The sequence below is a fragment of the Ochotona princeps genome, chromosome 17 (genome assembly GCF_030435755.1).
Source record: "Ochotona princeps isolate mOchPri1 chromosome 17, mOchPri1.hap1, whole genome shotgun sequence".
Lineage (NCBI taxonomy): Eukaryota > Metazoa > Chordata > Mammalia > Lagomorpha > Ochotonidae > Ochotona > Ochotona princeps.
The window spans coordinates 464,291-530,997 of record NC_080848.1 but is presented as its reverse complement, the minus strand read 5'-3'; the positions used below and the strand labels follow the sequence as shown (position 1 = coordinate 530,997).

The 66,707-nt window shown below is 64.1% G+C and overlaps 6 protein-coding genes and 1 long non-coding RNA gene across 12 annotated transcripts in view; 3 read left to right on the top strand and 4 right to left on the bottom strand.

Moving 5' to 3' along the window:
* Positions 1–9,032, bottom strand: part of CCDC57 (coiled-coil domain containing 57) — a 61,277-nt gene extending 52,245 nt beyond the window's left edge. For all 3 annotated transcript variants that reach the window (XM_058675614.1, XM_058675616.1, XM_058675617.1), the window contains exon 1: positions 8,960–9,032. In XM_058675614.1, coding sequence (XP_058531597.1) covers positions 8,960–9,005 — 46 coding nt within the window. In that variant the 5' untranslated portion in view covers positions 9,006–9,032. The remainder of the gene's footprint in view (positions 1–8,959) is intronic.
* Positions 9,033–14,396: 5,364 nt separating this feature from the next.
* Positions 14,397–18,888, top strand: SLC16A3 (solute carrier family 16 member 3). Of its 2 annotated transcripts, none has more exons than XM_058675493.1 (5): positions 14,397–14,451; positions 17,018–17,266; positions 17,365–17,508; positions 17,589–18,347; positions 18,598–18,888. In XM_058675493.1, exons 2-5 carry the CDS (start codon positions 17,044–17,046, stop codon positions 18,861–18,863), a joined length of 1,392 nt encoding a protein of 463 aa, XP_058531476.1. In that variant the 5' UTR covers positions 14,397–14,451; positions 17,018–17,043; the 3' UTR covers positions 18,864–18,888. The 2 variants fall into 2 exon arrangements, with proteins under 2 accessions (XP_058531476.1, XP_058531475.1); XM_058675492.1 differs by lacking the exon at positions 14,397–14,451 and adding an exon at positions 16,454–16,582.
* A 380-nt stretch (positions 18,889–19,268) lies between these two features.
* CSNK1D (casein kinase 1 delta) lies at positions 19,269–34,512 on the bottom strand. 3 transcript variants are annotated; one of them, XM_058675496.1, is made up of 10 exons: positions 34,137–34,512; positions 31,334–31,444; positions 26,061–26,209; positions 25,598–25,826; positions 25,206–25,376; positions 24,807–24,955; positions 23,750–23,921; positions 23,526–23,665; positions 22,207–22,270; positions 21,060–21,446 (listed from the first exon to the last, which is right to left on the bottom strand). In XM_058675496.1, the coding sequence occupies exons 1-9, from the start codon at positions 34,210–34,212 to the stop codon at positions 22,238–22,240; spliced, it is 1,230 nt and encodes a 409-aa protein (XP_058531479.1). In that variant the 5' UTR covers positions 34,213–34,512; the 3' UTR covers positions 21,060–21,446; positions 22,207–22,237. The 3 variants fall into 3 exon arrangements, with proteins under 3 accessions (XP_058531477.1, XP_058531479.1, XP_058531478.1); XM_058675494.1 differs by lacking the exons at positions 21,060–21,446; positions 22,207–22,270 and adding an exon at positions 19,269–19,525; XM_058675495.1 differs by lacking the exon at positions 22,207–22,270.
* Positions 34,513–40,924: 6,412 nt separating this feature from the next.
* Positions 40,925–42,439, bottom strand: LOC101528494 (testis-expressed protein 19-like). Its single transcript, XM_058675670.1, has 2 exons — positions 42,316–42,439; positions 40,925–41,457 (listed from the first exon to the last, which is right to left on the bottom strand). Exon 2 carries the CDS (start codon positions 41,441–41,443, stop codon positions 40,925–40,927), a length of 519 nt encoding a protein of 172 aa, XP_058531653.1. The 5' UTR covers positions 41,444–41,457; positions 42,316–42,439.
* A 5,920-nt stretch (positions 42,440–48,359) lies between these two features.
* On the top strand, positions 48,360–48,878 carry TEX19 (testis expressed 19). Its single transcript, XM_004592986.2, has one exon. It carries the CDS (start codon positions 48,360–48,362, stop codon positions 48,876–48,878), a length of 519 nt encoding a protein of 172 aa, XP_004593043.2.
* A 4,654-nt stretch (positions 48,879–53,532) lies between these two features.
* Positions 53,533–56,204, top strand: UTS2R (urotensin 2 receptor). The gene is made up of 2 exons (XM_004592985.2): positions 53,533–53,627; positions 54,986–56,204. The coding sequence occupies exon 2, from the start codon at positions 55,029–55,031 to the stop codon at positions 56,202–56,204; it is 1,176 nt and encodes a 391-aa protein (XP_004593042.2). The 5' UTR covers positions 53,533–53,627; positions 54,986–55,028.
* Positions 56,205–63,023: 6,819 nt separating this feature from the next.
* Positions 63,024–64,502, bottom strand: LOC131482409 (uncharacterized). The gene is made up of 3 exons (XR_009246970.1): positions 64,361–64,502; positions 63,718–63,782; positions 63,024–63,081 (listed from the first exon to the last, which is right to left on the bottom strand). It is a non-coding gene; the product is annotated as an uncharacterized LOC131482409 (long non-coding RNA).
* Positions 64,503–66,707: the final 2,205 nt, after the last annotated feature.

Genomic DNA, 66,707 nt, shown 5'->3' with positions numbered 1-66,707 from the left:
AGGCTTCTTTCTGGGAGACACAGTGGCACAGTGGGCAAAGCCACCACTTACAGCACCAGCATCCCATACGGCGCCACTTATTGTCCCCACTGCCCCACTTCTGACCCAGCCTCCTGCTCGCAGACTGGTAAAGCAGGGAGCAGATAGCAAGCGCTTGGGCCGTGAAGCCCTGTGGGAAACCTGGAGGAAGCTCCTGGCTCCTGGCTCTGGGGCAGCCCAGCTCCGGCTGTTGACGTTATTTGGTGAGTAAACCAGTGGACGGAAGATCTAAAAAGTGACAAGAGACAGATCTTCCATCACTGGTCACTCCCCAGCTGAGTGAAGCGGCCAGCGCCGTGCCAGGCCAAAGCCAGGGCCAGGAACTCCAGACAGCCCACGTGGGCACTGGGGCCATCCGCCAGTGCTTCCCTATTACGTCAGCAAGGAGCTAGACTAGTAGCAGAACGGCGGGGTGTGACACAACAGCCTGGTGACTAAATCCTCACCTTGTATCCACCAAGATCCCACATGGGCGCCAGTTCATGTCCAGCGGCCCCACTTCCCATCCAGCTCCCTGCCTGTGGCCTGGGAAAGCAGCTGAGGATGGCCCGGAGCCCTGGGACCCTGCACCCGCGTGGGAGACTGGAAGAGGCCCAGAGCCTTGGGACCTGCACCCGCGTGGGAGACCAGAAGAGGCCCGGGGCCTTGGGACCTGCACCCGCGTGGGAGACCAGAAGAGGCCCAGAGCCTTGGGACCTGCACCCGCGTGGGAGACCAGAAGAGGCCCGGGGCCTTGGGACCTGCACCCGCGTCGGAGACCGGAACAGGCCCAGAGCCTTGGGACACTGCACCCGCGTGGGAGACTGGAAGACGCCCGGGGCCTTGAGACCTACACCCACGTGGGAGACCAGAAGAGGCCCGGAGCTTTGGGACCTGCACCCGTGTGGGAGACTGGAAGAGGCCCAGGGCCTTGGGACCCTGCACCCACGTGGGAGACCAGAAGAGACCCGGGGCCTTGGGACCTGCACCCGCGTGGGAGACCAGAAGAGGCCCGGAGCTTTGGGACCTGCACCCGCGTGGGAGACTGGAAGAGGCCCGGGGCCTTGAGACCTGCACCCGCGTGGGAGACTGGAAGAGGCCCAGGGCCTTGGGACCCTGCACCTGCATGGGAGACCGGAAGAGGCCCAGAGCCTCGGGACACTGCACCCGCGTGGGAGGCTGGAAGAGGCCAGGGGCCTTGGGACCCTGCACCCACGTGGGAGACCAGAAGAGGCCCAGGGCCTTGGGACCTGCACCCGCGTGGCTTGCCATGCCGCATGCCGTCCTGTGCCAGCCCCATGATGCCGCTCTGCCCCCAGCCCTCTCAACCCCCTGCCCAGCCCTGCTACCCCTTGCAGCCTGCCCTGCCCTGTCCCATGCCCTTTCCCGGGTGTGTCTTTTGTGCCAGGTGACACCCTGGAAGCCAGTGGGTAGCCAGGCCAGGCGAGCGGTGCCCATGGCTTCTCCCTCCGGTTCCATGCTCTCTAACAGGGCAGCTCTGTAAATGGACAAACGGCCCAGCCAGAGCCCATGGCCCAGGACCGGCCCCTCTCCACCCCGTGGCTGTGCCTGCCTAGTTCAGGTGCTTGGCCAGCACAGGCCCCACGTGAGAGCCAGCCTCCACAGAGGGCAGGGAACATGGGCATCAGGGCAGAGCCCTACCCAGGCTCTAGGGCAGGTCCAGCGGCTAAGCCGCCCTCACCTGGCCCCAGGGCACCTGGGCCGGGCACTGCTGGGCACCATGTGGCATAGGCTGAGTTGTGGCTCCCAGCTTCTACCAACCCAGCCCTGGCTGATGCAGGCATGCGGGGCTAACTCGCAGGTGGGCATTCCCTACCTCTCACCTAGATCTGTTAATACATGTGTAAATGAGCTTCCTTGTTTTCAGAGAGGTGCCACACACACTTGGCGCTCTGGGCACAGGCCAGCCCCACAGCCCCCGACGGGATAGGCCGCAGGCTTCCTGCCGCCACCCCAGTCCCCTCAGAGGCCCAGAGCCAGGCATTTCCAGCCAGGAGAAGGCTTGAGACATCTCTGCCTAGATGGTCACGGGACCAAAAACCTCTCGCAGCTCACACCATGCTTAGCGAAAGGTGAGCCGCTGCCCAGTGACTGGCAGCACCCGGGGCAGATGGGCCAGACCTGTGGCAGGGGCACCGTGCTGGGACGGGCACCCAGGGCTAGCAGGCACTGTGCTGGGGTGCCCCCAGAGGCACCCGGGGCAGATGGACCAGGCCTGCAGCAGGGGCACCGTGCTGGGACGGGCACCCAGAGGCACCCAGGGCTAGCATGCACCATGCTGGGACGGGCACCCAGAGGCACCCAGGACTAGCAGGCACCGTGCTAGGACGGGCACCCAGAGGCACCCAGGGCTAGCAGGCACCATGCTGGGACAGACACTCAAAGGCACCCAGAGGCACCAGGACTAGCAGGCACCGTGCTGGGACGGGCACCCAGAGGCACCCAGAGGCACCAGGACTAGCAGGCACCGTGCTGGGACGGGCACCCAGAGGCACCAGGACTAGCTGGCCCTCAGCAGCAGCAGGAAATTGATCCCATTACATTCAGCGCACCAATAAAGAAGCAACATGTTCAGAATAAAGACTCGATTAGTGCTTAATGGTGGAAATACACAAAGCCTCGAGAAAAGCAGTTGCAGATTTTCAAAATTCTGACAAAAGATGAACTATGGGTCCAGTGTGGAAGCTCAACAGGCTAATCCTCCGCCCCCAAGCGCCGGGATCCCACATAGGCACCAGTTCGTGCCCCAGCAGCCCCGCTTTCCATCCAGCTCCCTGCCTGTGGTCTGGGAAAGCAGTGGAGGACGCCCAGAGCCTTGGGACCCTGCACCAGCGTGGGAGACCTGGAAGAGCTCCTGGCTCCTGGATTCGGGTTGGCTCAGCTCTGGCCGTTGTGGTCAACTTCACGAGTGAAGCAGCTGACAGATCTTCCTGTCTCTCCTCCTCTCTGTAAATCTGACTTCCTGATCAAAGTAAATAAATGTTTTTAAAACTCCAATGTATAAAGGTGCCAGCCAGGGCATAGGCACTTAGGAACACGTTATCTGGGCGCAACAACTGACACCAGAATCAAGCCTTTCTCTTTCATTTAAAAACTTACTTTTACTTACTGGAAAGGCACAGTGACAGAGAGAAAAAGAGGGAGATCTGTCCACAGCGTCACTCCCCAGATGGCTGCACCAGCCACGCCTGGACCAGGCAGACGCAGGAGCCTGCTCCAGGCTTCCACAGGCAGGCTCGGTCCATGGCACACACACTGGCACAAGTGAGCCAGGTCGGTGAGCAGGCCAGACCGGGCTAGACCACAACACCCAGTTCATGAGACCCTGACAGAGCCGAGACTGGATGGGGGTCAGGCTGAGTCGGGCTGTAGCACCTGCTTGCGAATGCTGACACGGGGCTACAGCCAACACCCACGGCTGCGGCGAGCTCTGGGGATTCGCTTGCTGAGCCACGACTTCCAGTGACGAGCGTGAGTGTTGAACTGAGGGTGGGCCAGCCCAAGCAGGGCTTCAGCGCCCACCAGCCAGCATTTGGGCTACATCTGTGGGCGCAGGCTAGGCTGATCTAGGCTGCCACACCAGCTGGCACATGCAAGAGCCAGCATGGGTGTAGGGAAGCTAGGCTGAGCCACACCACCCGCTGCCAAGGGCCAGGACTGGGTATATACCACGTCAGGCTGGGCCACGGTACCCCCTGATGAGCACAGGCTCCGGGGCCGGAAACAAGCCTAGCAGGAAAACTGCTGGCTACAGTTCCCACTGGTGAGCACACGAGCCAGGGCTGAGGGTGGGCCAGGCTGGACAAGGCGGTGGCACCGGTCAGCAATGTGTGGACCGGATCTGGGAGCAAGGCAGAATGAGCTAAGCTGCAGCACCCACAGGTGAGTACAAGAGCTGTGCGAAAGTGAAACAGGATGGGCCAGGCTGCAGCACAGGCTGGGGTGGGCCTGGCGGGGTCCCCGGTGATGGCCGTGACTAGGCCCCAGCACACAGCCATGCATGAGGACCAATGAGGACCAGCTCTGCGGCAGGCTAGTCTACAGCACCCACCGGTGCATCCGCCAATGTGTCGCTGATTGAGCCTGACCTGCATAGCGGCACGAGTCAAGTCTGGGGTCACCCCTGGAGAGGTTCCTTGGGGGATTCCCCGGCTAGACAATGAGGCCGTGTGCAGGCAGGTGTCATAAACGAAGGGCGGGGCAGGACGCGCGGTCACTAAGGAACAGTGCCCGGGGACTGCAGAAGGCTTTCGCTCCTGGTCAGGGTGCGTTGCCTGTCCCTTGGTGGTTTGACTTACTAGGTCCCCAAAGCCCGAACACCGCCAAATGACGAGCCTATGGCTCTTCTTTGCCTGGCAACTGATACGGTTGCCACTGCAGGCAACCCCTGAGGAGTGGGCCCAGGGCTTGGTCCAGCTGACCCCTGAGTCCTGGTCTTCCCACTCCCATGATGCCCCACACGAGCCGTCCAGTGCGCTCACACCAACAGACCCCGGCGGCGTGGACGACCTGGGCTCCTCTGCTCCCTGGCAGGTGTTGGCCCCTGCCCGAGCGTGTGCGGTGAGACTGGGCGATCCTGCTCCCGAGTGCCCCCCAGAGCCGCACGAGCTGCACGGGGATGAGAAGTTCGCCCGAGGCCCGACTCGGTGGGAAAGTGAGCATCACCAGCCATTTCCAGGACTTGCGCCAGCCCTCGGGAGTCCGAGTTCAAGGTCAGCCAAACTTGTTTCACCTCCCAACCCAGAGCAGGATCTTGCCCAACATGGAACACTTGCCCAGCTGGCCGTGGGACCCCAGAACAAGGCACACGTTTTCTGAGAGAGAACATCTATCCAGACAGCTTACCTCGGGGATTCAAGGAGCACCCAGGGGAGCTCCTGGGACCCTTGGGGGTAGCACAACGATCTGAACTGCAGCCAGAGGCCCCAGCTCAGCCTCTCAGAGGCTCTTGAGGAGGGCCAGCCCTCGTTACTCCAGAAAGAAGGCCTGGCCCAGGCTCCACGGCCCCTCAAGGAGTTTCCAGCTTCTCCAGTGCTGCCGGGGGCTCGGGTTCAGCTCTCCGCTGCCGCAGAGGCTGGCCGTCAGCTACAGCAGGATGAGATCAGCGCCCCACGTCCTCTGCTGCCTTCAGCCTCGTTCAGCATCGCCAGGAGCCCTACGGCTGTGCCGCCTGCGGCCCCGCTGGAGCCGACTCTGGGCCAGCTGCAGCTCAGCCTCCGGGGTTCCTGGAGGGGGCACCTCCTCCCTCAATCCCACAAGAGGCTCCAGCTCAGAGTCCAGGCCCTTCTGTGGGTGCAGAGCCTTCTGCCAGAGGCCAGCAGGTGGCCCCAACTCACAGTCCAGGCCCTTCTGTGGGTGCAGAGCCTTGCCACAGGGCAGCAGGTGGCCCCAGCTCACAGTCCAGGCCCTTCTGTGGGTGCAGAGCCTTCTGCCAGAGGGCAGCAGCAGTTAGCTCAGCCAGCTGAGGCCTTTGACTCCCGGAATCTTCTGCCAGCCCGCCGGAAGCCCCAGCTCAGCCTCCAGGGCAACAGGAGGAACACCTTTCCCTTCAGCTTCCCACAATGCTCAACAGCATTTGCTCAACACGACTCCTAAGGCTGCTGCTGTGCAGCTGGCTGTGACAGAGCACACAAACACACGAGAGGGCTTGCCCGTCAAGCACGAGGCCAGAGCCCAGCCTGAAGGCCCAGAGGATGGCCAGGCTTCCCAAGCGCAGCCCGAGGCCCCAGCTCCACCTCCCACAGCTCTCGGAGAGGCTGTGTCCGTGCATTCTCCAAGTACCTCAGGAGGAGGAAGCCTCGTGTGAGGAGCCCCGACCATCTCCAGGCCAGCAGGAAGCCCCCGCACCGGAGACCCCTGACCAGAAGCCCCCACCACCGGGGTACCATGAGGCGACAGCTCCTCACAGAGGTGCTCACGAAGCTCAGCCTCCAACACTGTCCAGTGGATCCATTAAAACAGAAGAGGACATGACTGAGGGTGTAACTTCACCCCAACAGGCCTCCAGGGACCCCGAGCTGCGGGAGCTCCCGGAGGACTATGGGACAGTCACAGCTCAGCCACCAGCTCAGGCCTCCGGGACCCCGAGCTGCGGGAGCCCCCGGAGGATCACGGGACAGTCACAGCTCAGCCACCAGCTCAGGCCTCTGGGAACCCCAAGTTGCGGGAGCCCCCGGAGGACCACAGGACAGTCACAGCTCAGCCACCAGCTCAGGCCTCTGGGGACCCCCCAGAGGACCACGGGACAGTCACAGCTCAGCCACCAGCTCAGCTCTCTGGGAACCCCGAGCTGCAGGAGCCCCTGGAGGACCACGGGACAGTCACGGCTCAGCCACCAGCCACCTCTACAAAGGATGATTCTCCTGCAGTTGATCAGGTTTGGTTTGAAGAAATTGGAGAAAAGTCAGCTTTCCTTCCCAAACCCACTGTGGGTGCTCCGGCACAAGGCGCTCCCGAGCCCCCGCCAGAGACGGCGACGGCCCTCTCAGCGCTCGGCCTGGCCATACTCTCCAGAGGTCACCATGTAACAGTGCCCACGACCACAGAGGAGCCGGGGGTCTGGCGGCCTCCTTAGCTTCACCTCCAGCGGCTGAGCCTTACCCAGACAGGCCGAAGGACCCTGCTCAGCCATCGAGCTTTTTTCCAATGCGACTCGGTCCTCCTCTCCAGATGCGCCAGAGGCCGGGGATGAGAGCCCGGCTTCCGCCAAGGAGACAGAGCCTACTGCAACAGGACAGGAATCCCCAGCTGAAGCCCTGGAGACCCCTCACGTCACGCGTCCATCTCCACCCTGGAGACCCCTCACGTCACGCGTCCATCTCCACCCTGGAGACCCCTCACGTCACGCGTCCATCTCCACCCTGGAGACCCCTCACGTCACGCGTCCATGTCCACCCTGGAGACCCCTCACGTCACGCGTCCATCTCCACCCTGGAGACCCCTCACGTCACGCGTCCATCTCCACCCTGGAGACCCCTCACGTCACGCGTCCATCTCCACCACGGCCAGCTTCCCCCAAGGAGAGAGAGCCTACTGCAACAGGACAGCAATCCCCAGCTGAACCCCTGGAGACCCCTCACGTCATGCGTCCATCTCCACCCCGGAGACCCCTCATGTCACGTGTCCATCTCCACCAAGGCTGGCAAAACCACAGGCTGTGTGGTCCGACCTCGGAGCACATGTGTCAGGACTGGGCCTCCTCGGTTGCTGATGCCTGTGCAGTGGACAGCAAGTCCAGATGCACACGGGGGACATGGCGGCCAGCTCCTCTGGGCCAGCAGGGCACGGCTGCTGCCTCGTCAAGGGTGGAGAGTTGGACAGGTTGGACTACTCTCCTGGCCAGCTCTGCAGCACGTTCCTGGGCCTGTGACCACACTCAGGTGGACTGGGACCTTGCAAACATTCCCGGAGCAACAACGTCTCAGAACCCTCAAAACCACTCAGGTGGCACCCTAGAACTCCCCACATCGGCTCTCCAAGCATCATCACACGACGTCCCCCACCCCCCAAACCACTCAGGTGGCACCCTGGAACTCCCCACATCGGCTCTCCAAGCATCATCACAGGACGTCCCCCACTCCCTGGTGCTGAGGTGGTCTGACAGCAAGGAGTGGCCCCCTCCTCTCCCCTCCCAGCAGACACGGGAGGGAAAAAGAAAAGCCCCTGAAGCGTGTCCCACCACCTTCCTCCATTCCTGGACCCCCCCAACCGGAGCCCCACACGGGCGTCCATCCCTCTCAGTTATATAAATAATATTGAAAAGAAAATTAAAAACCAAAACAGCACCTGCGCTAACAGCACAGGACAAACGGAGCTGTGACACGGGCAGCTACTTTTCCTTAGAGCCTTCATCCATTTGAAACGCAACAAAGAACACCTTCCACCCAAACGCCACCAGGAGCCCAGAGCTCCACCTGGGGCTCCCAGGTCGGGGCAGGGCCCAGCGCCCAACAGGGAAGGGCTCTGGCAGGGCCGTGGCACACAGGCTAAGTCTGCCCTATGGCACTGGTATCCCACATGGGCGCAGGTTCAAGTCCCGGCTGCCCCACTTCCCATCCAGCTCCCTGCCTGTGGCCTGGGAAAGTAGAGAAGGACCGCCCAAGGCCTGGGGACCCTGCACCCACAGGAGTGACCCGGAAGAGCTTTAAGGTTTGTTGTGGCCTTTTAGGAAGCGAACCATCAAATACAAGATCTCTCTGTATATTGTTTCTCTCTGTAAATCTGATCTGCCTTTCCAAAAAATAAATCTTTAAAAGAAAAAAAAATCAGAAACAAAGTACTCAGCCTACAGGCACCTGCCGACAAGGTACCATTGATGATGGTTACCACACGGCCAGGTGAGGGCCACTGGGCTGGGGTACCCCAGTTCCCCACTGGGGAGGACGGGGCCACCGGACTGGAGCAGCCCAGCCCAGCCGGGGGGGATGGGCCACCGGACTGGGGTACCCCAGTCCCCCACTGGGGAGGACGGGGCCACCGGACTGGAGCAGCCCAGCCCAGCCGGGGAGGACGGGCCACCCAGGTGGAGCTCATGGCTCCCACACAGGTGTGGCTGCTATGGCCATGTGGGCAGTGAACCAATGGACAGAAGGTATCCTTCAAATAACTAAGCCAGGTCAGACAAAAAATAAAGGCATGAGTTCCCCCTCACAGTCCGACAAAAACACCCAACTTGAACTGGACCCTGCGGCAACTTCAGACACATGCAGACTGGACTCCCGGGCTCCACGAGCCACGAGTGCAGGAGCCCAAACCCAGACCCCAGAGGGGGACCCCCACCCGAGGGGTCCAGGCCTGCCGGGGACCCCAGCCCCAGGGGCCCAGTGGGAGACCAGAGTCCCAGGGGTCCAGGCCCCGGAGGTCCAGCGGGGACCCTCCTGCCTAAGGCCCGCGCCCCCCACACCAGCCGCCCGCGTCTCACCGGGAACTCCGGCCCCGGGCCACGGCCAGTCCCGCCGCGTTGCCATAGCGACCCGAGTCCGTCTGCCGCGGTCCGGGCGCGCTCGGTGCGTCTCTCGGCTCCTGCCGGCCGGAAACCAGAGCCCGGACGCTAAGTTCCAGCCTCTTCCCCCCTCCGCCCGTGCGCAGGCGCCCAGGGCGGTCGGGGAGGGGGTCCCGGGCGGGGTGGAGTGGGGGTCCCGGGGCTCAGTCAGGGTGGGGGTCCCGGATGGCCTGGGCGGGGTGGGGGATCTCCGGGGCTCGGGCGGGGTGGAGGTCCCGGAGGCTCGGTCAGGGTGGGGGGCTCGGGGGCTCGGGCAGAATAGGCCCCGGGTGGCCTGGGCAGGGTGGGGGTCCCAGGTGGCCTGGGCGGGGTGAGGGTCCCTGGGCTCCAGCGCACCCCAGTCCTCCAGGCCTGCTCACACCCCAGAGTGGCAGCCTCAGGACAGCGCTCCCTGAGCCGACCATCTGGGTGGGCACCCGCCCTGGCGCTGGGCACTGTCGGCCACACCTGCAGTGGGTGTTGCACAGAGCTGGGTCCATGGGCAGGGCTGGCACCCAGGCCCAGAGTTGGCTGAGGCCAGAGTGGGGCCTCCAGGACCAGCACTGCTCCCTAGCCCGTGCTGTTGGGGCTGGGCCCGGAGGGATGCTGCGATGTGGGGAGGTGGAGGGGTTGTGTTGGTCCCCCCCCGCCCCCGTGAACAATCCTGTGGTCAGCCCTGGACACAACCACAAGGGGTCACACCCCACTACCCTGCTTGTCCACCCAGCCTGGCTGTGCTGAGCAGCCACCATGGGGCTGACTGCCCAAAGCAGAGCTGCAGAGGGGGGCTGCTGGGCTTCCCAGAGACCCCACATCGGGGCTGACCCGATGTAATCACTGGCGAAGACCAGGTCCAGCCAGGTCTGTGAGGAGGGGGGGGTGCCAGAGCACACACAGGGCAAGGCCCACAAGGAGGCAGCGCGCTGCCCTCAGGCTGGAAGGGGGCAGGCCTGGCCCTCGGATGCCCCTGAAAGAGCCTCTGGCCATGGTGGCCCTGGGGCAGCGGGCCCTTCGTCATACCAGGAACCCGTGACTGCCCCAGGCCTGGCAAGCCTGGTCATCGCCACCATGGTCCTTGTGGCAGCCCAGAGCCAGGGTGGGGGGACCCTGTGTGCTGACTGCTGAGCCCAGGGCACCCCAGCACCCCTAGCCCAGGCACCTGTACCCCAATGTCCTGTGCTGCCCAGCCGGACTCCAACTGGCTGTACCTCAGCAGCACTGCCTGGAAGTAGACCCTCCAGGGACACGTAGGATACCGGGAAGTGGAGAGCCACTGCCCCCTCCCTCCTGCTCTGGGCCCACCCCACCCTGACCCATGTCCAGTGAGATCCAGATATCAGGACTTGACCCTGCTCCTGGGGACCACCGTCCACCCCGCTCTTGGTGCAACCCTGGACGGACTCACTGCACAGCCAGGCCACAGCAGGGGCCTCTGGCCCCAGGCCCCAGGTCAGAGGACACCTCAGGCTGGCATCTCAGGACGCAGGCTGACCTGGTGACGCTGACCCGCCTCGGATGGCGAGGGAGGTCAGCTGTCAGCGCCGTGTCTGCAGGAGCGCCAGGGGCTGCCAAGGAGGCCTGGGCCTGGCAGGGCGTTGTTTCACCTGAGGCTCCAAAGGGGTCTGGCACGGAGAAGGCCCCACCCTGGGCATGCCAAGTCACTTCCTGTTGGAGTCTGAGCCGCCCAGGTCAGGCCCACCAAGCCACTTCCCCATCTGCCTAGGAAGTCCACGGGGAGGGATATTCCCCCACAGGAACCAGCCACTCCCCAGAGGGGTCAGGGCCAGGACTGTCCACCCTAACATGGCAGGGCAACAGGGGGCTGAACACTGGCTGGTCCCCCAAGGTCTTGGTCCAGAAAAGGGCTCAGGGTGGGGGCGACCGCCTCCCTCTGCTGCTCTGTCCACTGCCAAGGGGGAGTCCTGGGGGCGTGGCACTGCTCACAGGTGTGCGGGCTGGACTGCGGCAGGGTGGAGACCAGGGGTCAGCACCTCCCCCACCTTTGTGCCCGTGGCACCGTCCCCAGCCCCCTCCTCACCATGCTGAGTAATGGGGCGGGGAGAGCCACCGGAAGGTGGGGCAAGGCCTCCAGCAGCCCAAGGCTGCTGTAGTGCAGGGGACAGGTGGCCGAGGCTCAAATGGGCCCCAAGGACGTGCTAGAGCACACACCAGGGCGGCCACACTGCCTCTTGGAATGCCCTCGCCAAGGGACCAGGCGGTGGGGCCTCCCTTGTGTGTCCATCCAGCAGCCAGGGCAGAGGCTGGGTGCTGCCCCAACCTCAGCCCACAGGTCACGGAGAAAGGCAGGGGAAGGGACGCAGGCAGCTGGGACCCTGGACACTGACCGAGGCCAGAATGACTTCCGGGGCGCCAAGTAGGTGCCAGACAGGGGTCAGCAGGGGCCACGGGAACAGGGACGGCAGAAACACTGGCCACAGGAGATCCGACCCAGCTTCCCGTGCAATGCACCTGGGACAGCAGTGGGAGTTGCAAAGTCCTCGGGCCCCTGCACCTGTGTGGGAGACCTAGCAGAAGCTCCTCCTGACTTTGGACCAGCCCAGCTCCAGCCACTGCAGTCATGTGGGCAGTGCAGGTAGCAGAAGATTCTCTGCCATTTTTCTGTAACTCTTTCAAATGAAAACTTGAAAAAAAAAAGATTGTCCATGAATGTGCGTCAAAGGCGGGCCGAGACAGCACACGCGCACGCGGGGAGGAAATGCTTGGCTGTCAGATAGCTGATGAGCACACACAGGAATGCCCGGGGCCAGCACAGCGGCTGCAGGAATCATGACGCCGGGATCCCATGTGGGCGCTGGTTCGAGTCCCAGCTGCTCCACTTCCCACCCAGCTCTCTGCTTGTGGCCTGAGAAAGCAGTGGAGGATGGCCCAAGGCCTCGGGACCCTGCACCCATGCGTGAGACCCATAATAGGCTCCTGGCTTCAGCCTCACTGAGCCGCAGCCCTTGTGGGCAACTGGGGGTGAACCCGTGCATGGGAGACCTTTTCTCTCTCCCTCTCAGTCACTTTGCCTTTGATTAATAACAATCAGAAAAAAGATCAGACATAGAAATACTGCATGTGCCCCGATCCCACTCCCAGGTCTATTCCAAGCACGGAAATGAATGGTGTCATTCTGCAGAGGTGCGGGACGGGCACCCTCGGGGGGCCAGAGACGCCGGGCCGGGTGGGGCTGCGGAGGGTTGCTCCACAGGCGCAGGGTGCTCCTCTGGGGTGATGAAACTGCCCCACACCACAGCCAGCCAGCAGTTGCACAAAGGTGACCACGAGCGGTTTATCTGTGGGTCAGCTACACAGTGGGCATTGCAGGCCGCCACTCCCCGTGTGGCCCACCAGGTCCCCAGGGATGCTCTGAGGGCGACCCCACTTTGCACACACACAGTGACCACACACACACAGGGATCTCACACACACACACAGTGACTGCACACACACACAGGGATCACACACACACACACAGTGACCACACACACACACACAGTGACCACACACACACACAGTGACCACACACACAGTGGCCACACACACACACACAGGGATCACACACACACACAGTGACCACACACACACAGTGACCACACACACACACACACAGGGATCACACACACACACAGTGACCACACACACACACACAGTGACCACACACACACACACACAGTGACCACACACAGTGACCACACACACACACAGGGATCACACACACACATAGGGATCACACACACACACAGTGACCACACACACACACACAGTGACCACACACACACACAGGGATCACACACACACACAGTGACCACACACACACACACACAGTGACCACACACACACACACACAGTGACCACACACACAGTGGCCACACACACACACACAGGGATCACACACACACAGTGACCACACACACACAGTGACCACACACACACACACACAGGGATCACACACACACACAGTGACCACACACACACACACAGTGACCACACACACACACACACAGTGACCACACACAGTGACCACACACACACACAGGGATCACACACACACATAGGGATCACACACACACACAGTGACCACACACACACACACAGTGACCACACACACACACAGGGATCACACACACACACAGTGACCACACACACACACAGTGACCACACACACACACAATGACTGCACACACACACACACAGTGACTGCACACACACAGGGATCACACACACACACAGTGACCACACACACAGTGACCACACACACACACACACAGTGACCACACACACACACACACACACAGTGACCACATACACACACACAGTGACTGCATCCCCACAGGGCTTGGCAGGGTTGTTGCTTCCCAAGGGACAGCCCACAGGGCCCTGGGAAACTCGTGGCCACAGTGCAGAGGGACAGGCCATGACAGGGTCAGGATCCAGGCAATGGGGCACCCCAAGGAGCAGCCACAGTGTGGTGCCCACAGCAGTGTGGTGCCCACAGCGCTGGCCCAGGCTGAGGCGGGGGAGAAGGGGGCTCCCCAGGCAGCGGCCTCTCCAGGACTGGGGCCATTTGTGAAGATGGAGCGCAAGCTGCCCCACCTTGGTGTGCAGATGGGCAGCTGGGTGGAGCTGCCCAGCCTCTCCTTGACCTTGCCCCCACCCCCAGACTGGAGGGGGGTGCAGGGGCAGCTGGAGGTCACCCAGGAACCTGAGTGGGGCTCAGGTGGCCCAGGGCGGCTTTGGGGGCCCAAGCCTGGACCAGCAGCTCCCAACACCCCAGGGCTCCCAGCAGTGCAGGTGCGGGGCATGGAGGCGGCTCTCCCAGGGTGGGAGGCCTGTGACAGCAGTTAAGAGACCCCGGAGAGGCAGCTGGAGGCTCTCACAGACCCCCCAAAGGGTGTCCTGAGCCTGGTCCTTGGCGACCTTGGGGGGGGTGCACCATTTGGGGAGGGGGTGTAGAAAAGGCTTCTAGAAGCTGAAGCTCCGGAACAAGCTGCGCCCACAACTGGCCAGTTGGGGCTGAGCCTGAGCTGAAGGGTCGGGGGCTTTGCTTTCTCCCCCTGTAACAACCTGCTTCCCACAAGGCTCCCCGGGGAGCGCTAGCCTCCGAGGGGCGCAGCGTAGGGGCTGGAGGCCGCCCTCCGAGGCCACTCAGGCAGGAGGCCGTGGACGAGCACCGCGCCCGGCCGGCCGGCGGGAGGGCCCCGCGGCGTGGCCCCCAGGCGGGCGGGTCTGGGCGCGGCAGCCCCGGGCCGGGGCCCGCGCCGTCGGGGAGCCGACTCTCCGGCTGCCGAGCGGGGTCCGGGCGGGGCGGTCGGGGCGGCGCCAGGCGGCGGTGACGTGCGCGGGGGACGTGTGGCGCGAGCGACCCGAGCCTTCAAGTGGCCCCGGCGCGGCACCCGGCAGAGCCGGCAGAGGCAGGCGAGCGGCTGCAGGTAGGCGCGTCCCGCCGCGAGCTGCGGGTGCCCAGAAGCTCCCTGCGCCCCGTCGGGCGGCCCTCGGGCGGCCGGGCGTCTACGGCTGGACCCGTGGCTGTGGGGAGGTGTTTGGTGGGGAAGCCGGGGATGCTGCTCTGAGGGATTGGGGCGCACGTGCGCGCCGGGCGTCTTAGGCAGCGGCCCGCACCCCTGCTCCTGCACTCAGAGGTGCCAAAGCCGCGTGGCACCGGGGAGGACTCCGGAGCCCAAAGGGAGAGGGGGTTTGAGCTGCCAGCGCCGACGGGGCTTGGGGTCTGGACAGCCGAGGGGTGAGTGTCCCCTCTCCCTGTCCAGGGCACATGGGGATGGGGTCCGTCTGAGGGCCAGAATCGGGCCCTGGGGTGGGCACAGTGGAGGGTGCGGGGCTTCACCAGTACGCAGCAGGAGGGGGGCCAGCCTCATTGAGGTCCCCAGCCTCATTCCTCCACGCTGGGGGTGCAGTTTCGGGGGCAGACCCTGGCTGTGGGCTCTGGAGGGAGCCTGGCGCGTGGCCAGGGGCTCCAGCCCGTCACCTGGAGTGACCCTGGGTGCAGCCGGCCATCCAGAGGGCTCCGGGCCCTGGCTGCCCGAAGCGTGGACGCCTGCGCGGGAGGCGGCGTGCAGCCTCCTGTTGACCCTGGAGCGGCCGTCAGGGTGCGCGACTGGGCGGGCCGCTCCTCTGGGCAGCACCTAGCGTCCCAGGCATCCCTGCAGGGTGCATCCCGAACGAGTGAATGACCTGGCACAGAGGTGCGGCCTCGCCTTCCCGGAGTCACCTCGGGCCGGCGCTGACGCCCCAGGCGGTGAACCACAGCTCCCCGGCCTCTGCGGCGGGACAGGACGGGCGGCCCCGCCGATGGCGACAAATACGGTAGCGGGCTAAGGGGCGCGTACTCCAGGCACTACGGCAGCGGCTCCTCTCTCGGCGTGGTCACGTCCCCCACGTCTCGCCTCCGCCGGGCCGGGAGGAGCATCCCCGGGGGCTGCTGGCCACTTCCCGCGGCCCCGGGAGCTCGGGGGGGGGGGGGCCCTCCCCAGCCTGTGCCTCCGGGGTCCCGCCGAGCCCGGCGCAGGCCGCTGGCAGGCTGTGGGTCAGAGCAGGGGCTCCAGTGGCCTCGTGGAGGCGGCGTCCTCCAACGCCCGGCAGCCAAGGGGTGGCAGGGGTCCCAGCCATGGCTGCAGCTCTGAGTGGCCTGCAGGGGCTGGGCAGGCGGGAGGGCTGTGTGAATCAGTGGCCATGGAATGGGAGCCAGGCCTGGGTAGACCCTCGTCTAGCGCCCATCTACTGGGTGGTGACCTGTCTGCACAGCAGGCAGGGGCTGGGAGGGACCTGATCCTTGGCTGGACACGTGGGCCCGTGAAGCCGAGGACTCCAGGAAGGGAGGGCTCGTCCCGGGGGAGCCACAGGCCAGCCAAGGCCAGGAGCCCCTGCACAGAAGCCGAGGCAGCTGGGTAAGGGTGGGGGACCAAGGCCAGCGTCCTGAGAAGCTGCTGGCAGGAGCCTGGGGGGCCTGTGGGTGGCTCGGCCAGGGCGGCTGCTGGAGGGTCAGCCCAAGGACTCCGGCCAGGGTCCTGGGGAAGGCCTGTGGGCGCCGCCCCGCCCCAAAGGAGATCAGCTTTCGGGGCGCCGAGGCCGGGTTATTTCTGGGCTGCTTCACACACTGTCCTGGAGGGTAAATGTCACGGAAAGGCCAGCCACCCGGGTGCACAGGGCGGCCCTAGGGTTCCTGGACCAGATGACTAGCTGGGTGGGGACAGGCATCCAGGCCCCCCACAGGAGTCACCCCATTGGTCTCCTGTGGACCTGCCGGCAGGGCCCTGGAGGCTGGTGCAGCCGGCTGGTCATGGGTGCGGCCTGGGACCACCACTGCCGCTGGTTCTGCCCGGCCTAGTCAGTTTATTCAAAGCAGAGACACCATGGCCACCCCTGGAACCTGGTTGGGGGGGCACCCCTGTGGCCCAGCCAGGTCACGGAGCTGGGGGCAGGGGGCGGAGCCAAGGCCCAAGTCCACGGCCCAAGGGGAGGGAAGGGTGGTGCAGGCACTGGGCAACTAGCCGGGCTGCCCACACCGCCCGCCTGTCCTCCCACACAGCCTCGGCAGTGGTCCCGGTGAGCTGGCAGGAGATGATGGGCTGCCTTTGGGGCTGGGGGGCTGGTGGGGGGGGCATTCGGCCTCCGCCTCGCACTCTGCCCTGGCGCATGGGGTGGTTGTGTGGGGTGCGGGGTAGTCCTGGGGCCTGCACTGGCCTCATCAGGTGCATGGGGAAGGATTCCTGGACCCCCTCCTGCCATGGCCTGGGGGCTCAGGCCCCACAGCCAGCATGGACACGAGCAGAGCCCTGCTGCCCTTGGGGGAGACAGCGCAAGGGCACCAGGACCCAATCAAGACCCAGCTGCAAGTGGGAAGTGGCCTGGCACATGCCACCCCTAGATGCCCAGGGATGGGTTCTGTGAGCCACAGCGGGGCAGGGAGTGACAGCAGGCCCACTTCTGGCCGGGCCTGGCTTCAGCCCACCCCTGCCTGACCACCCACTGCCTCCTCAGGTGCTGTGACACCAGCCCTCCTGGCCATGGGAGGAGCCGTGGTGGACGAGGGTCCCACGGGAGTCAAGGCCCCTGACGGGGGCTGGGGCTGGGCCGTCCTGTTCGGCTGTTTTGTCATCACCGGCTTCTCCTACGCCTTCCCCAAGGCGGTCAGCGTCTTCTTCAAGGAGCTCATGCGGGAGTTCGGGATTGGCTACAGCGACACGGCCTGGATCTCCTCCATCCTGTTGGCCATGCTCTACGGCACAGGTGAGGGCCCCGGGCACCGCGGCCTGCCGGCTGGGTGTGCAGGAGGCAGGGAGGCCAAGAGCGGTGCCCTCAGCCATGGCCCTCCGCCTTTCCCTCAGGCCCTCTGTGCAGCGTGTGCGTGAACCGCTTCGGCTGCCGGCCGGTCATGCTGGTGGGAGGCCTGTTTGCGTCGCTGGGCATGGTGGCGGCGTCCTTCTGCCAAAGCATCATCCAGGTCTACCTCACCACTGGGGTTATCACCGGTGAGTGGGCCCGATGGGCGGGGTGGGCGCCCTGACACTCATCTCCCAGCGAGGGTCTCACCGCTGCCCTTCCCTCCCAGGCCTGGGGCTGGCGCTCAACTTCCAGCCATCGCTCATCATGCTCAACCGCTACTTCAGCAAGCGGCGCCCCATCGCCAACGGGCTGGCGGCGGCGGGCAGCCCCGTCTTCCTGTGTGCCCTGTCGCCCCTGGGCCAGTTGCTGCAGCACCACTACGGCTGGCGCGGTGGCTTCCTCATCCTGGGCGGCCTCCTGCTCAACTGCTGTGTGTGCGCTGCCCTCATGCGGCCGCTCGGGGCGCCCCCGGCGGCCAGGGGTTCGGGGCCACAGCGGCCGGCCCGGCGCCTGCTGGATCTCAGTGTCTTCCGGGACCGTGGCTTCATCATCTACGCGCTGGCCGCCTCCATCATGGTCCTGGGGCTCTTTGTGCCGCCCGTGTTCGTGGTGAGCTATGCCAAGGACCTGGGCGTGCCCGACACGCAGGCCGCCTTCCTGCTCACCATCCTGGGCTTCATCGACATCTTTGCGCGGCCCGCGGCTGGCTTTGTCACCGGGCTCCACCGGGTGCGGCCCTACTCCGTCTACCTCTTCAGCTTCGCGATGTTCTTCAACGGCTTCACCGACCTCACGGGCTCCACTGCCAGCGACTACGGCGGCCTCGTGGTCTTCTGCGTCTTCTTCGGCATCTCCTACGGCATGGTGGGGGCCCTGCAGTTCGAGGTGCTCATGGCCATCGTGGGCACCCACAAGTTCTCCAGCGCCCTCGGCCTGGTGCTGCTGCTGGAGGCCGTGGCCGTGCTCATCGGGCCCCCGTCTGGAGGTGAGTGACCCCGAGAGGAGGCCCACAGCTCTGCCAGCCCCCACCGGGCAGCGAGCCAGGGCAAGCCTGCCCAGGGGTTGGCTGTGTGGCCATGAGCACAGTGCTTTGGTCCCTGGTGCCTCGGGCTCCTCCCCAGTGGGCCGGGGCCTCGAGGGAGCCGGGCAGTGGGTTGCCGCCGAGGCTGCAGCCTTCTGGGACAGCCTGTGCCCCGGGCCGGGAGGTGTCAGCTGGTGACCCGGGCTCGTTGCAGGCAAGCTGCTGGACGCGACACACGTCTACCAGTACGTGTTCATCCTGGCGGGGGCCGAGGTGCTGTGCTCTTCGCTGGTGCTGCTCCTGGGCAACTTCTTCTGCATCAAGAAGCAACCTGAGGCCCCCCAACCCGGGGCGGCCCCCGAGAAGCCCCACAAGCCCCCGGAGGAGATGGGGGTGGACGCGCGGGAAGTGGAGCACTTCCTCAAGGCGGAGCCCGAGCAGAACGGGGAGGTGGTGCACACCCCGGAAACCAGCGTGTGAGCGCCCCCTTGGGCAGTGCTCGCTGCCGTCCGGTCAACGGTCACCCTGATGGGCTTGCGGGGGAGGTGGCGGGGCAGGGCCGTGTTGTTCCGGAGAGCATCTGTGGTGGAGCCAAGCTGCGGGTTACGAGCTGACCATGCGTGCTGGCCGTCGAGGGACCCAGGAACCCACACGGCTCTGGTCGGGGGGTTCTTGGGACCTGTGCAATAAACCCGGGTGGGACCGGCCCGTGAGGGCGCTTCCCGGGAGCCCTGTGGTCTTTCGCCCCATCTCCCTCTGTCAGCCCTCGCCCTGGGTTCCCTGAGTGCCACCTATTTCAGAACATTCTCTGCCATCCCCAGGGCATGGAGACTGGAGCTGGCAGGGCAGGGACAGAGCAGAGCGTGCGTCGGCCGGCCCACATCCTGTGCTTACCACTGATGGCTGGGACGCAGGGTTCCCTGGCTTCCGTTTATTTGTGCTCTGGTCAGCCAGCAGGTCTGCCCTGTGTGGACAGCGGCCAGGGCTGGCCTCTGCTCCCTGTCCCACTCCGTCCAGTCCATGCTTAGCACTTGGCCTGCCCTGGGGCTGCCTCAGTAGCTGGTGCGTCGGGAGCGCTGGGGACGGCAGCGGGCACCCTGGCGGGCCGTATGCAGCCGGAGAGACGCCACATCCCTGCTCCTCTGCAAGGAAAAGCAAGGAGAGCCCTCGTCGCAGCCCTGCCTCCCGCCGCAGGCCCCTCTCCCTCTACTCTGCCTGGCCATGGGGCCCAGGGCCTCGGACACACCAGGCAACTGCCTGGTCTGCTGACCTCACTGCGGCTCTGCGGACAACCCACAGGGGGCCCGGCTGTGGCCAAGGAAGGGGGCTGGAGTGGGCAGCTGGAGGGAGGCACAGGCCAGGTGCACAGACTTCTCTGAGGCTGCATACCTAGGTGTCCCAGGGTGGACATGAACAGGGTCCTGGTGCTCACTCACCCCACCCCTGCAGTCAGAGATGGTCAGGCATGTGCAGTAGGGTGGGCAGCTGCAGCTGCACCAGGGAACAGGGCTGCTCCCGCAGCACATTCACACTCCCCCCCAGACACAGACGTGCCCCAGAACACGCAGTCATCCAGGCAAACCAGGATGGGCAAGGTGCCGCAGCTGCAGTGACCAGTGAAGTAGCCAGGCGGCCCCAGTCAGAGCAGGAGGGGGTTCAAGGCCCCTGGTGGAGTGAGGACAAGCCTGTGTGGGGGTCAGCCACGGCTCCTGCCCAGCATGGCTCTGGCCTCGGCCCTAGCACCTCGACAGCACTGGCCCAAAGTACGCAGTACAGACTTCACCTCCTGGCAACTGTGCCGCCCAGGCAACAGGGTCCCCGACTCGCCAAGACCCGGCCGTGGGCCTACGGAGGGAGCCCTCCCCAGCACGGGCCACAGGCTGGCTGAGGGGCGCAGCAAGGCACCAAGGCAATGAAGACCACAGGAGGGGCACGGAAGAAAGGTACAAGTCATTATGAATTTATTATTTACACAGTTGTTAAGGTACACAGATACAGTGGTAGTAAAACAGCTCAGACACCAGTCACCAACACGCAGGCGGACGGCCTAACTACACTCCCACGTGTGGCTGGCTGGACACGGGTAGGAGTCCTGGCCTGACTGCAGGGGGTGGGGAAGGCAGCCTCGTGCCTCTCCCACTGGTCAAGGCCCCTACCCCAAAGCCACATGCAGCAGGCCAGGCTATAGTGGGCAGCAGCCGCAGCTCTGGACGCCACACAATTCTGCTAACCCTTACACATGCCTGCTGCCCACTGGCCCCCCAGAGCATCTGGCTTGCCCATCATGGCAAACTGGGAGCGGGGCCTGTGGGCAGAAGCCACTTCTGCCTGGTGGGCCTTCCCTGCTCCTCAGCGCCCGAGGACCTGCGCCAGGACCGTGGCCTCCTGCCTTCCCCATCGGGGTCAACACATAGGTGGCACTGCCCGCCCACGCCTCTGGTGGTGGACGCTCGGCGGCAACGGCACTGGGACGCACAGACGTACAGGTGACGGGACTCCTGCGGACAGCAGCCGCCTTCCAGCAGACACACCACACGACACACACCCTCCAACGGCACGCACTCCCCCTGCCTGTCTGCTCTTGGCACAGCTTTGTTTCATGGAGTCTTTAAAGTCAACCTCTTCAGACCGCAAAGATGGGAAAGAAACAATAAAAAGACAGGTTTCTTACACAGCTTGAAGCCAATAATTTTTAGCAAAATGATACAAAACTGTCTTAACCAAGTAGAAGACCGGTGGTTGCCGTGGGGGGCCAGGCGGCTCAGAGACGTCTGATGGCACCAGGGTCCCCTGTGGTAACAGTCCATGAGGCCTGCCACGGCCCAGGCGAGTGGCCCTTGGAGTCTGTCCATTTAGTCTGTTCTGTGCCCCCCACAAGCGTGGCTGGGTGAGTGGCCTGGAGAGCTCCCGGTGCCAGCCTCGGTCGAGACCGGGGGCGTGTCAGAGTACAGCCATGGTAACAGAGGACATCAGCCATGCACAGTCTGCCCTTCACAGCAACAAGGAGCCTTCTCATCGGTGCACGACAGACTGCAGACCACTGGATGCCACCCGACCGGGGATCTGTCGGAGCCAGAGAATAGGGCAAGGTCAGCGTGAGGGGCGTGGGCACACCAATGGCTGGATGGAGCCCCACCTGGACACCTGTGTCCCCACACTGGGAGGGACGTGTGCGGCCGGGAGGCAGGCTCCGCAGAGCAGCGACAGAAGACGGAAGAGGCATGCAAGCAAGGGAGCCTCCGGAACGTGGCCGAGGGCTCGGGGACAGAGCAGTCCTGCCCACGCGGCGCTCGAGAGAAAGTGTGCAAGGCGGACGCCCGGCCATGCACTGACGGCAGAGAGGAGGTGGCCGCAGCTGAGCAGGTCAGTACACACAACAGCCGTGTGGACGCAATGGCTGGGCAGAGACCAAGGCTGAAAAGAACCACAGAATGAGGACAGAGAGAAATGGCGAACAGGAAGAGAGGACGGGCAGCCAGGACGGGCCAAGGCCCCAGGAGGCCGAGGCAGCAAGAGCTTCAGAGACCGCGCCGACGCCAAGCGAGGCTCCACCCAGCGGAGGAGCACGGCAGCAGCGGCCCGAGGATGCTGGCACACGGGCACTGGCTCTGCCAGGGGACCAGGGTGGGAGGGCAGCACTGGCTCGGGAAGGCCCAGGGCACAGCAGCAGGGCTCCTGGTCCCTGCACGCGGAGGCCGGGTGGACGCTCGAGCCCACGCCAGGAGAACAAGCGCAAGAAGCCGCACACCACCGCCGGCACCTGGCATGCAGCCACAGGTGGGTGCGGGGCGCCCACCCCCCGCTGCCTGCTGGGAGCACTCACCCAGTGCTGCCTTCCGATGGGAGCCGAGCAGCTACTTGCCGTGGTGTTCGAAAGGAATGCTATTCTGAGGTGGGAAGAGACAGCTGTTGGTGACCGCACCCACCCTGCCGGCAGCTGGCCTCGGGCGGGCCCACAGAGCAGCAGCGGGTGCCCCGCAACCAGGCCTCAGCAAGGCTTCCAGGCGGGGCAGCCCAAGTGCGCCACCCAGAGCAGCAGCAAGTTGACGGGTGCGCAGACAATGGACAGAAGAGCCGACGGGCTGCCGGCCCAGACGCGGGAGGCGGGCCTCGCGGCCCCTTGACGGGCCTAGTGCTGGACGCCCCGACAAGGACGGGGTCCCGACGAGAGTGCAGGGGCTGGCGGGGCTGGCGCACCCCGTGTCGCCACAGAGTGTGCGCTGTGTCAGGGAAGGGGCGCACTGCGGAGAGGGGCTGCCCCACGCGGAGGACGCGCCCCAAGCACACTCCTCCAAGAGCCACACGGCCTCCTCCACACAGAAACGGAAGCCGAGAAAGCACACAGAACACGACCCCAAGCCAGTCACCAGGGATGACTCCTGGTGCAGCCATGAGGGGCTGGGCCTGCTGAAGCACCTCCCCAGAAGCCCAACACCAGATGCTGCTCAAGGAGCCCCGATCAGGGCTGTGGGCTCTTTCCTGTGCCCTGGAGACCCCGTCCTGCAGGAGGCACCCGGTGCCATCCCCACACCTCCTCGGCCTCTTCAGACAGTGAGCACAGGAAACAGCTCACCTGCGGCAACATTATCTAGTACATCAGGAACCTCAAGGGAAGTCACTAAGACAAGTGGCCTGGGCCCGGCACGGTAGCCGAGCAGCTAAAGTCCTCGCACTGCACGTACCAGGATCCAATACGGGCAACAGTTCATGTCCCGGCAGCCCCACTTCCCATCCAGCTCCCTGCCTGTGGCCTGGGCAAGCAGTCAAGGATGGCCCAAGGCCTTGACACCCTGCACCCGCGTGGGAGACCCGGAAGAGGCTCCCGACTCCTGGCTTCGGATCAGCTCAGCTCCAGGTGTTGTGGCCGCTTGGGGAGTGAATTGGGACGGAAGATCTTCCACACCACGCGGCCTCCGCACGGCGCAGACGACAGACAAGGCCACACGAAGCAGGGACCCCAGCTGCTGTGCCCACACTAGCCCTGGACGGGAGGGCGGGCAGGCGCCATTTGCAGGCAGCAGGGCAGCGGCAGGGAGACCCCAAGCCTGGCTCCGACACGCACAGACAACTGCGGTGCCCGCCAGGAGCAGGCCCTTCCAGTGGCCTGCCCCACGCTTTGCCGGCCACAGCGCTGACACGCACCTGTGAGGTGGACATGCGCGAGGTGTCCTGCCGGCCCGTGAGGTCTGAGGAGGAGATGTTGACCGGGGCGCCGCGGTGCAGCCGCATGCTCACTTTCCGCTCTCGCTCCATGCCGGAGACAGGCCGTGGAGAGGTGTTGGCTGCGGGAGGACGGCCGGGGTGACTGCTGGCTCCCACCCGAGGGGCCAGCAGAGGGAGGCGGGCACGGCATCGGGTGCACTCACCCGTGTGTGAGGTAGGGGTGAGGGGAGTTGGAGGCGCCACCTCCTGGGTCCCCCGCAGGCGGCCAGAGGCCGTGGAAGGCAGGCCGCGGGTGGCTGGGTTACGCGAGTGTCTCAGACGTTCCTCTCGGTCCCGGCGTTCCCGCTCCGCATCGTCGGCAGCCCGGCTCGCACCCTAGGGAAGGCCACGAGGTGAGCCCGGCACTGCTGCTGGCCGAGTGGCCGCACACGGGACCGCCACTGGCGTGGGCTGCAGGATCCATGGGGCGGCCACAGGATCCAGCCACGTGGTGTGGACGCTAGTGGCACAGCAGTCAGGCTAGTGGGCAGACAACCCCACCTTGTGTTCTGGGGTATTTAAGGTTTTTTAAAAGATACGCTCTGATAGTCAGAGTCGCTCTGAGAGGGGTGGGACGGCCAGCCCCGGGCAGGCGGCAGCAGAGCTCTCTGCCAGGGTAGTGGGGGCCCACCCCCAGCTTCCCCAGGAGCAAAAGAGACCAACCCCACACAGTATGTCGGCAAAGCCACAGCACAGGCCCCTTCCATAAACGTGCAGTAAGGGCTGGCACTGCCATGCAGCTGGGTGAGCTGGCACAGCAGCATCTGAGTGCGGTCCCAGCTGCTACACTGCCAACCCAGCTGCCTGCCCATGAGCCTGCGAGTGCACAACACGGCGCCACGTCAGGGACCCAGGCAAAGTTCTGGGCGCTCAGCTTCGGCTGGCCCGACCCTAAGCCAAGGCCGGCCTATCGCCCTCTCTGCCTTCCAAATAAATCAATCTGTGAAAACAAAGTTGTTCGTCGTTGTTGTTTTTTTTTTAAACTCATTTTTATTTGAAAAGCATGGCAGAAAAGACTGTCACTGTTCCGTTGTCCCTGCTTCCACGGCTCAGCAGCCGGGGCGGAGCCAGAGACCGGGGCCCCTTCATCTCCACACTTCCCAGAGACACGTGGCACCAGCTCACCCCAGGGCCAGGCCACAGGCACAGCTCATGGCTGCTCCAGCAGCCCTGCCCGCCCCCCAGCCCCAAGCAAGCCCCTGCAGCGGCGGCTACACTCACAAACTTGAGCATGTTCCAGTCGAACACGTAGTCGTAGGAGAAGCCCTGGCGGTGGAAGAGGTTCCGGAAGAGCTGCCGTAGGTACGAGTAGTCGGGCTTGTCGTCAAAGCGCAGGGAGCGGCAGAAGTTCAGGTAGGTGGCAAACTCCGCTGCAGGACAGGCACAGGGCCACGGTCAGCCCCCGTCCCGCCGCCCCTGCTCCCACACCGGGCCAGCCCCGACGGCAAACCGCACAGTGCCCTCTGACCAAGCTGGAGGCCCACTCACTGCAGACAGCCCCAGCCCAGAGCTGCCCTTCGGCAGCCAGCCTGCAAGGTGGCCACGCCAGCCCTGCCTCCGGGGGCCAGCCCCCAGGTGCACAGCCCTGCAGGTGCTCTGCCCGGCCTCGGGCCCACTCACAGGGGTAGCCTTTGCACAGCACTTCGATGGGCGTGGACATCTTCTTCTCGCTGATCCGCTCGTACTTCTGTCTCTTGGTGGCCGCCTTCAGCCCCTGCCAGGGCAGAGAGCCCAGGTTGAAGTACATGAGCACGTAGCCCAGGGACTCCAAGTCATCCCTCCGAGATTGTTCTAGAAAGAAAAGGGAAAGCATACATGTCAGCTGTGTGCGGCCACCCCAACGCCAGAAAGGCCTCCCACCCACCAGCCAGGCCTCAGTGCCCCTGGAGCCGGTGACCCCCACGCAGGGCTCACCCACGCCAGAAGGGCCTCCTGCCCACCCGCCCACGCCCCGCGCAGGGCTCACCCACGCCAGAAGGGCCACCTGCCCGCCCACCCCCGCACAGGCTCACCGATGCCAAGGTGGGTGTTGATGGAGGCGTACCGCGCGGTGCCGGTGAGGTTCTTGTTTTCGCGGTAGGGGATGTGCTGGTGGGTCCGGGCGTCCCGGTACTTCTTGGCCAATCCAAAGTCAATGATGTAGACCAGGTTGCCCTTCTTGCCCAGCCCCATGAGGAAGTTGTCAGGCTTCACATCTCGGTGGATGAAGTTCTTGGAGTGGATGTACTCAATGCGGCTGATCTGCAAGGCCGGAAGCCCCAGCAGCAGTGAGACCCACAGTGCAGGGGGCTCCCCAGCCCTCGGCGGCCCCAGGATGGACAAGAGTGACCCCCCCCCCCAGTATTTCTCAGGTTTCAGCTACGTCCTCTCAGAAGCTCTTACAGGAGTGGACACGTGCTGGTCTGCACAGGCGGGGTCTGTGCCCCCCGTCCAGAGGCCCCTGCAAGGGGGGCCACCCGGGAGACCTGCTCGTACCATCTGGTCAGCCAGCAGCAGGACGGTCTTAAGGCTGAACTTTCTGGAGCAGAAGTTGAAGAGGTCCTCCAGGCTGGGCCCCAGCAGTTCCATGACCATGACGTTGTAGTCACCCTCAGCGCCGCACCACCTGATTGTGGGGATGCCCACTGGATAGGGAAAAAGCACAACACGTCAGCCCAGCTCCCAGGGCCGGCCAGCCTTGCCCAGCGCTCAGGGGCCGGCAGGCAGGAAGGTCAGAGAGCCAGGCCGTCTGCTCTGCCTGTGGTGGAGCTGCTCCCAGAGCTGCGGGAAGCCCACCCCCTATCCCACTGGCCCCCAGACAGTGCCCCTGGGAGGGCAGTGGAGAAGGCCCCGGAAGGGGAGTGCCAGGCTGCAGCCATGGCAGTTAGTTACTTGTGGAATGAACCAGTAGAGGCAAGACATCTGTGTCTAACTGCATTTCAAATAAATAAGCAAGGAAACCTTAAAGAAAACAAAAACTAAATAAATAAAAACACAGAGAAAGAAAGGAAAGGAAAGGAAAAGAAAATAAAAAGACAAGACAAGACAAAACAAAAAAGAAGCGAAGCGAAGCCAGCCCAGCCCTTCTTTAGAGCTGTCTGTGACGCAGCGCACACAGAGCTGATGGGACAGACTACGGCTGGGAGTGTGGAGGGAGGCAGAGCCGCACACCACGTCCCATCCGTGTGGGCAGACGGGGCCTGGCTGGAACCCTGGCTCTGCTTCCAAGCTCCAGGGAGGCAGCACCAGGGCCCTGCCACCACGCGGGGGCCCTGGTTGGGAAGCCCAGCCCCGTTCCCAGGGCCAGTGGGGACCGGAGCAGTGGCACTCTCACAGCACAGGGACCCAGTTCCACAGCATGCTGCACACGCACCATTCTCCGTGGGACACACGCCGCGTGCATCTTTACGCCCTGCAGCAGATTCTGGTACCAGCACAGAACACCTGACATTTCAGCACACGTGCTCACCTCCGGGCAGTGAGTTCAGCTACCGCCTGGGTCACCTGTACCCGCCCCGGATGGCTGGTCGGAGTCCCCACCTCTCGGTGCTCCAACACAGCTTCCGGCCAGTGTGCCCGGGGAAACGGCAGAGGCTGAGCCCAGGCCCTGGCGGGAATGCAGACGCCATGTCCAGCTCCTGATCTTGTCCTGGCCTGGCCCTGGCTGTAGGACACATCTGTGGAGTGACCCAGGAAATATGTCTGCCTCCCTACCTTCCAATCCATAAATAAATCTTTTAAAACATGCTTCCTCAGCTCAGAGTCAGAGAGATGCTTTTTTTCCTTCTTTTAAGAAACTGGGCCCGGCGGCATGGCCTAGTGGCTAAAGTCCTCGCCTTGAACACCCTGGGATCCCATATGGGCGCCGGTTCTAATCCCGGCAGCTCCACTTCCCATCCAGCTCTCTGCTTGTGGCCTGGGAAAGCAGTCGAGGACGGCCCAATGCTTTGGGACCCTGCACCCATGTGGGAGACCTGGAAGAGGTTCCTGGTTCCCGGCTTCGGATCGGCGCACGCTGGCCATTGCGGCTCACTTGGGGAGTGAATCATCGGATGGAAGATCTTCCTCTCTGTCTCTCCTCCTCTCTGTATATCTGACTTTGTAATAAAATAAACAAATCTTAAAAAAAAAAAAAAAAAAAAAACACTTAACTGAAAGGCAGAGTGGCACGCAGGAGGCAGGGACAGACCGTCCATCTGCTGGTCCCTTCCCAGATGGCCAGGCACGTACAGGCACATCCGGGGCTCTCCCACCTGTGGCGGGGCCCTAACTGGCTGCCTTCCAGCAGAGCGGGCGGGACACAGGCCAGGGCGCCGGTGGCGGTGCCTTACCAGGCTATGTCCTGAAGCAGCCCACGTCCACCCTGACAAAGCCCAGTGTCCGACGCCCGTCTCCTGTCGTTTCACCACAGGGCCAGTCACTGGGGACTAAGGCAGTGTCCAGTCACGAGCAGCAGAGTCCCCAAATGCTACAGGAGGATGAAGGCCCATGAGGTCACTGCAGGGGCCAGTGTCGCAGCACAACGGGCTACACCCCGTCCACAGGAGCAGCAGCTCCTAGGAAGGCAGCAAAAACACCCGCAGTACTGCCGCCCGCGTGAGGCACTGCGGGGAGCCCCGGGCTCCTGGCCTCAGCATGGCCGGCCCAGCCACTGCGGCCCCTCACGGAGTGAACCAGGGTGCTTCCGACTTTCAAATAAACACCCACACGCTATCGGTCGGCAACCAGGCACAGGGGTGAGACCAGCAGGACTTTCCACTGGACACCAGGTCGTGTCCTGACAGCTCGGCTTCCCATCCAGCTCCCTGCCTGCGGCCTGGGAAAGCAGAGGACGGCCCAAGGCCTCGGGACCCTGCACTCACGAGGAATAGCAGCAGTCCCAGGCTCCCCACCCTGGCCTGGTCTAGCCTGGCTGTTGTGGGTATGAGATGCCCCTTTTCCGGTCTTCCAAATGACAAACACGCCTTCCGTCTTTCACAGTTCCACTCTGAAAGGCAGGTCAGATCTACTGCGTGTCCTGTGGGATCTACACAGCGGGAGCCGTGCGAGGCAGCGTCCAGGCCACCCAGAGGACCCAGACAGCAAGCACAGCAGTGGCGCGACACGGCCACACAGGGGCAGCCCGCGTGCCCGGCTGGCGGCTCTGCCACTCACCCACGGGAAGTGAGCCGCTCCTCTGTGTGGGAGGTGCCCAGGTCTGCCCACAGCTGTCCCAGGCCCCTTCTGGGGGCAGGCCACACCTTATCTAACTGCACGAGTCAGAGTCCCTGTCCCGCAGAGGCCCTGGTGACTCAGCGATCACTGTGCCGTCACTGAGCAAGCTGCAGAATGGGTGTGGCTGCCCGTCCCTTCACCAGCCCTCCGCCTTCATGCGCCCCAGTGGGTGCCAGGTTGTGTCCCAGCAGCCCCACCTCCTACCTGGGAAGGCGGTAGAGACTGGCCCAAGGCCTTAGGACCCTGCACGTGTGGGAGACCCAGAACAAACTTCTGGCTCTGGGTCAGCTCAGCTCCGGGCAACGTGGCTAACGGGGAGTGAACCTGTGGCTGCAGACGGAAAACCTTACCATGTCTCGTCTCGCAAAAGCCCACAGCAGACCCACTGCTGCCTGGACCCCGACGTCTCACACGGGGGTGGTTCAGGCACCTGCCTCCCGCCATCCACGTGGGAGACCCTGATGGAGTCTGTGCCTTCTGGCCCCAGCTGGCCCAGCCTTGGACAGTGAACCTTGGCCTAGCTCCTGCCTGCAGCCCCTTGCCCACGCAGGCCCGGGCAGGCAACGGAGACGGCTGAGGTTTAGCTCTGCTCCAGCTGACACTGGAATTTTGGGAGTGACTCACTGGACCATCTATCTCAAATAAATAAATAAGTAAATAATTTCTTAACCATATTTTTAAAGTGACCTTTAAGTCAACTTCCTACCTCGACGACAGGAGTCAGGTGCTGTTACAGCGCCTCGTGAGGCCTGCCACCCACGGCAGAGTCAGACGCAGCTTGGGCCCCTAGCGTCAGCCTGGACAGGCAGGAGCCAGATTTTCTGGACATTCCGGGAGTGGACAATCAGACAGAACCCTTGCCCACGGCCACTTTTCAGATAAACTGAACTTTTAAAAAAAAATCATTTTTTAACTTGCCTGTGGCTCCCGTGGCTAAGTCCACTTTCCCTGAGTTTTCTTTCCTGTTTTCCCAATACCCCACCGAGACCGAGACGCAGCGGTGGCATGGAGGGCACGCTGTACAGAGCTGGCCAGCCAGCTGCAGCCCACGAGGTGGAGAGGCAGACTGGGGATCGCGGCACGCACACAGTGACCCCGAAAGCCACGCTCCAGGAACCAGAGTGTGACTCACCTACAGCACCCCACTAGCCAGGCGGTGTCCCCTCCCCGGCGCTGGGTCATGCTGTGCAGAGCACCTGGCGAGGAGACCCTCGTGACACCAGGCCCACCGTTACCCACGCCCGAGGGCCCCAGGTAGGACACGTGCAGCAGCTGGAGACCAGGTCCTGTGTGCAGCAGGCAGGGCTCCAAACTCGGCCTTGCCGTGAGCGTCACTGCCCCTACCAGGTCTGCAGTCCAGCACAGCAGGGGGACTGGGAGATGCAAAAGCCAGCAAGGGCAGGCTGCTGCTGGGCTGCGCTGTCAGTGTGCCGCCCGCTCTCCTGCGCCGGGCAGAAGTGCCTGCACCCATGGCAGGGTTCTCACCAGCAGGTAAGCAGTCCTGGGATCCTGCCTGGTGGCTACTCTGTCCCAATAACCAGACTTGAACCTTGTGCCCAGGAGGACTGTGGACAGGTGGGGACAACTGGGGCAGACCTGTGCCACAGTCCCCATCAGACACACCTTGGCCACTCAGTGCCACCCAGGAGGCCTTGTCACGGGCAGAGCGTGTCAGAACCCCGTGCCCGGGGTGGGACTGGGTTCCCCTGGCACAGCAGGACGTCACCATCTACGAGGCCCCCTAGAGGACACACGCAGGCACAGGGCTCCGGGGCCGCCCGCCCGCCCGTCCACTCCCTGCAGTCTTCCAGGAGCTTCCCTGAGCATGCCCCTGCCCCAGCAGAGGGGAGCAGGCGACTGTTTACACTGACAGAGAGCCACTCTGCCACGGAGCAAGGAGGCCCCGCCGGGGCCACAGCAGGGGTCCCCGCCCACACTGGCCAGCCAGCCATCTGGGCTGAGGGTCTCTGCTCCCCTCCGCTCCCTGGTGTCTTTTGTCCCACAGCTCCTGTGTACGTGTTTGCAAGGCAGGGTGAGAAAAGCTGTCTGTCTTCATCCTCCTGACTTCCAAGTGGCCGCCAGCCAGAGCCGGGCTGGGCCAGAACCAGCAGGTGCTCAGCACCTGGGCCAGTCTCAGCCGCCACCTTCCCGGGACCTCCTGTGGCCCCTCACAGCCTCTACCACAGGACAGCTACTCGGGCAGTGCTCTGCACCCCTCCCGGGTTGAGCTGGTCACCACGGCGACAGGATCCTCCATGCGGCGGTGTGCGCGGCCCTCTCCCAGGCAAGCCCAGCCTGCCACCCACTGGCAGCTCCAACCAGTTCCTCTCCCCTCTTGTGCACAAAGCCCGGTGGGAACTCCGACCAGCCAGGACAGGTTCCCTTCCACCCTAAGGCAGTGAGGACAGGGTGCAGTGGCGCCGTCTGCGCTCTCCAAGGCCCTGGGGGAGGAGGAGCAGCAGTGACCAGGAAGGTCACCTCAGAGCCTGGCCACGCCCTTGCCTCTCTCCCCAGCGACGCGCCCCTGGCCTTCTCCTCCGCGGTTAGGGACCCACCTCCACCCTGCATCATCTTGTAGATCTTGCTCTCAATGTGCAGCTGCGGGTGCTTGGTTTTGACACACTCCAGTTTGATGGCCACTTCCTCTCCTGCAGCGATGTCCGTGCCTGGACAACAAAAGAAAACCATGTGCCTCAGTGCTGAGCCACGCCACGGCACCCAGGACACAACAGCCCAGGGCGCCAGACGGATTCCTGCAGACAGACGCCCCTACTCGCACTTTCTCAGCCAGAAGCCCACACCCCCAACACCCCTCAGAGCCCGGCGGCTCCGTGAGCTAGAGCAGAAGGGGCTTGGAGCACGTCTGCCCGGCGGGCACGGTGCCACGCAGAAGCCTTCCATCACACGCTGCAATGGCAGGCTCAAGCCCCGCTTCCAGCCAGCACCAGTGCCAGCTGACTGCTGGGTCCTGCCACCAGCAGGGCAGCCTGGGCTGCTGGCTCCAGGCCCTTGGCCAGCCCCACTACTGCAGGTACCTGGGGAGTGACCCGGTGGCTGAGAACTGTCTCAAATCAAAGTGAATCTTTCTCAAGGCAGAAGTGGACTCTCTCCTCAGAGCCGGGCATGTAGGTGACACAGCAGTCATCGCTGGATGGTGTCCGGGTCCCTCCGTGGTGGCCGTGCCAGGCCTGATCTCTCTCCCGCAGGTCCCTCTGAGCCCCCAGGAGTGCTGGTATTCCCGGAAGTATTCACTGAGGCCCAAGCAGCCCAGACAGAACTGTGCACAGACCACAGTGCAGGCCAAGGAGCCTGCAGGGAGGGGTTTCTCCCTACATCCCTGGGCGCTCCCGTGCCCCACTAGCCAGGGCACAAGCCAGGAGCAGGTGTGTACACAGCCCTTGCGGCAAGCCTGGGCCCTGGCCGCAGCCCTACACAAGCAGGGATGGCTTCGCCCTGCGGCCCCATCCCCAGGAGCAGGGATCATCTCTCCTCCGTCAGCAGCTCCCTTGGGCCCCGAGAGGGGCAGCATGACCCGCAGGGGTAAGGCTGCTGGCAGCCGAGGTCCACTGTGAGGACAGCGAGGAGCCCACAATGGTGCCAGCTCGGCTCTGGCACCCAGAGTCCCACCTACCCCACCAGGCCGTGACCGGGCCACCATCAGCCTTTCCCAGGGCCCCACAGGAGGGCGGGCTGTCCAGCACATGTGAGGACAGTGTCTGCCCCTGGGCCAGCAGCAGAGCCGGGTGCTGGGTGTCACATGGGCTACAGCCTCCCCCAGGTCCAGCAGCAGAACTCCGACTCGCTGGCCTGCAGCTCTGCACAGCCTCCCTTCAACAGCACCCAGCCCGGGAGCAGCCAGATGGCACCTGGTGCCACTCACACCCTCCTCACCCCAGAGGGGTTCTCAGCAGCTGGTGGGTCCCACCACAGGGCAGGGGCAGCTCGGCGAGGTCTCCCCCAGCGGCCCCACCCGGTGCACACGGGAGGCAGAGGGTCAGTTCCAGGAACCCGAGGCCGACACACAAGCCGGGCCCCTCCCACGGCCAGCCAGGAGGAAGCCGTCTCTGCACAGCTGGGCAAAGGTCACCTCATGGGGCAGACACGGGTCGCGCAGCCCCACAGAGGGCAGGGCGCACCATCTGGGGAGACCACAGTGAACGCCCACCCAGGGACGGGTGAAGGACAGATGCCTGCAGGATGGCCTGGGAGGGGACAGAGGCCCAGCTGCCCCGCGCCTCTGGCGTTCAGCTCAGACATCAGCAGCTGACCCCGTCCACACCTGTCCACACTGAACAGCACCAGCTATTCTAAAAGGTCAAAGGCCAGGCACCGGCCCACTGCAGGCGACACACACACACCTGCCCACTGCAGGCAAGTGGCCCGCCACGCCCTTCCCATGTGGCATACTTAGGGCGAGAGCCTGAGCTCAAGTTCTTGGCAGCCCAAGCCGAGCAGGGCCACTCTCTGAAGGCCAGACACTGGCAAGAGGCAGGATGCTGCCCCCACCCCGCCCTCCGGCTGAGCACACCTGGAAACTCAGGGTGCTCGCAGCATGGGCCCACCTTAAGGCGAGGTCACGACCCCTCAGCCTCCAGCACAGGGGGAAGCAGAGCAGAGTGCAGGCCTCCCCATCCAGGGCCGGCGGGGTGCTGGGCACGGGCGGCTCCCAGGGCCAGCTGCCAGGGACCAATTTGCGGCCATGCTGGCAGGCGACCCAAGACAAGCATTTCAAAGGCATCCGAGAACATGTTACTCAGCGGAGCCTGGGGGGCCCAGGAGACCCAGGCCGGAGCAGGAAGTCACCGGGGACACACTGCAGCCAGCCCCCCACCAGCCAAGGCACCCAGGAACCTTCTGTGCCTGAACCCCGACCCGGTGCTCGGCCACCTCCAGGCGCCCACAGTGGGGCCCCGGCAAGAGCACAGGGAACCCCGCAGGCCCTCCAGGAGGGGCACACCACCTCCAGCTCCATGCTGGTCGTCCTGAACACCCACCCGAGACGGGGACACCAGGGACCCTGGCGCCAAGAGCAGGGCCACGGCCTTTGTTCACCAAGCCGCCTGCCCGCTTCCAGGCCCAGTTCCACTGCCCCTGTGCTGCCCACATCCTGCCTGCTGCCCCGCGTCCTGTCCTGCCCTGCCCGGCCAGGCCCTGCTGCCCCCGTCCTGCCCACTGCCCCCCTCGTCCTGTCCTGCGGCCCACCTGCCCCTCCGGCCCCCCGGCCTGTCCTGCGGCCCACCTGCCCCTCCGGCCCCCCGGCCTGTCCCGCCCGGCCAGGCCCACCTGCCCCTCCGGCCGACCCACCCCGCCCGCCGAGCGGCCGTTGGCCTCGGGGTCCCCGGCGGCCGCGGGCCTCACCGAGATAGATGTCTCCGAAGGAGCCGCTGCCGATCTTGCGGCCCAGCCGGTACCGGTTCCCGACCCTCAGCTCCATGGCGGCCGCCCGCTGCCCGTGCCCGCCCGGCCGCTTCCTGGGTCTGCGCTCCGGAGGCGGCGCCGCTGCGGGTCGGCTCCGGCTCCGCCCTCACGGCCCCGCTTTCACCATCGCTTTCCGGCCGCCCGCCGCTCCCAGCGCCTCAATACGGGGCGGAGAGGACAGTCCGAGCGCCGCCGCCCCTGCTCCGGCCGCCGCCGGCCCCGCTCGCCCTCTCCCCGCCGCGGATGGACTCGGATCTTCCGGGCCTAAGTCCCCCTTCAGCCGCCTGAAGGAGCCGCCGCCATTGCGCTGTGACGTCACTTCCCCTAGCAACCGGAGGGGCGGGACCCAGTGGGCGGAGTCTGTCGGTGGGCGGGGCGAGCGCGCTCGGACCCCTCCCCTCGCCCCGCGCCTCGCACTCAGCACCCTGCACCCCGACTCCAGCAGACCCTGCACCCTGGGACAGGGACAGGGACCTCAGCAGACCCTGCACCCCGGGACAGGGACAGGGACCCCAGCAGACCCTCACCCCGGGACAGGGACAGGGACCTCAGCAGACCCTGCACCCCAGGACATGGACATGGACAGGGACAGGGACCCCAGCAGACCCTGCACCCCGGGACATGGACATGGACAGGGACAGGGACCCCAGCAGACCCTGTGCACCAAGGAAGGGGACTGGCGCTGGTCGGACGCCTCCGGAGGGGGAAGCAGGAGGTGGAGCCTGTTCCCCCAGGCTGGCCCTGGGGCATGGGGCGGGAAGCAGGCAGGGTGCGGCCTGGGCGCTCCATACTGAGTCAGCCTTTATCTCATCTGCCTGGACTCCTGTGTCCTTGGGAAACAGGACCAGGAAGCTGAAGTTCAGACGGCAGGGGCTGCCCCAGGAGGTGACCCTGTGGTGGGCACTCCCTGCCCTGGGGCTTCCGGAAGCTCTGGGACCTGTTGACCAGGAGGGCTGGAGAGGAGAAAGGCCCAGCAGGGAACCAGTGGCATGGGAGCCGAGCCCCCCACTGCCTCAGGGGCTCACAGCTGCCCCTAACAGACCCCTGGCTGGGGCTTCACAGGGAGGGTGGGGCTGTGTGGGCCATCCACACCAGTCAAAGACGGCCTGGCGGGCAGGACTTGCACAGCCACAGGACTCCACGGGGACCCCTGGGCCCCTTGTGCTTGCTGGGGCTCACCCCACTCACCAGAGCTTCCTGCAGCACCCTGCTGCCACCCCCTTCCTTTTCCGGGTGGTTTGCCAGGCGACCACGAAGGCCTTGCCCCCTGCCTTCCTCAGGAGCTCCAGGCTGCCTGGCCACCCGCCAGGGTGACCCTAGAAGGGCTGCCAAAGAGGCCCATGACAGGGCCACCCTGTTTTGAGCCCTGCCTCCTGGCCCCCACTGACCCCAGTGGCTGCCGTGCCTGCACTGCTGGCCGCTGCCCTGAACCCCGGGAGTGACTGGCACACATAAACATTGTGGCACAGGTAGCAATGCTGCCCCTGCAGTGCCAGCACCCCACACATGTTGGTTTAGTCCTGGCTGCTCCACTTCCCATCCGGCTCCCTGCCAATGCACCTTGGAGTCACGGCTCAAGTGCCTGGGGACTACACCCAGGTGGGAGACTCAGGGCTCCTGTCTTCAGGCTGGCCCGCTCTGACCTCTGTGGGCATCTGGGGAGTGAGCCAGTGGATGGAGGATCTCCCTCTCCTGTAACCCTAACCAATCAGGACAGGAGACTCTGAGCGCAAGAGCCATGCGGAGGCTGGGCGTGGGCTCCTGCCAACCCACCTTCCACCAGCACCCCTGGGGTCTTCCAGCTTAGGGGACACGCTGAGCTCCAACAAGGTCTTAGGGGCACTGGCAGGACCCAGCATGTGAGAAGAGCCCTGGGGGGCAGCTGCGGGGAGAGGGGCCCAGGCACCAGAGGCAGGCAGGGTCAGCAGAGCAGGGCCCGGAGGCCGGGCAGCGAGGGGAGGGGGCTCAGGCCAAGCGTGTCCTCCTGGGACTCCTGGCTTCTGTGGGAGCTGTGGGTGCTGAAGGGTGACCCCACGTCGTCCCAGGCCCTCCCACCCTGGCTCCTCCCACCCTGGCTCCTCCCAGCTCTAGCTCCTCCCACCACGACTCCTTACACACTGGTCCCTCCCACCCACGGCTCCTCCCACCATGACCCCTCCCAGTTCTAGCTCCTCCCACCATGACCCCTTCCACCTTGGCTCCTCCCACCATGGCTCCTCCCTGTTCTAGCTCCTCCCACCATGGCTCCTCCCACACTTGGCCCATCCCACCCCATGGCTCCTCCCAGTTCCAGCCCTTCCCACCATGGCCCCTCCCACCCAATGACTCCTCCCAGTTCTAGCTCCTCCCAGTTCTAGCTCCTCCCACCCTGGCTCCTCCCAGTTCTAACTCTTCCCACCATGGCCGCTCCCACCAGGGGCCTGGCTGGCCCGAGCAGTGCTGAGCAGTGGTGGAGCTAAGGCCTCCTGAGCTCCTTGCTCCCCGGCCAGGACCTCCTGCCCTTGGTTTGCGACGGGCTGCATGCTCTGACAGTGACCACCAGGGTCTGCGGTGGGCACCCACTGGCTGCTGTCCACTGCAGCTGTGGCTCACGCCTTGCAAGTCCAGCCCCTGGGGTGGCACGGTCACTTCCTGGGGCTGGGCGCACGCCTGGGTCTCACCGTCCTCTGGCTGGAGGGTAGGACCTCGAGACGCACTAGTGCTCTGTGGCCAGGAGCAGGAGGGCTACCGGCACCCATGGACGGTGGGGGACACACCGAAGTGCAGATCAGCTTGGCCGGGGCTCGGGAAGCTGTGGGGCTTGTCTCATCCTGGCTGTGGCTGGAGGAAGTGGGGACTGGGCAGGCTGGGGTTCCCACACTCCTCCTGATGTGCTGTGCCCGGCACCCTGACACCAACCCTGCCCCCAGATGCCAGTCTCTCCACCAGCTGCCCGCGGGGCACCGCAGGCTGTTGCAGGTCGCACTTCTGGGCCTCCAGGGCCGGGATTCTGCTTTCTGCTGGCCCCTCAGACCCGCTGGGCACAGGGGGCTGTCCAGCACCACTCCGGTCCTCGGGCTCCTGGGGCCTTCAAGGGAGACCAGACCCCGGGCAGAGCTCGCCAGGTGGGGCGCGCTGCCACTGTGATTCAGTGTCCTGCTCTTGCAACCCCAGCGCCGTGGTGCAGAGCAGAGCCTGGTGCTGGGGAGGGGCCAGCCACTCCTCCCCTCTGCACCTCCATTCCTCCCCTCCGCCCCCCACTCCTCCTCTCTGCTCCCCACTCCTCCTCCTTGCCTCCCCTGCTTGAGTGCTCAGGACATGGGTTGGTCCCTCAGGCCTCCCCCTATTGGGCTCCCCCTATGCCCCTCCACCCTGGGCACTCAGGGTCTGGCTCTGTCTCCAGCAAGACTGCTGAGGCGAGTTCTCTTTCTACCTTTTTTTTTCAACATTGATTTGTTTGTTGGAAGGACAGACCACTTATGGAGAAAAGAGCCGAGACAAAGATCTGTCTGCTGACTCACTCAGTGGCCGGAGCTGAGGTAATCCAAAGCCAGGAGCCAGCAGCTTCCACACAAGTGCAGGGGTGTTCCGGCCAGCAGAGCCAGAAACGTGGACACGGCAAGGATCAGGGGATGAGGCACCGACAGGAGACCAGCGATGGTGGAAGTCTCTCCTTGTTTACTCCTCCCCCTCACCCTCATTCGCAGGATATTGGCTACAGCTGAGTTCCATTAGACCAGGTGCTTTCAGCCCCAAGCCCATTGCCTGTAGTGCCCAGCTTAACGAGTGCTAATCAACTCCTTAGCCCACAACACAGGGGCCCAAAGCTTTGGCAGGCCACAGGCAGGGAGTTGGATGGGAAGTGGGGCAGCCGGGATGTGAACCTCTGCCCATATGGGAAGCCTGTGCTTAGAGGGGAGGATTATGGCTGAGCCATTGCCCTGGCCCCAGGACAGGTTTTCTGTCAGGGTCCCCTGGCCCTGCAGCCCTCCCAGGCTCTCCTGCTTCTCTCACCCTCAGCCGCCCAGCACGTGGTCCCTGGAGTGACTGCCCACCCAAGGCGCGGCCCTCACAGGGTCCCTCTTACCTCCATGGGTGGTGCGGACGCCTGTGGGGGCGTGTCACCGTGAGGGCTGGCGGTGCCGGGCTGCAGCATGGCTTCCACATCCCCTGGGACCGAGGACCAACACCCACAGTCAGGGCCCCGTCTCCCGCTCCCGGGATTAGGGGAATGATTGAAGCTGTGAGGGGGACCCTGGGCTCACACTGCTGCCAGGGACACGGGGACTGGGAACCTCGACTGGTTCCTTCTGCGTGCAGCGCGTGCTGGTCAAGACTGAAGGAGGCAGTGCGGGCCCAGCGACAGGGCCTGGGCTCTGACATGGGGACATGGGGATACGGGGGTCAGGGCCAGGCCAGCCTGACAGGCTCCAGGTGGCGGGCAGTGCCCCGCCTGTCGCAGACCGGGGCAGTTTGCTGGCAGCACCTGGCGTGGTGAGGGCGGGGCAGGAGCCTTGAGCCCCTCTCTCCGTGGCACCTGCCCGTGGATGGACAGATGGCTGGTGGGGGCACTAAGCATTCACAGCGAGCTGCTCACCCCACAGAGACGTCGGCATCCCAAGCTGAGCATGCTGGAACTGATGCTGGCAGGGGTGGTTGGACTTGCCAGGAGCCCAACCAGCAGCTGCACAGCCTGGGGTGACGCCAGGGGGAGCCATCAGCAGGCAATGAGTCCCTGGCCTGGCTGACCGACCAGTGCCAGGGAGAGAGGTGCGTGCAGCCGTGTACGCTCAGTTGGGCAGCCCAACTTCTGTGATCTGCTTTGTGGGTTCGGTTTGGTCCTGACCCAGAGGCCCCTGCCTCTGTGTGGGCTGGCCCTGTCTGGGCTGTGTAGTGCTAGTGGCGGCAGCAGTGGGTGAGGCTGGGCGTGGGGTCCCCCATGTCCCCAGCAGAGGCCCCAGGGGCCCCAGGGGTCTGCGAGCAAGCCCCACCATGGTGGTGAGGGCTGAGGGGTGGGTTGCACCCAATGTCAGGTGTGCTTGCCAGCCCAGCACCTGTGCCGCTACAGGACCCGTGGGCAGGGCCGGAGCGGGGAGGTGGCCTCTGCGTTCCGCCCCGCCTCTGGCTGCTCTCGCTTCAGAACGAGCAGGTTGAGCTGAGATAACATTCCAAGCCACGTTAGCCCAGCAATGTGGTGTTCACACAGGGCCTTCTCAGTGCCAACTGGCCACAGGCCAGCTCCCCTGAGGGCCAGCGGCCGGCAGCCCAGGGCGTGGCTGGCGCAGTGGGGCTCTGTCAGGCTGCAGGCAGCCTGGCGCGGGCTTGCGGGGCGCGGGAGGCACTGTGAGGCCTGGGCTTCACCCCTCACTCTGCAGGATGGGCGGAGGGGCAGGCTCCAGGGGATGTGTGTGGGCGAGTGTCGCTGCCTCCCCCCAGGGTGTGCAGGGGGATGTGCAGTCGCTCCCATCCCAAAGCGCCATGAGAGGCAGCTGGTCGCCGGAGAAGCACCTGCTCTATGAGTTGCCTGGACTGGGGGCTCAGTGTCCCTGAGGGTCTGAGCCCGCCTCTCTGGGAGACCCAAGTGCAGGGTCCTTCCCGGGCTGGGATCTCTGTTGGCTTCCCTTGCTGTAGGCTGGGGGACCATTGCTACTCAAGGTTTGGAAGCTTGCCCTGCTCTCCCTGGCCCGTCCTTGGCCCGTCCCCGGCTGCTCTGGGCAGCCACAGGATACAGGGCAAGGATGTGTAGCTGGGCGCCGGATCCTGGGCAAGGCTCGGCCATCCCCCTGTCCTCCCCTAGAGGGGCTCCTCTGCCACTAGGGCCCTCATGGCGAGGACCATGGGTCCTGCACCAGGCCCAGCCCAACCCTGCCAGCTACCAGCTGTCCCCACAAAGAATGACACACAGAACCCACGCTTCAAAAACACTTTGTACAAGACCGCTCAAGTAGCCACAGGAAGTGGCACAACAATATTAAATACCCCATTTCCCAGGAAAAGGGACGGTGCAGCCACGCCCGCCGGTCCTGGAAGTCACATGGGTGCTGCCCTACGGGGACAGCAGCTGCCCACAGGTCACAGGCGAGGGCAGCCAGCCTCCTCCGTCTCCTGTTGGGTGCCCTCCTGTTTCAAGTGCCAACTCCTCCAATGCTCAGGACAGCGCCCAGAGCCAAGCGGGCATTCCAAGGACATTCTGTGGCAATCCACTGCGTGTAGGCGTGAGGCCCGTGGCTGGCAGAGCTGAGCGACAGACACCGTGTGCCCGGGGCCCGGCACCAATGTGCGTAGCACCCCGTACCCACAATGCGGGATTTCCAGGACATTTTCACCACATCCAGCAGCACCGTCGCCGTAGTTCTTTCTGCAGGACCCCGTCCTCCATCTTGTCCAGGGCATGGCAAAGGCAAGGCCACGGCCTCAACACCAGCTCAGGGCACCTCTCACCCCACCGCCCGACGGCGCCTGCGGCCTGCACTGACCCGGCGCAGCCCTGCATGGAGGGCTGGCTGAAGGCACAGGGGGCCGCACTGAGCTTATCCCTCACACTGTACCCATGGCTCCCACAGCTGCTGCGAGGTGGGCAGGCATTGCAGTGGGCAGTGCTGGCCTTCCCAGCGTCAGCTCTGGGTTCCAAAGGGAGGGCCTGACCCAGGAGTCTTAGGACCTGACCCAGGGTACCACCCGGAGCTGGACAGTCTCATGGTGGTCCCTAGGGAGAGCCGGCCTCCAGGCCGACACTACAGGTCTAGCAACTAGTCCTGGGCTGGGGCAGGGGCCCCAGGCTCCTTGAGGGGCATCTCTCTGATGCAGCGGAGCTGCTCCTGCCACGGGGCGGTGGAGATGGGCCAGTGGGTGCAGGAAGGCACGTCCCCAAATCTCCAGGGAAGCTCCTGGGTCCAGTCCGAATCCTCGGGCCCCCGGCACAGGGCCACGACGTCCTGCAGATCCAGCTGGGTGGGCACAAAGTGGACGTTGGTGCCCAGCTCCTCGGAGCCGCCCGCAGTGGCAGCCGAGGCCCCGGCCCCCCAGGCCTCAGGACCCCCCGGCACCGGCTGCCCCGGACCCTCGGCTTCCTCAGGCTCGGGCTCCGGGTCCCAGGAGTCGGTGTCGTCCCAGTCCTCCACCTCCAGTGAGTCCTTGAGCTCCAGGAAGGCCATCTTGAAGCAGGCGAAGCAGCTGCGCATCTGCCCGTGCTGGAGCTGGTATAGCCAGGACACGTAGAGGCGGGAGACGCCTTCGCAGGCGTGGCGCCCGCTGAGCGGGGGGCACATGGCCTCGCTGCTGCCTGGGGACAGGAGGGAGAGCAAGCTGGGCCTGGGGCCTCGGGAGGGGAGGGGAGGGGGAGAGGATGGGGAGGGAGGGGAGGAGGACAAGGAGGGGTGCGAGGGAGGAGGAGGGGGAAGAATTGTTCCCTTTGGGTTCAGGGTCCGTTCCCGTCCAAGGAGAACCTGCAGTGCTTGACTTTCCAGAAACCTCCTGAGCTCAGGCCCGGGCTGCGGTGTGGGCAGCTGAGGTGGCAGAGCAGGGAGGTCAGGCGGCCCCTGGCAGGCAGGGTGGGAGCCGCCGGGCCAACCCCGCGGGCTGAAGGCCTGCCCTCAGAGCTGATGGCACAGCGCGGGGGGCAGTGGCCCTTAGGGGCCCTCCCGGGCCGCTCAGCCCCACCCCACCCCAGGCCCAGCAGGGTCACCTGGTCCTCCGACAGAACCTGAGGGAGCCTGAGGGAACCTGACGCAACCGGGGAATACGACCCAACCTGACTCAGCCCTCTGAGGAACACGCTCCAGAGGTCCCCAAGCTCTCCCACCCTCCCCTGGGGCTCACGGGGGCCCCAGGACGATCCCAGGGGCCTCCTCAGCAGAGACCCTCTGCCGGCTGCCCGCGGCAGGGGGAGACAGCCCACCAGGCTGTGTGCGCCCCCTCCCAGCAGGCTCGGGCTCATCTGCACATCCCCCAGGGGCCTCAGGAGGTGAAGGTGCCCAGTCACCAGCAGGTCCCCTGCAGGACGGGCCCGCGTGGCCGCTGCTCTGGGGCTGGAGCTGTGTCCGGCTGTATCCGTCCACCTGCTTGGAGGGGGTCGCAGGTGGACACCGTGGCTGTGGGGCCTTAGCAGGGCGCCTGCCTGTGGGGCTCACCGTGCACCCACCTGGGGTCCCCCGCAGACGTCTCAGCCCCAGTCAGCTCCTGGACTTCAGGCCGTGAGGGTCAGGGAGGCGGGCTGGTCAGGGAGGCGGGCAGGTCTGATGTATCCAGCTGTCCACCTCCCCCGGGCAGCGTGGGCCCCTGGAACAGTAGCCAGTTTTTCCAAGCCCTCCCTGTGTGGGGGAGAAGCTTGGCGTGAATGCCTTCTTCTCCTATCAGCTTTGTTTCCTATCCTTAGCAGGGCTGATTTTGTTAATAACACTGGAATGTACTCTTTTTTCATTAAAGTTTTTTTTTATTGTAAAGGCAGATATACAGAGAGAAGGAGAGAGAGAGGAAGATCTTCTATCCGCTGGTTCACTATGGCCATAGCTGACTCGATCCGAAGTCAGGAGCCAGGAGCATCTTCTGGGTCTCCCAAGTGGGTGCAGGGTCCCAAGGCTTTGGACCGTCCTCCAGTGCTTTCCCAGGCCCCAACAGGTAGCTGGATGGGAAGTGGAGCAGCCAGGATACGAACCGGCGCCCGTATGGGATTCTTGCACATGCAAGACGAGGACTTTAGCCACTAGGCTATTGAGCCGTTCTTGAAATGTTCATTGGCTGTAGTTGGGTCCCCAGGCCTGTGGGTGGCGCCCATCCACCGGTGGCCCCAGGTCACGGGCCTGCGTCCTGTCAGGCGGCCTGGACAGGAGTGGTGGGCAGGAGTGCTGGGTCCTTGGTTCCTACTCTCATTTCCTGGAGTGTTTACACAGTTGAGAGGGATGTGCAGCCCTGGGGACCTGCAGAGGTGCAGGCATGCAGGAAGGGGGTGGGCTCAACACTGGGCTGCGGCAGGCAAGGGCAGGGCACGCTCCTCGCTGTCCAACGTCAGCCCCCTGGTCATGAGGGACGTCCTTTGCTGGTGCTTAGAGACTTAGAGACCCGCTGTGGGAGTGTTCACGGTGCTCCCCAAGTGCTCTGAGTGTTCTGAGCGTCCCCCGCGGCTAACGCCTGCTGGGCTCGGTGCGCACTGGCAGCAGACCTGCCGTGGGGTCCCCGGGGAGCCCCAGCTTCCCTTCGTCCGGACTCCCGTCGTAGAGCACACCTCCGGTACAGGGCACCCCTTGTATTTACAACACGCACAGGCAGGTGCGGGGGCACAGTACATGTGTGCACTGTCTGCAGACACACCAGCTCACAGGAAACGGGAAACGGAAAAAAGTGCATTTTGGTGTAAAAAGTTTTGAAATCCATTTTGGTTTGTTTATAATAGTTTAATTTTTTTAAGGTTTATTTTTATTGGAAAGGTAGAGTTATGGAGAGAAGGAGAGACAGAGGGACATTCCATCTGCTCGTCTACTCCCCAAATGTCACAACAGCCAGAACTGAGCTTATCCGAAGCCAGGAGCCAGGAGCTTCTTCCAGATCTCCCACGTGGATGCAATGGTGCAAAGCCTCCGCTGCTTGCCAAGGCCACAGTCGGAAGTTGGATTGACAGGTGGGGCAGCTGGAACCCACATGGGATACCAGCCCGGCAGGCAGAGGCTTAGCCTGCCGCCATGCCAGCCCCCAGTCATAACTTGCTTGTCCTATTCATAACCTTTAAAGACCCCTCATCTGTACATACCAACGAGGGGCTTCAAAGTGTTCCTAGAAATGCACATTTTGTCTGCATTTAAAAAGGAGATTGATTTATTTGTTATTGGAAGGTCAGATACAGAGAGAGGAGCAGAGATAGGAAGATCTTCTGTCTGATGATTCACTCCAAGTGACTGCAATGGCCGGAGCTGATCCAGAGCAGGGCTGCCGGGATTAGAACGGGAGCCCATAGGGATTCTGGCGCATGCAAGCTGAGGACTTTAGCCACCAGGCTACCGCGCCGGGTCCCTCTTTTACATTTTAAAAAAGATTTATATATATTTTTTGCAAGGCAGAATTACACACACATACACACACACAGCTTCACTCCTCAAATCACTGCACTGAACTGGAGCTCCCTCTGGGTGTCCGAGCGCATGCCCAAGGCACTGGAGGGAAACCTGTGCAGAGGCCGAGGGCAGAGCACCACTGACCTGCCCTGCGGCGTCCTTGCTATCCCTAAGGCCAACCCCACCCAGCCTCGGCCTGACCAGGGCATTGCAGCCTGGGCTTTGCGTGGTGGCTCTGGGTGCCGGAGGAGCAGCGTGGGGGTTGCATGGTGGTTCGGCTGTGTCCCATCAGCCACCCAGAGCAGGCGAGAGCGCGGCCGGACAGGAGGCGGCTGTAGTGCTGTGCACTGGGTCAGTGGGCACCTTGCCCACACACAGGGCAGAGCCCTGCAGGCGGCCATTCCTGCACCCACACACCCAGCAGGTGTCTGTGGATCCACGCACCACAGCTCCTGTCCAGGAAGGCTGACCAGAGAATAAAGCGCCGAGGGCACTCTCTTGGGGCCCTGCCGGCTGTGCCACCTCCCTCTGGCCATGGCAGCTGTCTACCCAAGGCCCCAGCTGTGCGACACCACAGCAACACTCTGCTGCCTGCGGGCCCTGCCCAGGTTCACCCCGTGCAGAGGGGCAGCAGGGGCACATGGAGGGGGTCGCCTCCACACAGGGGTGCCCGGGACGCAGGGCCGGGGGTGTGCTGCGTTTCCCACGATTACTCACTGATGTGTTCACAGTTTGTTGTGGTGACACCTCCTTACGTTTGGATGCAGCCAAACACCTGCGACCTTCTAGAAGGGAAGCCGAGTGGGGAGCCGGGTAGGGAACCTGCACAGGTCCCCAGTTTTTAACACAAAGACTTGGTCAGGCATGTCACAAAAGAGGACATCACAATTATATGACACAGACACACAGTTACACAAGGTTGTCGGTCATCGGAGAAGTTCCATATAAACTGGGTCATGTCACTATAATTGGCCAGAGTGTGGAGGTTCCATGTGCTGCCACAGACGGTGGCTTGAGGTACAAACTCCCATGGGCCAGAATCCCCCGGGAGCGTTTGGACCCATGAGAAGGCAGGAGGCTGCACTGCAGCCCGCTGGCCCCAGCAGAGCGTGCCCTCCGGGAGGGACAGGACCCTCAGCTCTGGCCCCAAGCGCACACACGACCATATTGGCTACTGCGGCCCGCGGGGAGGGCAGGGCTGTGCAGCCGGGGTGCGGCGTCCCCGACAGCTCTTCCATGCTGCGGAGGTTCACACGGCTTCATGTGGTTAAGTCCCATAATGGTCTAAACACACTCTGCTTTCCACCAGGCTTCATTCCCTGGCGCTGCGTGGGCGCAACCACGAAGTTGGCTCAGCTCCGCGGCCCGGCCAGGAATCCAGCACACAGGTTGGGCCCCCACAGGGGCACGCTGGGGTCATACCAGGTCCATCCAAAGGACAGGGGTCAGCAGCCAATGGGGGTGCTCCGCTGGCTGCTGCTCCCCACAGACAGCTCTGTAACACTCTCGAAGTGGTGCACAGCACAGGGGTATCGCATGGAAGGACCAGCCCGAGTTTATGTCTGATCTACAACAGCCAGCAGCTCCTAAGCTTGGTCAGGGCCACCTTCTACTTCCTTCTGCCTCCCTCAGACTTTTGGGGCTCCCCCTTCTCCAACCTGAGGGCCTTGTGTTCCCTGAGCTCATGCGAGCCAGGCAGACCTGGTGCTGGACTCTGGGCCCTGACTCTAGCTGCTGACCATGAACTCCAGGCTGCCCCTGCGGCCAGGGACAGGCCTGGTCCTTCTCCCAGGTCCCTGACCACGGCCCCTCCTGCCCCTGGAGCACGCTGTCTGCCCCCAGCCTCAGCTGCCCAGGGACAGGTCCACAGGCTCCGTCCAGGGGCAACTAACCCGGGGTCCCCTGGGTGGGAAGCCCAGAGCAAGCGGCTCAGCTGGCAACTCCTCTTGTCCCTTCTCTCTTTCTCCCCTAGTGCTCCCCACACTTGGGCTGGGAGGCAGGGGGTCTCGCCTGGGGCCAAGGCCACAGCCCAACCACCCTCCACACCCTCTTTTCTGGACTCAGAGATCCTTGACTTTAGAAACGCCCCACAGTCCTTCATCCTCTTCATGCCAAACGTGGAATGCAACGTGATCTTCCTCTGCAGCGTGTTCAGCCAGCGCCTGCCTGCCCCGCCTGGCCAAGGGCATCGCCCGCCGGGCCTGGCTGGGTCAGGATGCTACAGTTGTTCCAACCCGCAAGAAAGCTGGCGGGGCTGCGGGCCTGCCGTGAACCCCAAATCAGCCAGGGCATGACAGCAGCTTGACCTGAGCAACTCTGCCCAGACAAGTGGGGTGACCTCCAGCGCCCAGTGGGCTGCACGCCCTGACCGTGCCCCACCTGCCCCTGGTAGCGGAGTCTGCCAGGCTTGCTAACCTTTTGCACAAGGGTCCTGCCTGCTTTATGAGGCTTTGGGACACCTCTCAGCAAGTGGCTGGTGTTTGCACACTCAGGCGGTGTTGCTGGAACCCACCCTAGTCATCCGCAACCCGCTGGAGGCCGCCCACGCGCAGTCCTGGCGCTCTGAGCCAACCTGCTTGTCACCAGGCCTCCCCAGCATCCGCCTCCCGCCTGCACCACCCAGTGCTCCACCTCTGTCCCCTGGTGAGCTGGGGGTGGGGGTCCCAGCATGGGGGCCTCCTGTACCATCTCACCCATGGCCCACCCTGGCAGGAGTGAGAGCCACAGGGGCCAAGGGAGGGGGCTGGGCAGGCGCGCAGGAAGACTCCCACAGGAGCCACACACACAGCACCAGGTCTGGAGCAGAACCAGGCTGGCCTCAGGCCCCAGGGCAAAGGGTAGGAAGGAGGGACTGACACCGGGAGCTCTGGTGGGCAGCACCCATTCAGGCCATCCCTGGCAGGTACACGAAGGGGTGACCCAACTCCAGGTACCATAAACATGATCAGCCTCAGCTGAGATTATGCTTGGGCAGGAAGAGAACAGGGGCGAGGGGCGACATTCACCCCCAGGGCGCTCCACCCACCAGGCAGGCAGCCGGAAGTGAGGCTGCTGTTCCAGAGGCCCCAGGAGCTGCGGCCCGAGGCAGATGGATACACCGGACCTGCCCGCCTCCCTGACCCTCACGGCCTGAACCCCGGGGCTGAGACGTCTGCGGGGGACCCCAGGTGGGTGCACGGTGAGCCCCACAGGCAGGCGCCCTGCTAAGGCCCCACAGCCACGGTGTCCACCTGCGACCCCCTCCGAGCAGGTGGACGGATACAGCCGGACACAGCTCCAGCCCCAGAGCAGCGGCCACGCGGGCCCGTCCTGCAGGGGACCTGCTGGTGACTGGGCACCTTCACCTCCTGAGGCCCCTGGGGGATGTGCAGATGAGCCCGAGCCTGCTGGGAGGGGGCGCACACAGCCTGGTGGGCTGTCTCCCCCTGCCGCGGGCGGCCGGCAGAGGGTCTCTGCTGAGGAGGCCCCTGGGATCGTCCTGGGGCCCCCGTGAGCCCCAGGGGAGGGTGGGAGAGCTTGGGGACCTCTGGAGCGTGTTCCTCAGAGGGCTGAGTCAGGTTGGGTCGTATTCCCCGGTTGCGTCAGGTTCCCTCAGGCTCCCTCAGGTTCTGTCGGAGGACCAGGTGACCCTGCTGGGCCTGGGGTGGGGTGGGGCTGAGCGGCCCGGGAGGGCCCCTAAGGGCCACTGCCCCCCGCGCTGTGCCATCAGCTCTGAGGGCAGGCCCTGAGCCCGACACCCTTCAGCCCGCGGGGTTGGCCCGGCGGCTCCCACCCTGCCTGCCAGGGGCCGCCTGACCTCCCTGCTCTGCCACCTCAGCTGCCCACACCGCAGCCCGGGCCTGAGCTCAGGAGGTTTCTGGAAAGTCAAGCACTGCAGGTTCTCCTTGGACGGGAACCGGACCCTGAACCCAAAGGGAACAATTCTTCCCCCTCCTCCTCCCTCGCACCCCTCCTTGTTCCCTTCCCCGACCCTCCCCCTCCCTCCCCATCCTCTGCCCATCCCCCTCATCCAGTCCTCCTCTTCCTGACCCCCTCCTCCTGCCACCCTCCCCTCCCTCCCCCTCCCCCATCTCCATCCCTCCCCTCCCGAGGCCCCAGGCCCAGCTTGCTCTCCCTCCTGTCCCCAGGCAGCAGCGAGGCCATGTGCCCCCCGCTCAGCGGGCGCCACGCCTGCGAAGGCGTCTCCCACCTCTATGTGTCCTGGCTGTACCAGCTCCAGCACGGGCAGATGCGCAGCTGCTTCGCCTGCTTCAAGATGGCCTTCCTGGAGCTCAAGGACTCACTGGAGGTGGAGGACTGGGACGACACCGACTCCTGGGACCCGGAGCCCGAGCCCGAGGAAGCCGAGGGTCCGGGGCAGCCGGTGCCGGGGGGTCCTGAGGCCTGGGGGGCCGGGGCCTCGGCTGCCACTGCGGGCGGCTCCGAGGAGCTGGGCACCAACGTCCACTTTGTGCCCACCCAGCTGGATCTGCAGGACGTCGTGGCCCTGTGCCGGGGGCCCGAGGATTCGGACTGGACCCAGGAGCTTCCCTGGAGATTTGGGGACGTGCCTTCCTGCACCCACTGGCCCATCTCCACCGCCCTGTGGCAGGAGCAGCTCCGCTGCGTCAGGGAGATGCCCCTCAAGGAGCCCGAGGCCCCTGCCCCAGCCCAGGACTAGTTGCGGGACCTGTAGTGTCGGCCTGGAGGCCGGCTCTCCCTGGGGACCACCACAAGACTGTCCAACTCGGGTGACGAAGCACTGTTTCTGAGGACCCTCTCCATTGTCTCACATTCCCCCTGGACTCCCAGAGCGCGGAGCCCCACCTCAGAATGGGACCTCCGACCCTCTGCAGCCCGGAGCCTGGGCCTGGGCCCTGGTGAGGGTCTCCCCTGCTGATTCCTCAGCCCTGGGGGCCCTGATGCAGGCCTTTCAACCCCTGACCCTGGAAATTTGTGCGGGGGTCCTGTGCACCCCCCCGCCTGCAGCCTTACTCCTGGCTGCCTCTGCCCAGGGCTGGGGCGGGCCACCAGTGTCCTCCACACAGGCAGGAAGCTGCGGGGGGGCCCAGGCCGGCTCCTCTGCCTCTGCCTGGTTGCGGGCCTCAGGGGAAGGCATGGCCGGTTTCTAACCTTGTAGGCGCTCAGTGGCGGGTCTTCCTGTCCGGCTGGGTCACCGCATGTGCTTGCTGGCTGACCTGCGGTGCTGACCCTTCTGGGAGAGCCCGCCCATGGCCTGCTTCCTGGGACACCCCAAGGGCTCTGGGACAGCCCTGGGGTGTCTGGTGTACCGTGGGAGGGGACTCGGTTTCAAAGGTTGCCACTTGCCAGTTTGGCCCCTTGATTCCCGTTGTTCTGTTCATCTGTTGCTTTGACTTTGAGGAAGAAGTAAGACGGTGGCAGCCAGCTCGTCGGTGGCAGCCAGGTGTGCCGTGGCTCAGCTCCTCTGTGGCCCTCGTTTCAGTTTTAATGTTTATTGTTCTTTTTCATCTACTTAAAAGCAGAGTAAGAGTGGGCCCGGCGGCGTGGCCTAGCGGCTAAAGTTCTCGCCTTGAAAGCCCCGGGATCCCATATGGGCGCCGGTTCTAATCCCGGCAGCTCCACTTCCCATCCAGCTCCCTGCTTGTGGCCTGGGAAAGCAGTTGAGGACAGCCCAAAGCCTTGGGACACTGCACCTGTGTGGGAGACCCGGAAGAGGTTCCAAGTTCCCGGCTTCAGATCGGCGCGCATCGGCCCGTTGCAGCTCACTTGGGGAGTGAATCATCGGACGGAAGATCTTCCTCTCTGTCTCTCCTCCTCTGTGTATATCTGGCTGTAATAAAATGAATAAATCTTTAAAAAAAAAAAAAGCAGAGTAAGAGAAAGAATTCTGGCACTGGTTCCCTGCCCAGGGCTGATAGCGCTCTGGCTCGCGGGCAGAGCGTCACAGGTGTCACTGTCACGTGGCGTGTAAAGAAACATGGGAAGCAAGGCCCAGGTCATCAGGTGGCGTCCAGCATGGTGTCCACAACCACTCGTATGCGTTTCAGGAGGGAGTCTCGGGCGAGTGACTGGCACTGTGGTGCTGGTGCCCTGGGGTGCCAGGTCTCGGAACGGAGGACCTGGGTCTCTGCACTCTGGATCCCAGTTCCCGGCTGCGTGGTTGGCACCCTGCCTCCACGCAGGAGCCCTGCCTGCCACCTGGGCCAAGCCCACCTTGGAGTGTCGGGAGCGGGCAGGTGGAGGGGAACTTCCTCTGTCTGTCTCCCCCTACCCTGCCCCTGAGACCAAATCGTTCTGGGTCCTTTGGTTACTTGCTCATGCATATTGACAAGAGGTCAGCGTGCAGCGTGGAAGAGGTGTGTGCCTTGGAGGCTTCGGTACGGCGACCCGCTGCGGGGTCGGTGGGGCGGGGGGAGACAGCAGGCCGCCCCAGCACAGGGTGCCGCAGCCCGTGTCCCCCATCCTGCCCAGAACAGGGCCACAAGTCATGGCTCCTCCATTAGTGGACCCTGCTCAGCTGGGACGGGTTGGGCAGCCTGGCTCACCTGCTGGGCGAGGAGAGTGGGTGATGTTTTGGATAAACACAAGGCACTTCAGAGTGTGGGGTCAATCTGTGTTGGTGCAAGGAGCGGAAATAATCTTTCAAAACAAGCATCTTCCGTGAACTCTTAAGAGAGCCCCCCCTTCAGAGTGGCAACTCCACAGGACAGTATTGAATGGTCCAACCCTGGCGGGGGCCTGGGGCAAGAGGTGACGGCTTAGTAGGCAGGGCCACCTCCTGGGAGGGGCACACTCTGAAAGCTGAGTGGGGCTCTCCTTCCCTGGGCACCCGCAAGGACCCTGCCAGCTTCTACACCGCCCCAGCCGGTCTGGCTGTCTCCCCCCTCGGCCCGTGACACCTGCTGCCAGCTCCCACTCTTCACGGAGCGGCTGGCCTGGAAGCTCCGTGCTCGCTGTGGCCAGGACCTAGGCACTGCTCCAAGGACAGCCGCGCCTGCCAGCTGTCCAGTCGGCGTCCAAACGCTTGGTGCTGGTCAGAAACCCAAACTCAAGAGTCCTGCATCTTACCAGGCCCCCGAAGGCAGTCCTGGGGTGTGCTTGGTGGGGCCAGGTGTCGGGGGGGCAGACAGAGCACAGGATGGCCCGAAGGGGAAGTGGACCACACGAGGAATCTGACACCCTGCCATGTGGGCCCTTTCCAGAAATATCCACTGGTGCCTGTGGCGTGCCAGGTGGGGACCGGAGGTGGGCACTGCGAGCCCCTGCAGGTCACAGATATCTCCCTGTCCCAGAGGCACCCACTGGTCTCTACAGGTCCCTGGCCAGCCGGGAGGGTTCCCACGTCCCCCGGGAAGCAGCAGGCAGACCTGGTTGTTCGCCCAGTGTTCCAGGCTGGTAGGAGCTGAGCAGAGCCCAGGGCCGCACGGTGAGGTCTGGTGGCCCTGGAGCTTGGCTCGCAGGGGGCGTCTGAAGCCCGAGGGGTGCCTGCACCTGCTCCCCGCAAGGCTCTCCCAGCTCCCTGTCCAGCCTCCCACCCTGGCACCATTTCCCCAGGATCACAGGCTGCTGTGTTGGGAGTTCCCTGCACCTCTCAGAGGAGAGACCCCACAGGTCTGCTCTGTCTTGTCCTTCCTCCCCCCAGGTCTGTGAGCTCAAGCACCTGCAGCTGCTCCCTGAATCCCAGCTTATGGCCAACGCCAGGGCTTGGGGTTCATGCGGGTGGGGGCGGCCAGAGGCCCCTCGACAGGCAACGGGGGCATCCCTGGGAACTCCTTACAGCTGTAGCTGCCTGCTGGTTGGGTGTTTGGGGGTCTAGACAGTGAGCTATAGGCAGGCTCAGATGCCCAACCAAGCTCCAGGGCAAGGGGCTGGCGGGGGCAGGGCAGAGGCTGGTGGGGGTGGGGCAGGGGCTGGTGGGGGTGGGACAGTTTGTCCACAGCACCCCCACCACCACACCCCGCAGGGGGCCAGGGTTCCCTGAGAAGGCACATACAGCCACTTCCTGCCACAACAGAATTCATACCTGTCTTAACACCCTCCCAACCCAGAATGTCAGGAGCAGGCAGGTCGGGCCTGGGAAGAATGTTCTAGAATGTCCACTGGGCTCATTTGTTGGAACTTCTCTCCGGAGGCAGTACTGGCACAGCGAGATAAGTCTCTGCCTGCACAGCTAGCATCCCATACATGCATGGGTTCCAGTCCCAGCTGCCCCACTTCCCATCTAGCTCCCGTGTATGGCCTGGGACAGCAGCGAGGACGGCCCCGCACCCACGTGGCAGCCCTGGTGCTGTTCCAGGCTCCTCGCTGCAGCCCGACTGGGCCCTGGCCACTGCCCCGCTGCCTCTCCCTCGCTCTGTGTGTAACTCTGCCTTTCCAATAAATAAAACATTTATTACAAAAACAAGCGAAGCAACGCCCATCTCCGTGGGTGTCTCCTTCACGCGCTGTGCAGGCTCTCCCACGGACAGAATCTGCCGTGTTGATCCCGGGGCGCCTTCCAGGCCGTTCCTGCCGTCTCACAGGATCATGGCAGGCCCTCGCCCCTGCAGGGCTCACAGTGAAAACCAACAGGATCTGCTTATTTGAAAGGCAGAGTTACAGACGGGAAGGACGGACAGAGAGGAGAGACACAGGGAGCTTTCAGCTGCTGCTTCAGTGCCCAGATGGCGGCAGCAGCCAGGGCTGGGTCAGCCAGAAGCCAGGAGCTCCAGTGGGTCTCCACGTGGGCTCCTGTGGCCGCCCTTTGTGCATTCCTGGGGTGCAGGTGAGCAGGATGCTGGAGATGCAAGAGTCAGGTGCCAGGCCGTGAACTTGGGCACCCAGAAAGGGGGACAGGGAAGCAGCTTTGTCCTCAGCTGGGCAGTTGGCTGCTCTTGGGTGGGGCTGGGAGGACTGCGAGGTGGCCTGGCCATTTTCCAGTTGAAAGCTTGGACTGGCTTCCACCCACCTGTGCCTGCCTCCCCTCCTCACGCCCCTGGAAACCTGCTGGGAAGATGGACTCCGGAGGGCTGCAGACCGGGCAGAATCCTCCAGCAGGCGCGGCTGACCCTTTGGGTCACAGGAGCTGAAGGTCAGCTGCAGCCTTCCTCCCCAGTCTCTGGGGCTCCAGGCACAGTTCTGACCCCTCAGCCCACTGCGGTCTCGAAGGTGCCCTCCACCCGGAGCACCGGACTGGCGAGGCCACCCCGAGTGGCGCCAGGGCTCAGGAGCGCCGGGGCCGGGGCCAGCTGCAGCGCCGTCCCCCGCGGCGCCCGGCCCGGCGCCGCCCCCGCGCTCACCGCGTAAATGCCCGGCTTGGCGCGGGGGCCCCAGCGCATTCTCAGCTGGCGGCCGGGCAGGTGGCGGCGCGGGACCGGCGGACGCCCCTTGCGCTGCGCCCTGGGAGTCGCGCCCGTCTTCAGGCGCAGCGCGCCCGGAGCGATGGCTCCGTGACCGGGGGGCGCAACAGGTGGGTCTCTGGCCGGGGTCTCCGTTCGATCTTGGCAGACTCACATCCACCGCGGAGCCCCCTGGCGCCCCAGCGGGAATTGGGGTGAAGGGAAGGCGTGGGAGGACCTTCGGACTTCGAGGGGACCTGGAAGGGTGCACCCAGGGAACCCCCGGGGCAGGGTTGTGCCCCAGGCGCTGGGCCAGCTGGGCCAGCTGCGCCCCTCCCAGAGCCTCGGCCAAGGTTGGGAGGTGGGAAGGGCTGTGGGGTCCTGAGTCCCAAGAGCTGTGGGACAGGTGGGACTAGGCCTTCTGACCGTCTGGCTGTGCTTGTTCCTGGGGATGGGATGTTGTGCCGGGAGAACTGGGGGTCCTGTTCCCCCCCAGCGCCCGCCGGTGGAGGAAGAGCCCAGAGCAGTCAAAGGACTGCATGGTTTCTGGGCTGCCCACTGCGGGCCCAGCTGACAGGCGTCCTAGGCAAGCCTGGAAGGCTTTGGGTGGGCTTGGGCCTCCCCCTCGTGAGCCACAGTGGGGCTGGCTGTGCCCAGCTGCTGAGGGACACTGGCCACGCCTTTCCTTAGGCTGTGTCCTGGGGGGAACTGTGGGCAGCTGGGGTGCCCGTCATGGTTACAGTGCCTGTGGGGTGGGGTGGGGGTCTGCCTGTGATGGGGCAGCCCTGTGTGCCCACTCTCTGGCTCCAGGCTCCTCCCACGTGCCTGCGGGGCGGGGTTGGGTATGCCACTCTGGCTCCAGGCTCCTCCCACGTGCCTGCGGGGCGGGGTTGGGTATGCCACTCTGGCTCCAGGCTCCTCCCATATGCTGTCGAAGCTCCCATCAGACATTTCTGTTTTCTTCCCCAGTGGCTTGCTAGTCTTTTCTTTCTGGATTTGTAGTTCTTTTGGGGCATTTATTTATTAGAAAGGCAGGGAGAGAGATCCTGTGTCCACCAGTTCACTCCCCCAAAGATTGCCAACTGCCAGGGCTGGGCCAGGCTGAAGCCAGGAGCCGGGAGCTTCTTCTGGGTCTCCCATGCGGGTGCAGGGTCCCAAGGCTTTGGGCCGTCCTCGACTGCTTTCCCAGGCCACGAGCAGGGAGCTGGATGGGAAGGGGAGCAGCCAGGACTGGAACTGGTGACCTAGAGTACAAGCAAGAAGGTACTCTGGGCTGGTGGGCCTCCCTCCCCACCTACATGGGAGAAGGCAAGGCCTGGGTGGGGCTGTCCTGCAGGTCCACTTCTTGTTGGAGCCTGGTTGGAGCCTCGCCCCCCTGCGGTGCCCTCTTCCACTGCAGCGGGGCCCTGGGAGCTGTGCCTGGCAGCGGCCTCACAGTGGTGAACAGGAGGTGCCTGCCTTCCATTCTAACGCACTTCTTCTCCCACAGGCTGAGCTGGTACCCAGCCCTGAGCCCCGTGCAAGGGGCGGAGATGGCACTGCGGCTGGGAACCCCGAGTGACTTCCCCAAACTGGTGGCCACGGACAGTGTCGTGCCCAGCCCGCCCAGTAGCACCAACGTGTCCCTCAATGGCTCCTGGGCTAGCCCGACTGAGCACAGCTCCCTGCAGGACCTGGTGGCCACAGGGGCTCTGGGGGCAGTGCTGTCGGCCATGGGCCTAGTGGGCATGGCTGGCAACCTGTACACGCTGGTGGTGGCCTGCCGCTTCCTGCGCGCCTCGGCCCCCCTGTATGCCTACGTGGTCAGCCTGGCACTGGCCGACCTGCTGTACCTGCTGGGCATTCCGTTCATCGTGGCCACCTACATCTCCCAGGACTGGCGCTTCGGCGACGCCGGCTGCCGCGTGCTCTTCAGCCTGGACTTCCTGACCATGCACGCCAGCGCCTTCACCCTGACCGCCATGAGCCGTGAGCGCTGTGCGGCGGTGCTGCGGCCGCTGCATGCCATGCAGCGCTCCGGGGGCTCCCGCAAGGTGCTGGTGCTGGGCACCTGGCTGCTGGCGCTGCTGCTGACGCTGCCCATGGCACTAGCCATCCGCCTGGCACGCCGGGGCCCCAAGAGCCTCTGTCTGCCCTCCTGGGGCCCGCAGGCCCACCGTGCCTACCTGACCCTGCTGTTTGGCACCAGCATGGTGGCGCCCGGCCTGGTCATCGGGCTGCTCTACGTACGCCTGGCCTGGGCCTATTGGCGCTCCCAGCAGGCCTCCTTCCGGCAGACGCAGCGGCTGCCCAGTGCCCGCGTGCTGGGCCTCATCCTGGGCATCGTGATGCTCTTCTGGGCTTGCTTTCTGCCCTTCTGGCTTTGGCAGCTGCTGGCCCAGTACTGGCCGGCGCTGCCGCTGGCGACGCGCACAGTTCGCATGGTCAACTACCTGACCACATGCCTCACCTACGGCAACAGCTGCGTCAACCCCTTCCTCTACACACTGCTCAGCAAGAGCTACCGGGACCACCTGCGCAGCCGCCGCCCCCGAGGCTCCCCGGGCCGCTCCCCGAGGTCCGGCAGCCCCCAGGCCACTCAGACCGTCCTTCTGTCCCCTGTCGGCCCCGGAGTCCCTGCCTGTGCTGGAGGGGGGCAGAGCCCCAGCCTTGGGAGCCTCCTCAGGGTTCCGGGCTGCCAATCACGGGTGTGGGGGACCCCGTCCTGAGCCCCTGTGAGGACCTGGGAGTGGCCAGATGGCCACAGCCACTTTCTGCTCCTGGCCCTCTCTGTGCCTGATGCCCGTTTGTGGCCAGCGACTCCAGGAGTGACCCCCCACTCGTTCCTAGCCCCTCTCCCAACCGCTGAGGAGCCAGGGAGGAGCTATGTAGCCCACGTGACCCCAGGGTCAGGTCCCACACTCCGAGAAGCGACCACACAGCCCTAGTCATGAGCCTCCAGAGACGACCCTGCAGCCCGGTGGGCAGTGGCCCCGTGGCTGAGCCACCCCTCGGGGCCTGGAGCTGGACTTCTCAGGTGGGCAGAGGTACCCCCACGCGTGTCATATCAACCTGCAGCAATGAACCCCAGACCCTGCCCAGCTGGCCCAAGACAGACCCTGCCCAGACCCTGTCCAGCTTCCCTCACCCACCAGTGGCCACAGCCTGTTCTGAACACTTCTTCTTTTTTAATAATTTTTATTTTTTTGTAATGATTACATGGTGGATGAGGGTGGGAAGCACCGAGGTTAGGGAAAATTGGGTGAACTCATTGCTTCCAAATTTGCCATTTCTTCTTGTTGTTTCTGAGGCAAGGGGGGAGACAAAGGGGAAAACTTCTCACGACTTTCCTCCCTTCCCAGCGCCCAGGGATGAGGAACCACCACCTCACATCAACCCAGAGTCTCCATGTGGACATATTCTGAGGGTTCCGTCCAGGTGGCTTGGACAGTTCTGGAATGCTGCCGATTGCACCGGTCTGACGATGACGTCACCCTCCCAGTGTCCACTGGCTCCGTTCACCAACATCCTTTGCTGTCATCGTTTTTTGAGGGTAGTTACCCTGTTAGTTCTGTTCTTTTGCTACAGTGCCAAATGAGCTGCCATGTTCTTTTACAACAGGGCCTGTGCCCACTGCTCTGTCTTTTTCATTAAGTAGGACATGTTCTTGCAAGCGAGTGCAAGGACCCAGGCCAGGTGTCTGGACGCTTCTTATAGGTGGCCTCAGGTGGGGCTTGTGGCCCCAGAGGGGCTTGTGGCTGACTGTGGCCCCAGAGGGGCTTGTGGCTGGTTATCCATGGCCCCAGAGGGGCTCGTGGCTGGCTCTCCATGACCCCAGAGAGGCTCGTGGCTGGTTATCCGTGGCCCCAGATGGGCTTGTGGCTGGCTCTCCATGACCCTAGAGAGGCTCGTGGCTGGCTCTCTGTGGCCCCAGAGGGGCTCGTGGCTGGTTATCTGTGGCCCCGGGTGGGGCTCCTGGTTGCTGCTCCATGGATGTGGGCAGAGCTCGTGGCTGTCGCTCTGTGTTGAGTGCCTGCCACACCCCTGCCTTCCTGGCCTGGAGCTCTGTGCGTCCACCCAGGGCTGCCCTGTTCGGGTGCAGCGTGGACCTCTCGGAGTGTCTGTGTCCGTGTTGTTTTCGGAGGGCCCCTGGAGGGCAGTGGCTGTGCTGGGTTTCCAGATGCCTGCGGAGCTGCTGGCTGTCCCTCCACTGTCACCCCCAACACTTGCCGCCATTCTTATGACAAGCGAGCAGCTGTGCCATGAGCCTGGGCAGCCAGCAGGCTGCTCTGACCACAGCTGCCCCTTGCGGCCCCAGCGACCTAGCTGAAGGCTCCTCAAAAATGGGGGGGTACCGCACAGTGAAGCCCACACATGCACACACGTCAGACCACACCAAACGCATTGTACCAAATACACGTGTGCCGTACTGAACATGTGCACCACAGCTCACTTACGTGTCACATCACATGCACCACGCCACGTACATGTGCCGCCCACAGAACATGCCACAGTACTACACGTACCACATTGCAGCCGATCACACGTGTACCAGCATACACCACGCAGTCACACCAAACCTACATACGTAACAGCACAACACACACACAGTGACACACATCACACACCAAGGCGTGCATCTCACACAATACAAAGGCATTCCAGTGTTTGTCACAGCCGTAGCATACATACACCCATACTTGCACACCACACAAATCCCACGTCACGCACACACACCCTCCCTTGTGGAGATGGCTTCCTTGTCTGCGGTTCCTTCCCAGGGCTGGGGCTCCTGTTAGGGGTCACGGTGGTCACAAGGAGGGCCATTGTCACAGCTGCTGGCACTGAGGGCTGCCCTCCAGGGGAGCGGCGACCAGGCTCGTCGGGAGGAGGGACTTCCGGACTCAAGGGAGGCCCAGGACTGCGGTCCCTGGGGGACAGGAGACCCCTGTCCTCCCCATCTTCTGTCCTTGGCGCTGTGGGACTGCAGACCCCCAGGTCGGTTTGCAGGAAACCCTTCCACGGCCCCCAGCACATCCCTGGCATGAGAGAGAGCAAAGCGGCAGAGGTGGACATGGTGGCCCTGAGGACAGGGTTGGGGTGGAATCTGCAGGGTGACATGAAACCTCTGGGCCCCGTCCAAATGCCCACCCCTTCTCCCCCAGCTTGGTCCTAACACTGGGGGCCCAGTGAACACTCCTGATCAGCTGGCTTGGGAACTTCCCAGGACTAGGAGCTGACCCAGGGCCATCTGGGAGCAGCTCTCCAGGCCACAAGCCATAGGCCACGGAGGGATGGACCTCGTGGCCTGTGGTGCAGCCGCGGGGACAAGTAGGCGCCTTGAGAGTCAGCCCTCGGGAGCCCTGCCATGACTGCAGCCACAGAACTTGAAGCACGGCGGCCAAGGCTATCCCTTGGGTCCCCGTCCCTGCCAAGCAGCCCTGAGTCCTACACCATAGCCCTGGCCACTGGCCACCACGTGTCCAGAGAACCTGATCCAATCCGCCAGCAGCGGGACAGCGCTTGGCAGGGACACTGTGGGGCTTCACATGTCCTGAAGAACGTGGCTGACCAGTCTGACCTGTCGGCAAACCCCACAGCCCAGGGTTGTGGCCCCACTGCAGCCCATGGGCCTGGACATCTGACCTCTGACCTGGCCCTGCCTCAGCTGTCTGTGTCCACCCCCGGACTCCTATCCTGGAGCAGCCAGTGGTCAGTCTGGGGTCCTGCCAGGACCCTGGCTGTGAGACAGGCCTCCCGGCTCTGGGCCACGGGGTGTAGAGACAGAACTGGGAAGACGCCCAGAGTGCCTCTAGAAAAACAACCCCCAGGCCAGAAAAGTAGCAGGACCCCCTGACCCAGCCTCTCGGGGTGCCTGGGGGACTCCACCCGTCTCTCTGGGGTGTTGCCTGGAAAGTGAGCTCTTTCTACCGCCTGCAGACACCAGCTTATCTGGTTGGGGACACCGTCCTCACCCAGTGGGGCTGAGGAGGGGTGAGAGCCCAGCTGGTACACAGATCTGGGCTGGCCCCCTGTGCTGGGGGAGGGGCTGCTTGGGGCCAGAGGAGCTGTGTGCCAGGCCCCTTCCCCGCCAGGCCAGGCAGCTTGCCCGTCTGAATTCCAGACGCATGACGGCTGGGCAGGCTGTAGCCAGTGGCCAGCAGTGCCAGGTTCCAGACCTGGGGCTTGTCTAGGCAGGCAGTGAAGCTGGCCCCATGCTGGGGTCAGGGGAGGCACAGTCTCCAGGCTGCTGGGACAGGTGCACGTGGCTCATCCAGGCGGGCAGTGAGGCCCCATGTTGGGGTCTGGGAGGCATGGCTGCCGGGCCGCCAGGACAGGTGCACAGATGGGGGCTGGCCTCAGGCTGGATGGCTCTGTCCTGAGGGTGAGGTGGGAAGGGAGGTGGCCTCGGTGGTCAGCTCTGGGAATGCCAGCCTGTGTCCTGCCCCCTCCACATGGGCTCCACCTGCAGACCCCAGTCCAGCAGTCCTGCTCCCCACCTGCGGCCAGCCTGAACACAGCCTGCTCCGTCCCCGTCACTCCTCAGCCCCATGACTGGCTGGCCTGCACATCTTCAGGCCTGGAGGGCAGGCCCCTGGCTGAGCACCCCACAAGCCTTTGCCTCTGGCTGCCATCCCAGGGGACCCTTGTATTGCTTGTTGGGCCAGGTGGCAGGCTGCCAGGCATTCTGGGGCCAGGTCAGCCCTCTGAGCTGTTGGTGGCCAAGGGTGTGTCCATGGTCTCGTCCTGCCTGGGATCAAGTGTTGGCCTAGCACTGCTGGGGAGAGCTGGCTGCCCCAAGTACAGCTTCCCTGGGGCTGGCCGGGGCCTGGTGGCAGGCATTCCCTCAGTTTGCCCTCAGCCTCTGTCCCTGGCTGCTGGTCTGGGCAGCGTCAGCCAGGGGCCCACAACCTTCTCCAGCCCAGAGCCACGTGGCTGGGGGGCACCCTGGGCAGGTCTGGGCTCTGCCATGGCTTGGCACCAAGAACCAGGCAGGCACAGCAAGCCCATTCCCCAGGATGGGCCTTGGGAGACGGCGATGGGAGGGATCCAGTGCTGCCCCCGCTCACTGCCAGGCCTCCTTTCCTGCAGGTAATGGGGCTTGCCTGGGATGGGTGGGGACCCTGCTGAGAGCTAGGGGCTTGTGGCTGGGCCAGGACAGAACGGGGGGAGCCAGGGACTGGATCAGTGACAGGACAGGGCCGGGTGGCGTGGTGTGACTGGGGCCCGGGCGCTCTCAGGGACACTCGGTGTGTACTCAGAGCTGCCTTCACCTCCCCCACAAGCCCCCAACAGCCCCATGCTGCCAGAGCTGATTCTCCTGCTGGAACCTTCTCCCTGCACCTGCCCCCAACCCTGGCCAGGCCCAGCACTGAGTCCGTTGTCAGCTCGCACCCCTGGAGGAAGCAGGGCGTGTGTCCCCAGGGAATGAGCGGCTGAGGCGAGCACACAGATGCCTGTGAACCGGGGGCTGGGCCCTGACTTTACTGCCCTGGGGAAACGGCTGAATCACGGCCAGCGAGGACCCAGGCAAGGCAGTGCACGCAGTGGACATGGCTGGATGGAGGCGGCAGCTCTGCGGCGGCTTTCCGGCCCCTCCCGCTACGTGAACGTGGGGTCGGCGATGGCGTGGTCGGGGTTACAGGTGAAGGCGATGGTGATGGCACAGCGGGTGCCCCAACGGACCTTCTCCACACGGTGCAGGTTCTCAGAGCCGGACGTGAAGAAGGAGACCCGGCCTGGGGGGAGTGGGGAGGTGACAGAGGCCGCGTCCAGGCAGGAGAGGCCAGCTACCCTCGACGGGAGCGGGTGCAGCAGCAGGCAGGGGTGGGGGCCTCAAGGCCCCCCCACGGGCCTGCTGGAGCAAACACTAACCGCATACCGGCACAGGGAGGTGACCCCGGTACCCCACCTCTGGGTCAGCACAGGGCACCGTGGCTGGAAGCCTGGGGAGCTGTGCTGAACGAGGCTGGGAGTTCTCTGTCCTCCGATGCACACACCTGTGTGACCCCCGGCTCCTGTGCTGCCCCCACGTGGCTGCCCCAGCCCAGCCTCTCCACCCACAGCCTCCGTGCCATCTCCAGCCCAGCCCCGGCCTGAGGGGCGACTGCCACCTCATTTGTGCCTTTGGATTGAAGATCCGTGGCCAGCACAGGAGGGATGGAGGGGACACTGCGAACTGAGGTGACCTCTCTCAGGCCTGGACAGGCTCAGGGAGCACTGGCCAGCATGAGCTCGGAAGAATGAGCCCACTGGCTATGGCAGCCAGCAGTGGGCAGGGCAGACACTTGGCAGCAGGCCTCACACACGGTGGGCCCCCAGGAGCGCTGCCCCAGTCCAGGTAGAGCCCCCGCAGAGCATGTGCCGCCTGCGTGCGTGTGTGTGTGTGTGTAGGTGTGCATGTGTGAGTGCATGTGTGTGTGTGTGTGTAGGTGTGCATGTGTGAGTGCATGTGTGTGTGTGTGAGGGCAGTGGCCACTGAGTGTGTCAGGCCCCGTGTCCAGCCCGAGTGGCACACCTGCTCGTGGCTCCACCGTCATGTTGGCTGCTTCGTCCGCGAACACGAAGCGCCCTCCGCCGAAGTCCTCCAGGTAGTCGGAGAGGTAGAGCAGCGAGGTGTAGTCGAAGGAGCCGTAGGTCACCTGCAGAGAGCCGGACGCTGGGGGACGAGGCTCACGAGGCCAGCTAGGAGACCCCGGCCCCTCCATCGGTCTCTCTCCTGCCCAGCTGCAACAGCTGCACTGTGAGCAGGGGCGTGGCACAGCCCTGCCCTGTGTGGGGTGCCACATGTGCCCCCCCACACACATCCCAGCTCCCAGCAGGCTGTGGCTCAGGCGCCTGGGCCACTGCACCCACAGGGGGACCTGCACAGAGCTCTGGGCTCCTGGCTTCTCCTGGCCCCCATCTGGCTGTGGTCACTCGGGAGTGGACCAGCTGCCACACTCACAGAGGGCAGTGGGGGGGCCAAACCAGTGGAACAGGATGTCACACCCGCAGCATCCAGGGTGTGATAGAATGTAACGGGCAGAAAGGGGTGTCCCCGCAGTGTCCCTTCCTGGGTCTGACCTCGGTGAGTGTGGTGTGACCTTGGTGAGTGTGACAGGCAGGAAGGGGGTGTCCCTGCAGTGTCCTTTTCCGGGTGTGATCTCAGGCTCCCCCAGGTTACTCTGGGGGACCCACTGAGGGACAGTACTAAGGGTCACCGTGTCCTTCCATGTCACTGTGTGTCCATCTTGGTCATCTCAGAATAAGAGCAGCCATGGGTGTGAGGGTGACATAGATAGGGTCCCCGCACGCCAGGCCTGGCACAGCTCACAAGGTCTCAGGTGGGCCAGGTCCCTTACACTCAAGCTTCTCCCCCCACCCCTACCTCTCCCTGCAGGCCTGGCACAGCTCAGGGGGTCTCGGGCACACTGGACCACCCCCACCTCTCCCTGCAGGCCTGGCACAGCTCATGGGTCTCGGGCACACTGGGCCACCCCCCAGCTCCAGGTTCCTCCCACTTGGGCCCCTCCCCCGCCATCCCCCCACCTCCCACAGGCCCCTCACCGGTACAACTGAAAGTCCTCTTCCGAGAAGACGGTCTGTACTTTATCCCCGAAGTATCTGTGAAAACAGAAGACACAACAAACGCTGTGTGTGCCAAGTCCTGCCCTGTCTCCCTTCACTGCAGCCCCTTGACATGCCAGCCCCTGGCCACACACCTGCCCCCACGCTGAGTGTCCACGGGGGCAGGACCAGAGGCGTGAACTGAACACGCTGACGGAGAGCACAGGAACTCAGGGATACGAGAGAGATCCCGGATCACAGGTCGCCAACAGGGGTATCCGTGGCACCCTGGCTCACAGGCCCTGGCCGGGGTACCAGCAGGACCCTGATTCATAGGCCCCCGGCCAGGACATCCACAGCAGCCAGGGCACCCGTGGGACCCCAGCTCACAGACCAATGGGGGCACTCACAGGACCCAGCTGTGGCACCCATGGGACCCCGGCACACAGTCCCCTGGCTGGGGCACCCACGGGACCCTGGCTCACAGGCCCTGGCCAGGGTACCAGCAGGACCCTGGTTCATAGGACCCCAGCTCACAGACCAATGGGGGCACCCACGGGACCCTGGCTCACAGGAGCCAGTGCCGCTCCTTTCCGCCTCTATCCCTTCCCTTGGCCGAGATGGACCCAGAACCTGACCCTGTCGCCCTCCCAGCTCTGTCAGGTCCTCACCCCAGCTTACTGGGGCCCTCACCTGTACAGGTTCACAAAGTGCTTCCTGACTGACAGGGCCCCTGAGTGCAGGTCCAGGATGGATGCCTGGAAAAGATGCCGGAGAGAAGACAGTGAGGCCGGACAGTGTGCCGTGTGCCTCCTGCCTCCGGAGCGGACACCTCTGCTCTGTCCCGAGGAGCAAAGGCCAGACCCTGCCCAGACTGCACCCCTGTGGCTGGACGGTGAGGGGGTCACGTCTCATGACACACCTGGGCCACACACGGTTAGTCGGACACAGGCGTACATGCTGAAGCCTCCACGGCCAGGACACTGGACCACCCCAGCCCTGGGCACACACTGACACCTGGCACTTCCTGGGATCCAGCTCATGGCAGCAGGCGGGTGGCCTCAGCCTGAGGACGCTGGGGCCCGTGGGTGGAGCTGTTGCCCACTCTCAGCCCTGGCCTCAGCTTCCCACCTTTGACCACACCCGGCCGGCCAGGCTGTGACGCATGTCCAGGATACAACCTTCCTGGCAAGGGAGCGTCTTGTGGCTGCTTGGCGAGGTTGCCCAAGGCTGGGGACACTTGGCCCACATCACGGATGGGGGCATCCAGGGGACCCTGTACGTCCACTCTGAACAACAGCATGGACACCCGGGGCAGGAGCCGCAGGCAACTCACCCCTCCGTCGGATCCTCCCAACGACAGCCCCTTCTCAGCTATGCTGTGGGGGAAGCGACAGAAGGTCAGCACCCATGCCCTGCCATCGCTGGTCAGCGCAGGAGTGTGGGTGAGCACTCAGGCCCCAGGATGGGACCCCTGTGGTGTGAACAAGTCTTAGTGTGGGACCCCTGCGCTGTAGACCCCCGCGGTGTGGACAGGCACTCTGACCACAGGACCAGCCTCCACTGAGTGAGCCCACCAGGACTTCGTCTGCACAGTGGGGTGCTGACGCCTCGGCCACACCTCCTGGGGGTGCAACCTGCGGGGGCAACAGGCAGAGTGACCCCAGGTTCAAGGGCCCCCCACAGCCCAGGTCAGGGGCCAGGCCCTGCACAGGTCAGGGTGACCACTTCTCCTCATGGGGCACCCTGAACCCCAGGGACACAGGTCAGCGTGGCCACTTCACCCCTCTGTGGGGCACCCTGAACTCCCAGGGCCCCCCAGGTCCAGCTCCTGGGCGCCTGTCTGGCCCAGGCTCTGCTTGCTGCCCACTATGCGGTCGGACTGGACACCAACTCTGAACGACACAACCAGGAGGCGTGAACTCGGGTGCTGACAGTCCGCTGCTGGGAGAAGGATGGCCACAGGCTGAGCCGCTGCTCCAGCTCCTGGCTACTCCACACTCTGACCAGCTCCGGAAAGGTGCCCTGAGTGCCCGGGGCCCTGCACCGTGTGGGAGACCCGGATGCAGCGTCCAACCCCTGGGGCTACACAGCCCAGTCCCCACCATGGTGGCTGTCTGGAAAGTGAACCAGTGGATGGAAGATCTCTCTCTCCTGTCACACTGCCTTCCTGAATAATAAACATAGTGTTCCAAACAACAGACGGGTTAAAAGAAGAGAACAGTGGTGGCTGGTGTGGCGGTGAAGTGCCTGTGCCCACGACGAGGACACAGACGATAAGCGGGTACAGGAGGCACAAGGCGCTCCCCTGGTTCTTTGTGGCAAAGCTGAGCCCGGGGCCCCAAAGAGCCCATCCGTTCCCCGGCGACCTCAGCAGCCAGAGAACCACCGGCCCCTACAGGGTTGTGGAAGTACCCTGGTCTATAACCTGGGCCCTGGGTGACCTCTGGCCTGTCTTCCCTGGGCAGCCGGAACAAATCAAACTGTGAGGTGGGCATTCACCATGGAGGTCAGCATGGAGGTCACCATGGAGGTCAGCATGGAGGTCAGCATGGAGGTCACCATGAGGTCATCATGGAGGTCAGCATGGAGGTCAGCATGGAGGTCACCATGAGGTCACCATGGAGGTCACCATGGAGGTCAGCATGGAGGTCAGCATGGAGGTCAGCATGGAGGTCACCATGGAGGTCAGCATGGAGGTTACCATGGAGGTCACCATGGAGGTCACCATGGAGGTCACCATGGAGGTCAGCACGGAGGTCAGCATGGTGGTCACCATGGAGGTCAGCATGGAGGTCAGCATGGAGGTCAGCACGGAGGTCACCATGGAGGTCAGCACGGAGGTCACCATGGAGGTCAGCATGGAGGTCAGCACGGAGGTCACCATGGATGTCAGCATGGAGGTCACCATGGAGGTCACCATGGAGGTCAGCATGGAGGTCACCATGGAGGTCACCATGGAGGTCAGCATGGAGGTCAGCATGAGGTCAGCATGGAGGTCAGCATGGAGGTCAGCATGAGGTCAGCACGGAGGTCACCATGGAGGTCAGCATGGAGGTCAGCACGGAGGTCACCATGGATGTCAGCATGGAGGTCACCATGGAGGTCACCATGGAGGTCAGCATGGAGGTCACCATGGAGGTCACCATGGAGGTCACCATGGAGGTCAGCATGGAGGTCACCATGGAGGTCACCATGGAGGTCAGCACGGAGGTCAGCATGAGGTCAGCACGGAGGTCACCATGGATGTCAGCATGGAGGTCACCATGGAGGTCACCATGGAGGTCAGCATGGAGGTCAGCATGGAGGTCACCATGGAGGTCACCATGGAGGTCAGCATGGAGGTCAGCATGAGGTCAGCATGGAGGTCACCATGGAGGTCAGCAAAGAGGTCACCATGGAGGTCACCATGGAGGTCAGCATGGAGGTCAGCATGGAGGTCAGCAAAGAGGTCATCATGAGGTCATCATGGAGGTCACCATGGAGGTCACCATGGAGGTCAGCATGGAGGTCAGCATGGAGGTCACCATGGAGGTCACCATGGATGTCAGCATGGAGGTCACCATGGAGGTCAGCATGGAGGTCACCATGGAGGTCACCATGGAGGTCAGCATGAGGTCAGCATGGAGGTCACCATGGAGGTCAGCATGGAGGTCACCATGGAGGTCACCATGGAGGTCACC

Coding starts and splice junctions, on each gene's coding strand:
- CSNK1D (XM_058675494.1), bottom strand. CDS start 34,212: ATGGAGCTGAGGGTCGGGAACCGGTACCGGCTGGGCCGCAAGATCGGC. Junction 25,827..26,060: donor TGCTGCTGGCTGACCAGATG/GTACGAGCAGGT, acceptor CCGGCCTTGCAG/ATCAGCCGCATTGAGTACAT. Junction 23,666..23,749: donor CACCCCTACCTCACACACGG/GTGAGTGCACCC, acceptor GTCCTCCCGCAG/CCAACACCTCTCCACGGCCT.
- UTS2R (XM_004592985.2), top strand. CDS start 55,029: ATGGCACTGCGGCTGGGAACCCCGAGTGACTTCCCCAAACTGGTGGCC.
- LOC101528494 (XM_058675670.1), bottom strand. CDS start 41,443: ATGTGCCCCCCGCTCAGCGGGCGCCACGCCTGCGAAGGCGTCTCCCGC.
- SLC16A3 (XM_058675493.1), top strand. CDS start 17,044: ATGGGAGGAGCCGTGGTGGACGAGGGTCCCACGGGAGTCAAGGCCCCT. Junction 17,267..17,364: donor GGCCATGCTCTACGGCACAG/GTGAGGGCCCCG, acceptor CCTTTCCCTCAG/GCCCTCTGTGCAGCGTGTGC. Junction 17,509..17,588: donor CACCACTGGGGTTATCACCG/GTGAGTGGGCCC, acceptor CTTCCCTCCCAG/GCCTGGGGCTGGCGCTCAAC.
- TEX19 (XM_004592986.2), top strand. CDS start 48,360: ATGTGCCCCCCGCTCAGCGGGCGCCACGCCTGCGAAGGCGTCTCCCAC.